Source organism: Conger conger, chromosome 11 (genome assembly GCF_963514075.1).
Source record: "Conger conger chromosome 11, fConCon1.1, whole genome shotgun sequence".
In the NCBI taxonomy this organism is placed as follows: Eukaryota; Metazoa; Chordata; class Actinopteri; order Anguilliformes; family Congridae; genus Conger; species Conger conger.
Window position 1 is genome coordinate 10,105,476 of NC_083770.1, and position 72,089 is coordinate 10,177,564.

Sequence of the window (72,089 nt, forward strand, 5' to 3'; positions counted from 1 at the left end):
AGTAATTGATTGTATTGTATTTTTCTTTTCTGAATTACAGTATATTGCACTGTGAGAACAAATGTCAAAATACTGTAAACCCTCTGAAGAATACTGTTGCTTTTGTGATTTGTTTCTTTATCATATATTGTTTTACATTACACAGTAAAAATTGTTATTCTGGGTTTCCAATATAGTAAAACATTCATTAATTTACAGTTTACTGTAAATTTACCACACTCAGTCATGACATCTATTGTGAGAGGCAAACCAACAGATCAGAAGTTTCTTTAGCTGCTTGGCTTGAAATATTTGTGGATGCAAAAATAGAGGAAAGGGAAACACATAATATATGTATTTAGCAATGCTCCAAGTTGTTTGTGTTTTGTAGTTCATTGAACATTGAGTGAAAAAGTAGTCTTATGGGAGAAAGCATGTGCTATAGTTATGGCAGCATGAGTCACTTTTGGGTGAAATATTAAGTGTTTTGGTGGTTGAAGTGCCTTTTGCACCAAAGGTTAACTGATTTGCTCAGGTGTGTGTTTCAAAAGCACACTGTGTGAAGAGTTTTGAAAAAGTGGACATGGTATTGAGACAAGTGTGAAAACGATTGTAAAAAACTGTAATGTGAGTGTGTGTGTTGATGCGCGTTCATACGTATGTTTGTGTATGTGTGTGTGTGTGAATGTGTGTGTTGGTGTGCATTCATACATATGTGTGTGTGTGTGTCTATGTGTGTGAGTGTGTGTGTGTGAATGTGTGTGTTGTTGTGCGTTCATATGTATATGTGCGTGTGTGTGTGTGTTGGTAGTGGGACATGCATATGTGTTCATGTGTGAGTCTGTATAGGTAGTGGGGCATGTGTGTGTGTGTGTGTGTGTGTGTAGGTAGTGGGCTGAGGGTGTGTGTGTGTGTGTGTGTGTGTGTGTAGGTAGTGGGGCGTGTGTGTGTGTGTGTAGGTAGTGGGGTGTGTGTGTGTGTGTGTGTGTGTGTGTAGGTAGTGGGGCGTGTGTGTGTGTGTGTTTGTGTGTGTGTGTGTGTGTGTGTGTAGGTAGTGGGCTGAGTGTGTGTGTGTGTGTGTGTGTAGGTAGTGGGCCGAGGGTGTGTGTGTGTGTGTGTGTGTGTGTGTGTAGGTAGTGGGCTGAGTGTGTGTGTGTGTGTGTGTGTGTGTATGTGTGTGTGTAGGTAGTGGGCTGAGTGTGTATGTGTGTGTAGGTAGTGGGCTGAGTGTGTGTGTGTGTGTGTGTAGGTAGTGGGGCGTGTGTGTGTGTGTTTGTGTGTGTGTAGGTAGTGGGGCATGTGTGTGTGTGTGTGTGTGTGTGTAGGTAGTGGGCCAAGGGTGTGTGTGTGTGTGTGTGTGTGTGTGTGTGTAGGTAGTGGGCTGAGTGTGTGTGTGTGTGTGTGTAGGTAGTGGGCCGAGGGTGTGTGTGTGTGTGTGTGTGTGTGTGTAGGTAGTGGGCTGAGTGTGTGTGTGTGTAGGTAGTGGGGCGTGTGTGTGTGTGTGTGTTTGTGTGTGTAGGTAGTGGGCTGAGTGTGTGTGTGTGTGTGTAGGTAGTGGGCTGAGTGTGTGTGTGTGTGTGTAGGTAGTGGGGTGTGTGTGTGTGTGTTTGTGTGTGTGTAGGTAGTGGGCTGAGTGTGTGTGTGTGTGTGTAGGTAGTGGGCTGAGTGTGAGTGTGTGTGTGTAGGTAGTGGGGTGTGTGTGTGTGTGTGTAGGTAGTGGGGTGTGTGGGCAGTAATGAATAGCGCTCTCTCTCTCAGAGTGGCTGTGGTTTCAGGGGGTCTGTGGCTCACTCCACCGCAGGCCTGCCGCGCAGGAGAGGCAGTGATTAAATATCCCGCTAACAGGAAGAACCTGCTGACTGCGCAGAGCTGCGCAGAGCTGCAGCCAGTGTTCTGTTACCCCCCATCCTTAATAGCCTCCGACTTGGTTTAAAAATGCATGAAGACAGACAACCTGAAAGAGGAACCATTTCGGCCCTCAAGTGCCATTGCCCCCACCCCATCCACTTAACATTACCCTTAGCACTTACTGCCCCCCCCCCCCCCCGGCCCCTGTTAAAAATGGATGAACCGCAGTTCTCCTGTAGAACAGAGGGTCCTCCGACCCGAACTTCCTCATCACTGAGCCTCAGTCTGACCTCCTGTCTCAGTGCAGACCCCAAAAATCCCTGTACCCCGCCACCATAAACAGGCTTCTGCGTCTCATTAGATGAACACGGTCTTATTGAATCGCAGTTCAGAATGCTGATGATCTCATTGGCCATTCCCCGTGAGTTATTTCTGACCAACACAAACGTTTGTTTGTAAAGGTTTCTACGTAGGAATGCACACCACCATCCCAAAAACTGTGTGTTGTGTGTTGGTATTTCTATTGCCACGTGATTAGTATAACTGGTGATTGTGAGTACGTGCATTACTACCACAGTTTCACTGAAACCTAAAGCACAGCACCTCACCACAAAATGAATGCTTAAACACTAACACAACACAATACTTACAGAACGTTACCAAAGAATTTGTATAATATAAACCACAGTGTAACCACAATATTAATGCACCCTAACCACCAGTATTAACATAACATTACCACAACGTTAATGCACCCTAACCACCAGCATTAACATAACATTACCACAACATTAATGCAACATAAGCCTCCGCATTAACACAACATGACCACAGCGTTAATGCTACATAAAGCACAGCAGAAGCAAGTTTCCCCCAGTGGCACTGTGTTTGTTTACGCTCACACAGAAATGCAGTCACTGAGCTATTGATTTCTCGACATGTTTTTAAAAGCATTTCGCAATTAGTAACTGCTTAATGTCTGATGTCAAAACAGGACTATCCATCCAGGCATCGATCAAGTGAGTCATTAATTTCCTCATGAGCAACAAAAGGTATTCCCACACAAACACACACTCTCGATATATCTCTCTGCTCTATCTCTCTATCTCTCTCTCTTACAGACGCACTCACACTTATATACACAAACACACAATCTCGATATATCTCTCTGCCTCTCTCTCTATCTCTCTCTCTTACAGACGCACTCACACTTATATACACAAACACACAATCTCGATATATCTCTCTGCCTCTCGCTTCCTCTCTCTTACAGACGCACACATACTTATATACACAAACACACAATCTCGATATATCTCTCTCTCTTACAGATGCACTCACACTCAAATACACAAATACACACTTTCCATCTCTCTCTCTCTCTCTCACACACACACACACACACACACTCCCTCTCTCTCTCACACACACACACACACACACACACACACACACACTCCCTCTCTCTTTCTCACACACACACTGTAAGACAGGTTGTTACTAGATCATGGCTTTAGCGAGAGGAACAGTGCATTATACAGTTCCTAAGATTGCTGCTGTCCTAACATCAAAGTCAGAGATACCCTAATCCAGGCCTGAAATCTTGCAGAGTTTGTCACTGGAGAGACACCAGACAACATTGGTATTTATGGGGTGTCAGGGCCCTGCAAGGAGTTTATTCTTAAGTTTGAATGCAATCCGTAACAGTCAACATACAAGTCAATAGAGATAATGATTTTTGAAACTGGATAGTTCAAATCCACACTACTGTTAGAAGCAGTTTCAAATTCAAGGGCAAACAAACATGGTGCAATTTGGTTTATGGAATATGTACATGGATATTGCTACTGCCCAGATAATAATTACCAATTATTTTTCAACAAATACCACCTCTGTTGTTGGAAGCAGAAGTAAAACTTTATCATTAGGTATTCATTAGCTAAGCGGGATTACCTCCTAACACATTCATGTTCGCTCCCATTAAAAAGAGACTAAAACCTAGAATCTTTTCAGAATAATATAATGGTGCTTAGCAACAATATACGGTCAAATAAATGAATAAGTACATTGTCCTCCTGTCATACTCCTGCTAGCATGTGCTTTCAATAAATCCTTGATTTTAGCACAGGCTCTCAGTGGATTGCGGGTACTAGCATGACCTCTCCATTCCTACCATTTTAGGTATGTTTTTTATGTTGTTTTTAAGGATTCATTTTGAGTTCCTGTTTTTTGAAGAGTTTCAAGGATTTTATTTAATTATCCTACCTGCTCCTCCCAGAACACCACAATGAACATCTCTGCATTATAGCTGACTGTTTACTGATTTTTGTAGCACGTTTTGTTTAGTGATTATTGTTGCCTGTTTTACTCAGTGATTATCATAGTCCACTTTTTGAGTGCCACTGCGTCAACCCATCCACGTGCTTTAAAGATCAGTGTGAGTGCCTGTGTCAGCCCATCCACGTGCTTTAAAGATCAGTGTGAGCCCCTGTGTCAGCCCATCCACGTGCTTTAAAGATCAGTGTGAGCCCCTGTGTCAGCCTATCCACGTGCTTTAAAGATCAGTGTGAGCCCCTGTGTCAGCCCATCCATGTACTTTAAAGATCAGTGTGAGTGCCTGTGTCAGCCCATCCACGTGCTTTAAAGATCAGTGTGAGCCCCTGTGTCAGCCCATCCATGTACTTTAAAGATCAGTGTGAGCCCCTGTGTCAGCCCATCCACGTGCTTTAAAGATCAGTGTGAGCCCCTGTGTCAGCCCATCCACGTGCTTTAAAGATCAGTGTGAGCCCCTGTGTCAGCCCATCCACGTGCTTTAAAGATCAGTGTGAGCCCCTGTGTCAGCCCATCCACGTGCTTTAAAGATCAGTGTGAGCCCCTGTGTCAGCCCATCCACGTGCTTTAAAGATCAGTGTGAGCCCCTGTGTCAGCCCATCCACGTACTTTAAAGATCAGTGTGAGCCCCTGTGTCAGCCCATCCACGTGCTTTAAAGATCAGTGTGAGCCCCTGTGTCAGCCCATCCACGTGCTTTAAAGATCAGTGTGAGCCCCTGTGTCAGCCTATCCACGGTCAGCTTCAGTGGAACAGGTTCTATGTTAAGACTACGAGTGTAATCCACTCTTCAGCCAACAGATGGCATTTCAGTCCTGCACAGGTAGGCCAACAGCGGCTCATGGACAGAGGCATTTGGACCGAAACCAGAACGTGCTGCTGATGTCATGTGATCTGGAGCTGAGAGACGGAAGGAAGAGGCAACAGCACCTCCTCAGACGCACACCTCTCTCCAGCTATGAGCAGAAGCAACAGCACCTCCTCACACACACCTCTCTCCAGCAATAAGCAGAAGCAACAGCACCTCCTCAGACATACACCTCTCTCCAGCAACAAGCAGAAGCAACAGCACCTCCTCAGACATACACCTCTCTCCAGCTATGAGCAGAAGCAACAGCACCTCCTCACACACACCTCTCTCCAGCAACAAGCAGAAGCAACAGCACCTCCTCAGACACACACCTCTCTCCAGCAACGAGCAGAAGCAACAGCACCTCCTCACACACACCTCTCTCCAGCAACAAGCAGAAGCAACAGCACTTCCTCAGACACACACCTCTCTCCAGCTATGAGCAGAAGCAACAGCACCTCCTCACACACACCTCTCTCCAGCTATGAGCTGCTCTGAGCCCAGCGCAGGACTGCTGCAGATCCCACTGTGGAGAACATCCAAGGCTATCTGGGGTGCTGTGTTCCTCAATACTGTTCCAACGTACCCTCCGAGGGCCGTCCATATCCCGGTGACACAGGAGTGAGACCGATCTGTCTGTTCACTCCTTCTTCACTTTATTCAGCCAGCCGATCTGTCTGCTTTACACACCACAACCTTACTTCCAAAATCTGTTACACTGCAATCCACTATACCACTGCTCACTGTACCACACTGTTACGCTGTTGCAGTGCATTATATCATTGCACTGCACGACATTCTTCCACTGTTACACCGCATATAGTGCATTATACTATTCATCAGAGTCCCTCAGAGTCAAAAAGTGTTTTTTGGCTGGTGTTTGCTACAAATTTGTATTTTTTCTTAATTTGTTATTGAAATTCTATCAAATATAAAGAGGGAATTGGACAGTAGTATCCACATGGGATAGTAGTACCCCCCCCCCTCAACGTCGCATCTTCCGACGTTCCGAATACAACTACAAAGCACCGCGTCCCCAGTTGGGTTACTCAGGTAGGCTCTGTCTTAATTATGCCACAATTCAACAACACTTACTTACTTTTTGTGTTATATGCCCGTTAAAAAAACTATGAAGTAGGTCAGTAGGGCTTGCCAGTTGCCACCTTCACGCTGTAATTTCCTCATTACTAGCCTCGGTAGTTGCGAGCAAGCAAGCTAGTCTAATTATCATTAAAACGACGTTATCTCCTTCATGCACAACTTACAAATATGCAATTAATTTCTGAAGCAAGTAGTTTTGCAGAGTTTTGATAGTTTAGTGATTAGTCACCTCCTTTTCTATATAGCCAGCTATTGTTTGGGCATGTCGCAATGTGTTTTCCCTGTTAAAATAAAAGTTTCAATCAGTCAAGCAATCAATACATTTTAATTGGCTAATATTAAGCAGCATAAACACTGGTAGAAGAGGCGAATACACCTGTCTCCAATGAAAGGCAAAATACTTTTCACCTCCCTGACCCTGGATCAGTTTTTCAGCAATAGCTTATGTATAGGTGTGACAAAAATATAAGAGTGTGTTTAAGTAGTGTGTGTGTGTTTGTGCACATGTGTTTTTGAATATAATATAATACTGTGGTTTCTTTTACTCTCAGTGTGATGCTCAAAAACATGTTACTGAAATCAAACTGTAGTTCAGTAGTTGTACTGCCTCATTTATAAGATATATGAAGTGTAAAAGGTTTTGAAACCCCAGATTCAGGGTATGTATCAAGCATGTCAGAGTTGGATTGCTGATCTAGAATCTGAGCATTTCTTATAATGACAGGTAAAACAGGTCCCAGGTCAGCACAACTCTATACTGACAAACCACTGATCTAATGTGACTGAATCGGTCTAAACAACTGAACACTGACTTGCATTACTACATCAAATATCTGGTTTCTTCATGGAGTCATATGTTATAGTAGAATTTAAGCAGGTCCCATGTTATGATCATAGTGTGTGATTATGGATGGCGGCGGTGTGGCAACATCGGGGTGGGAATAGTGTGTGTTGGTGAGGTGAGTGCCCTCTTTTTTCACTTCAGCCCCTGCCCCCCAAAATGTCTGTGCAGGACTCAGAAGAGCTAGTTTAGTGGCAATGTGTCTTGTGTGCTGAGGTTAATACCCATGTTACCCGTGTGTACTCTATGGTCTTTTGTGACCACAGTGAGACAGGACCTGGGTTTAACATCTCATTTGAAGGCCAGCACCTTCTACAGCTCAGTCACAGTCACCCTGCATTAGACATTTTCATTGGTCCAACAAGAAGAGCGCCCCCTCCTGGCCCACCAGCAACAGCAACTTGGATTCCCAATGTTTCGCACTTCTAACCAAACCCGGAGCGGAATGGGAGAACAGTGTGAGAACGGAGCGGAATGGGAGAACAGTGTGAGAACGGAGCGGAATGGAGAACAGTGTGAGAACAGAGCGGAATGGAGAACAGTGTGAGAACAGAGCGGAATGGGAGAACAGTGTGAGAACGGAGCGGAATGGGAGAACAGTGTGAGAACGGAGCGGAATGGGAGAACAGTGTGAGAACGGAGCGGAATGGGAGAACAGTGTGAGAACGGAGCGGAATGGGAGAACAGTGTGAGAACGGAGCGGAATGGGAGAACAGTGTGAGAACGGAGCGGAATGGGAGAACAGTGTGAGAACAGAGCGGAATGGGAGAACAGTGTGAGAACGGAGCGGAATGGGAGAACAGTGTGAGAACGGAGCGGAATGGGAGAACAGTGTGAGAACGGAGCGGAACGGGAGAACAGTGTGAGAACAGAGCGGAATGGGAGAACAGTGTGAGAACAGAGCGGAATGGGAGAACAGTGTGAGAACGGAACGGAATAGAGGAGGCGGATGCTCCGGAAAATCAGATAAACATTTTTTTTACCTCTTATCTTGCGTTTAAATTAAGAGCTATGGGGTCCTCTCAGGCCTCGTGGATGTTGTGAGGGGGGGTTTCTTCGAGCAATTCTGTGTGTGTCTGCGTGTGCGCATGTCTATGTGTGCGTGCTTTTTCATATGAATGTAAATGTGTGTGTGTGCACATGTGTGTGTGTGTCTAAAGCAGTATAGGAGGGGGGGTAAAATGGCTGAGGGGGGTGATTAAGAGGGTAAATCTGCTAGTTTGGAGAGAGGACAGGCCCGGCCAGTACTGATAAACAGCCCAAGTGCCCCAGGCCTCCTGATTAAATGGATCCAGAATGGCTGTTGATTCCGCAGACTCGCAGCTGATTGAATGGTGCTGAGTGCAACATTACAGTGTGCAGGCACGGGGAGGCTACCGTGCCTTCGCTGAGCAGGTTTTGGTCTACCGGCTGTGTGAGGCTGTTTCTTCCAGTAGCAGTCCCACTTACACAAAGCAGTCTGCAGTCAGTCTTTATAACTGCACCTGTAACCGGGGTGTGTGGAGAGAAAGGGTTTTACTGAAAGAAACTGTACCATTTCATATGTGTGTGTGTGTGTATGTGCGTATGTGTGTTGTCATTTATTCACACTGTGAACCGTGGCTGCGTCCGATATCGCCTACTCTCTTACTGTTTAGGATGTTAAAATATTAGTGTGTCCGAAAGCATAGCTGTGTAAAAGTGTGCTAAAGCTACCCGGATGAAGCACAACATTCGGTGAAATCAAAGTGTGTGAACAGTGGACACTATCCGGGCAGGTGTATCCCACAGTGCATTGTGCCAGGTCACGACCCAAGCAAACCAAATTGTATTGCCTTTAACTTTGCTTAGTGGAATGTCCTTAAAAATCATAGATTATATTTATGTTTGAAATCATTTTTTTTGTTTCTTTTGTCGTCATCAACGCGCACTGCGTCGGCATTCTATGACCACATAGTATCTTTGAAAATCGACATAGAAAATCCATCTTACTTCTTGCCTGTATATTGTTAATCAGGCCTGACATAGTTCTCTGTGGTTTAAATGTATATTGCAGCAAAATGCTGATTTTGAAATGGAGATCTGTAAGGGTTGGCAGCAGTTCTTAGCTGGTTCACCCCCCACCCCCTGGACAACATTGTTCTTACCCAAAAGCCTGTTCACATCTGCACAACCACTTACACCTCATACAGGAATTAAGATGTTACCAACACATACCGGAAATAAATATGAACTAAAAATGCAGAAATTGAAAATGAACAATCTGGCTTCTGTTTAAAATAAAAATCAAATCAAGAAGAGAACAATCATTATGTGATGTCGATTCTGCCTCCATGTTAATAGTAACTGGATACTGACAGCCCATCCATAACCCAAACACCTTCCTTCTTCCAGTCCTTTGCACTAATTATGAAACAATAATTATATATACACACCACACACACACGCACAGTAACATTGAGCACATTCTGGGGAAACGCATATTAAAACGAAAATAAGGAACAAATCAGCATTTTCTTTTCAGCAGGACAGGTGTTTTGTAAGACATGACACTTTTATTAAATACACTGTATTACAAGAGACTTTTCCATTTGCTTTAGAGAAGCTGATCACATGGTACACATGAGTATTAATGGCAGCGGCAGCGGCCTATGGGTGGCCCCCGATGGCGGGGGGGCGGGACTCCATGGTGCCTGAGAGTGAAGCACAATCAGAGAACGGTCCACAGATACATTCAACAAGAGATGTCCCCTGTGCTGCGTCACCGAGAGGAACGCAAGAGCCGGGTCCGGCCCAATCGGGTGGCCCAGACCTCATTGGGTCCATAGTGAGATCAGGTGTTTATTCTGATTGGAGCTGGGAAGAACCTGACTTCAGATGGGGGAGGGGAGGGGGTGAAGAAGGTCACATGGTAATGTTCAGATTCAGTGGGCGGGAGGGGGTTGATTAGCGTAAATTAAGATTGGTGATGGTCTGATTAGTGTAAATGAGGATGTGAGTGGGGGTGATTAGTGTAAATGAGGATGTGAGTGGGGGTGATTAGTGTAAATGAGGATGTGAGTGGGGGTGATTAGTGTAAATGAGGATTTGAGTGGGGGTGATTAGTGTAAATAAGGATTTGAGTGGGGGTGATTAGTGTAAATAAGGATTTGAGTGGGGGTGATTAGTGTAAATGAGGATGTGAGTGGGGGTGATTAGTGTAAATGAGGATTTGAGTGGGGGTGATTAGTGTAAATGAGGATTTGAGTGGGGGTGATTAGTGTAAATGAGGATTTGAGTGGGGGTGATTAGTGTAAATGAGGATTTGAGTGGGGGTGATTAGTGTAAATGGGGATTTGAATTGGGGTGATTAGTGTAAATGAGGATTTGAGTGGGGGTGATTAGTGTAAATGAGGATTTGAGTGGGGGTGATTAGTGTAAATGAGGATTTGAGTGGGGGTGATTAGTGTAAATGGGGTTTGGAGGTGTGATTAATGTAGATGGAGATTGCTGAGAGTGTGATTGGTGTAGGTGGGTATTAGTTAGGGTAAGATTAGTGGAAATGGGGTCTGGTTATAGCAAGTGAAATTTCTGTAAATGGGGATTAGTGTGGGAGTAATCTGTGTGAATGAGGATTAGGGATGGCGAGGGATGATTAGTGTAAATGGGGATTAGTGGTGTTTGATTAGTGTAAATGTGTAGGGTATGGGTGTGTAGGGTATGATTAGTGTGAATGGGGATTAGTGGAGTTTGATTTGTGTAAATGTGTAGGGTATGGGTGTGTAGGGTATGATTAGTGTGAATGGGGATTCGTTGGGGTGTGATTAGTGTAAATGGGATTTATATCCTGTAGACTAGATTGCATGTGGAATGGTTAGTGGCATCATGGAGGGGTGGAACTACATTAAGTTTCAGTCTTCCTCAAATGCTGCTTCCAATGCTACGTATTACTCAGCGCATCTGTCTTCACCGATCAATAATCAATAACGGCAATAACATTAGTGACAGACGCAGTTACCCAGTTTATTATTCTAAAATGAAGTCTGGCGTCCGTCCTGTCCGGAACGTCGGACACCAGAGAACGGCAGAGCCCCTGGAGTCTCCACTCAGTGTGTCATCAGACGTGTTAGTCATGAAGGACGATGGGAAACCCACGACACCGCCCCTGTGCTCGGTTTACATACTGTAACCATCAGAAGCAGCCCCTGTGCTCAGTTTACATACTGTAACCATCAGAAGCAGCCCCTGTGCTCAGTTTACATACTGTAACCGTCAGAGGCAGCGTCCAATACTTTGGCGTCCTGCAGCAGTGTCGAATGTTGCAGTGTCCAGTGCTGCACCATTGCGCAGTAGTGTTGATTATGGTAACGTGGTTAAATTACCGCGGTATTCCGTTAGCAGCGTTGCAGCGGTGTAGTGCTCAGTACTATTCCGGGTTGTGGAAGGGGTGGAGTGTTGCAGTGTTTAGTAGCAGTGTTCAGTACTGGTGTTGGCAGGAGCTCCAGAAGCCCAGCCTGCAGCGTCAGGCCGGAGAGGGTGAGATCATATTTACAGTACTGTTACATACACTATCTACAGACACATAACACAGAACAATTTACAGCAAGGTCCCGCGCCACAAACCCACCCCCCCCCTCCCCCCCAACCCCCTGTCTGATCAGTACAGAGAAAGAGGCACATTTACACTCCCTGTGTCTGATATATGCGCCCCCCCCCCCCCCGAGAAGAGAGGGATGGGCCGGGATTATGTACAAAATGGCCGCCCCGTTTCTGCCACGAGAGGGGCCAGGCCACGCCCCTCCTCCTGTGTCTGCTCCGTGATGGGCGTGTCACACACCTGAGATCTGCAGGCGGCCCCGCCCATGCCCCGCCCTCCTCACTACAGAAAGCTTTCGCAAATGAAAAAAAGACGCAATACAATTACCGCTAAATTGAATATGTTTTTTTGGAGGGGGTGCGGGGTGGCGATATAAATACTTTGCATTTTTTGTTCCCCGAAATGGGAGGGTCTCCCTGGTAACAACGTGAACATTCTGATAACACAGGGCCCGCTTCCTCTTACAGTGCAGGTCAGGTGAACAGATAAACAGACTCTGATTGGCTCCTCAGCTGGACACAACAAATCCGGATGATTTTGGTGAGAAGGGTGCACTTCCCGTGCTGTGGTTGGCAGAGTTACGTCGCCATGGTAATGTCCAGCACGCCACAAAACTCCCACACCGGGAGCTCACCTGGGATCCCCCAGTCCTCCAAAATCGAAAATAACTTCACTTACATTAGAACAAATACTGACTCTAAAAACAGCTGAGAAACCCTTTCAGGGGGAGGCTGTGCCTGCACTTCCAGTACAGACAGTACAATGCACAGGATGTACAAACACCGTTTCAGCTCTCCCTGTACACAGACTGAGCCCCTCACAAAATTCAAAAACGGATCAATAATTCAACAAATAATCAGCAAGTCAGCAACTAATCGACCCCTTAAAAATGTCAATCGAGTCTGATAAATAAACGAAACAAAAAATGTAAAATCTCTTCAAGTTAAATAAGTATAAAAATAGACTATTTGAAAACTGCTATAACCAACACTGTGATATCATTCCAACACCATCCAGTTTAAAAAGGCTGAAAGAATGGATACAAAAGTATATTACAGGACTGAAGGTCTCTCTTCAAAATAAATTTGGAGTACACGTCTCCAAAGTGTCCCTGTGTATATCTGTGTACTCTGTGTGTGTGTGTGTGTGTGTGTGTCTGTCTGTCAGTCAGTCTGTCTGTCTGTATCTGTCTCTGTGTACGTGTCACAGAGGGGGATGAATCTGATACGTCTCCCTAAAGGAGAATCTTCCAATAAAAGCATAAATCTTGAATGACTGCGTCTGAGTCGCCGGGCCCATCTGGGTTGTGCTAATGGTGCATTAGCCTCCTTAATGAAATCTACATCAGACTACAGCAGAGACGCGTTCCGTCTTAACATCACTGCATTACTCCAACAAGTGAAAAACATGCAAAATTCGATTTTCCTCCCACAAAATACTGTAAGGGGGGGGGCATTAACATCCTGATAGGCCTGTAATCTGGCAGGGCGTTCACACCCCTCGTGCACTGATTGTCTGGGATTTGGGAATCTGAGCCCTCTGTGTGCGGGACTGCACTGATGGTCTTCCCTAAGTGAAGCAGAGGGACAGATAGGGGGGTGCAGGGGGGTACACAGGCCCGAAGACAGTCACACCATTACAGCTGGCGGCTGCAGTGCAGCTCTCACACACTCTCTCTCTCTTTCTCTCGTTCTCTCGTTCCTGCACGCAGTGACCTGCTGCAGGGCACACAGCAGTGTAAGAACAACATGGCGAGGTCCAGCCATGGCCAATATTTCATATTTTCATATTTACAGCAGAAATGTGAGCGTGGTTCCCCGCTGATGGCTCCATCAGTGTCCTCAGAAGTATAGAGAAACCAGGAAAATGCAGAAACAGAGATCTTTGCCCAATAAGGTTGACTGAGTCACTTTGTCCATGGCAAGTTCAGGTGGGCAGAAGCAGGTTTGATACAAAAGGATAGAGAGGGGGGGGGGGAAGGTGGGGGAAAGGGGGATGAATGTTAGGTCAGTATTGCACAGGGAAGGGAGGGTTAGAAGCCCCCAATAGGAATAGGGTTTTCTTGCCTTCTTCAATAATGGAATCATCCATCGCAGAAATACATACACACTCTCACACACACACACACACACACACACACACATACTCACTCACACAACACACACACACAAACATACACACTCACACAACACACACACAGCACACACATATGCACACAACAGACACAAGTACTCACAAATGCACACACAAACACGCACTCACACAACACACACACACACACACGGACACACAGGCACACATATGGATACACACACTCCAGTGGCAAGTGGGCATGGTAGGGGTGGGGTAGGGGCGGGGCAGGGGCAGGAGTAGGGGCAGGGGCAGGAGGAGGGGCGGGGCAGGGGCAGGGGCAGGAGGAGGAGGGGCGGTGAGCGGGGAGCGGTTAGCCCAGGATATCCAGGTAGACGGGCGAGGCACGCGCCAGGTTGTGGAGCAGGCTGTGAATCTCTTTAATGTTGAGCCGCATGTGGGGCTCCCGCTGCCAGCACCCCAGCATCAGGTCGTACAGCGTCTTCGGACAGGTACGAGGTCTCTGCAGGACACGGCCCTGCGTGATGCACTCGATCACCTGCAGGGGGCAGGGGGCAGGGGTCAACCACCTCTGCTAATGTTCATACAAGAGAAAATCTGAAAAATAACCTGGAGGAGCAGAACAGAAACTCCTCTTTTCAGCTTTAGGATTTAGACCTTTGAAGAGTAGGTTTTTCTGGAATGTTTTTTCAAAATTTCGAAATCAGTGTTCCACAACTCCATTGCTTTCAATTAGCAGTATTGATGTTCAGTTAAGAACATTCTAATCGTGTACTTGTGATCTTACCCGTTAAAGGGTTGAAGCTCCACTTGGGTTATGGGATTTGGTTATGGGTTACTAAGAGAGAACAACTGCTGGACTGAGAGTTTAAACCATTGTCCACTGAATAAGTAAAATGTCATCACCCTCAGAGACATGGATCTATGCAATGTGTTAATTAGAAAATATGTAATAATGTATGTGAATTAAAATGTTCCACTGATGCCATAGCAAGGTGAGGGCTTCAGTGGTGTTTAAGTGCTTAAAAGCACAAGACATTCAATTATTCACAATGACCAATAATTTCCGTCTCACTTTTCTATGGCCCTAGTATCAGGGTTAAAGGTTGTCGGTTAATGTTAGAGCTGATGTTGACCTTGTTAGAGAGCTCGTAAATGCCTCAAGTTAAGGGTTGAGGGTTAAAGGTTAATGCTAAGCTAGCTTTGATCTTGTATGAGAGATGACACCCAGGTCAGGATTAGGGTTAAAGGTGACCATTTAAAGGTTAATGTTGGCTGACACTGACCTCGTTGTTGGAGAGCTGGTACCAGGGCTGCTTGCCGTAGGTGAAGATCTCCCACAGGACCACGCCCAGGCTCCACACGTCGCTATCCGTGGTGAACTTCCTGTACATGATGCTCTCTGGGGGCATCCAGCGAATCGGCAGCATCGTGTGCCCCCCCACCTGCAGCAGCATAGAGAGGCATTTACACACACACACACACACACACACACCCCTACCTTTATACACACACACACACACACACACACACACACACTCACCCCTACCTTTATACACACACACACACACACACACACACACTCACCCCTACCTTTATACACACACACACACACACACACACTCACCCCTACCTTTATACACACACACACACACACACACCCCTACCTTTATACACACACACACACACACACCCCTATCTTTATACACACACACACTTACACACACACACTCACACACTCTCACACACACACACTCACACACACACACTCTCTCAACACACACACTCACACACACATATACACACACCCCTACCTTTATACACACACACACACACACACACACACACCTACCTTTATACACACACACACACACACACACCCCTACCTTTATACACACACACAAACACATACACACATACACACACTCACACACACACACACACACACACTCACACACTCTCACACACACACACACTCTCACACACTCTCTCACACACACACACACACACACACACACATATACACATATACACACACACATATACACATACACACACACATACACACATACATACACATACACATACACACACACACACAAACACACACACACATGCACATACACACGCGCACACACACACGAACATACATTCATACACACACACACAAACACACACACAAACATGCACGCCCACACAGACATATACCCAAACACACACACGCAAACAGACACACACACAAACACACATACAAACATGCACGCACACACAGACATATACACAAACACACACACGCAAACAGACACATGCACAAATACATACACACATGCACAAACGCGCACACACACAAATGCACACACCCACATATAGACTCAAATATGCAATTGTTTTGAATAAAAATATTTTTTGATGCTTTACTATGTTGTTTAATGTATTGAAACATGTTAAATACTCAGATAGTGTAAACCCTTCCTGTCCCCTAAGTTAGTTCAAATGAGCACAGATAAGTATTTGAACCCAAAGTAATTAAGTATTTAGCCCAGGTCTGACATATTCACACATGCACGTACATAAACATGTGCACGCAGGCCAACACACACATTCTCATACACACACACACATGCACACTCTTCTGAATGACTTTGACTCGTTCTGTTTCCATTAGTAGTTTCGTTTCCGTCCCAGATATGGTATTCAGTCCCAGAGATGGGTGACAACCAAGAATATTTGTCAAATGGAACAATTCTCTTATTTGCTTTGTAACATATTTGCACACATATTATCTAATGTATATCTAATATATTTGAACAGGTTCTCTTGAGATGACGTTCTTCGCCACAGTGAAAGCCACAGGCTAAGCTAACGATCATTTTCTCATTTTAAAATGTAATTATTTTAAATTATTCATGTTTCCATTTGATGCAGCATTTACAAATTCATACGAGAACAGAGAAGAGCTAATGATTAATAGTTATAACATTCTGAACTCATGAAATATTAAGACGCGGAGCTTTCAGAAGGTCAGGTCCGGATCAGAGTTGTTAGTATTTTGTGTTTTGCCCTACGCCCAAGGGGGCCGTCCCTTGTAACTTCTCATTAATAATGAAACCTCTTTCCTGCCATAACCCCACAAAACCAAAAAACTCTAAACCGTCAGGGCTGTGGTGTGACCTGTCCTGGCCTCAGATAACCACTGTGATTGGCCTCCTTCACGGAGGCCCGGCGCGGTGATTGGCCTGGTTCAGAGAACCCAGCATTGTGATTGGCCTTGTTCAGAGAACCCAGCATTGTGATTGGCCAACACTGTGTGTATGGTCTGATCTGTGTCACTCCCCCTCCGCCAACCCCCCCCCCCCCCCCCCCCCAATTCCCCGTCACACTCCCTCTCCTCTGCCCTCCGTTTCTATGGAAACATTGCTTCTATGGGGGGATTACAAAATTTGCATTGAAATGGCAGTTTGATAGAATGTACGCTCCCGGTGAAGGAAGAGCTCTACGCAATGGGCGCATTTGGATACAAATATGAGGTATAAATATGTGCTGTAAATATTAATGTATTAATATTAGTTATAAATGTGCGCTTTATGTAATACAAACAAGAGGTATACGTATGTGGTGTGCGTATGTATTATATATATGAGGTTACCACTGGAAGCCTTTTGTTGCCTGTCACACAGGGCCGCATGGAAAAGGCATTTGTAAGTGAGGGATATGGTGTGCTGAGAGTGAGGGGTTATGAACTGGGGTCGTCACAGTAACAGACGGGCATGCATTGGGGGTGGAACAGGCACGGGTCAGGGGTCACAAATGACTCAGATATGCTGCTACTCCTCTCTGCCTCTCTCCCCTTTCCACCTCTCTTCCCCTTTTCCCCGCTCTCCCCCTCTCCCCTTCTTCAACCTCCCTCTCCTCTCCCTCTCTCTCTCCCTCTGTGAGAGGGAGAGGCAGCGCTGCATACTAATCAAGCTGCTCTAATGACTTTTTTCTCTCCACTGTCTGATATATCCTCAGCTCAGCACAGCCTGGGTTCGCTGCCATGGAAACTGCCAGCCAGCACAAAGCCCCCACCCCCCCTCGCCTCCCGGACCACTTGCAGCCAGGGGGAGGCGAGGTGGTGCGCTGGCACTGGGGAGGGGGGGTCGATTCTATCCATGAACACAGCGAGTCACAGCACTACCACAGCGAGTCAAAGCACTAACACAGCGAGTCAAAGCACTACCACAGTGAGTCAAAGCACTGACACAGTGAGTCAAAGCACTAACACAGCGAGTCAAAGCACTAACACAGCGAGTCACAGCACTACCACAGCGAGTCAAAGCACTAACACAGCGAGTCAAAGCACTAACACAGTGAGTCAAAGCACTAACACAGCGAGTCAAAGCACTAACACAGCGAGTCAAAGCACTAACACAGCGAGTCAAAGCACTACCACAGTGAGTCACAGCACTACCACAGCGAGTCAAAGCACTAACACAGTGAGTCAAAGCACTAACACAGCGAGTCAAAGCACTAACACAGCGAGTCACAGCACTACCACAGCGAGTCAAAGCACTAACACAGCGAGTCAAAGCACTAACACAGTGAGTCAAAGCACTAACACAGCGAGTCAAAGCACTAACACAGCGAGTCAAAGCACTAACACAGCGAGTCAAAGCACTAACACAGTGAGTCAAAGCACTAACACAGCGAGTCAAAGCACTAACACAGCGAGTCACAGCACTACCACAGCGAGTCAAAGCACTAACACAGCTAGTCACAGCACTACCACAGCGAGTCAAAGCACTGACACAGCGAGTCAAAGCACTACCACAGCGAGTCAAAGCACTAACACAGCGAGTCAAAGCACTGACACAGCGAGTCAAAGCACTAACACAGCGAGTCAAAGCACTGACACAGTGAGTCAAAGCACTACCACAGCGAGTCAAAGCACTGACACAGTGAGTCAAAGCATTAACACAGCGAGTCAAGGCACTAACACAGCGAGTCAAAGCACTACCACAGCAAGTCAATGCACTAGCACAGCGAGTCAAAGCACTACCACAGCAAGTCAATGCACTAACACAGCGAGTCAAAGCACTAACACAGCGAGTCAAAGCACTAACACAGCGAGTCAAAGCACTAACACTGTGAGTCACAGCAGTAACGCAGTGAGTTGTGTAAATGCTGGCAGTGTGCAATTGTTGTTATTGCTGAAGTCAAACTGAGTGGCTTTATGATGACATTACAGCCTGGTTGGGAGAGCCAGTGCTTCAGGTGCAAGTGGACAGGACGTGCTAGTGTCACTGTGTACCCAAACAACAGCAACTGGACTGATACCAATGATATCAATGATACCAATGAATGAGATCCTGCTCAGCCCTGCACAGGGTGTTCCCCACACATTTACATTACATTACTGCCATTTGGCAGACGCTCTTATCCAGAGCGACGTACAGTTGATTAGACTAAGCAGGAGACAATCCTCCCCTGGAGCAATGCAGGGTTAAGGGCCTCGCTCAAGGGCCCAACGGCTGTGCGGATCAAACATATGCTCGCACACACACACACACACACTCTCGCACACACACGCTCGCACACACACACACACACTCGCACACACACACTCACACACACACACACTCTCACAAACACACACACACACACTCACACACACATACACGCTCGCACGCACACACACTCACACACACACACACACTCTCACAAACACACACACACACACTCGCACACACACACTCTCACACACACACACTCACACACACACACACACTCTCACACACACACACACACACACACACACACTCTCACACACACACACACACACACTCACACACACACACACACACACACTCTCACACACACACACACACACACACACTCTCACACACACACACACACACACTCTCCCACTCACTCTGTAGTAGTCGGTGCTGTAGACGTCTCGGGACATGCCGAAGTCCCCGATCTTGACCAGCAGGTTTTCTCCCACCAGGCAGTTGCGTGTGGCCAGGTCTCGGTGGACGAAGTGCTGGGAGGCCAGGTACACCATCCCCGCTGCGATCTGCTGAGCGATGTGCAGCATCTGCGGCTGGGTCAGCTCCACCTGCAGACAGTGCTGCCCCTCCATCAGCACTGCGTCAGGGCCATGAGCCCTGCACCCAAACACACACACGTGTTACACACAGTGCACACACATACACACACAAGTGTTACACACAATGCACACACACACACACACACACACACGCACACACATATTACACACAGTGCACACACATACACACACACACACACACACGCACACACATATTACACACAGTGCACACACATACACACACACACACACGCACACACATATTACACACAGTGCACACACATACACACACACACACACATATTACACACAGTGCACACACATACACACACAAGTGTTACACACAATGCACACACACACACACACACACACACACACATATTACACACAGTGCACACACATACATGTATTGCACACACATATTACACACATAGTGCGCACAGTACGCACATAGGTACGTATTACACATGCATACGCAGTATACATTCTGACACACACTGCTTAGCATTAGCTGTTAGCTATGAGAAGGGTACAGGGTGGTATGGCTGCTTAGTTTCAACAGTTAGCCATGGGAAGGGTGCATGGTGGTATGGCTGCTTAGTTTCAGCAGTTAGCCATGGGAAGGGTGCATGGTGGTATGGCTGCTTAGTTTCAGCAGTTAGCCATGGGAAGGGTGCAGGGTGGTATGCCTGCTTAGTTTCAGCAGTTAGCCATGGGAACGGTGCAGGGTGGTATGGCTGCTTAGTTTCAGCAGTTAGCCATGGGAAGGGTGCCGGGTATGGTATGGCTGTTGTGGAACTCTGCTCCGCACACACCTGAGGAACTTGTTGAGGTCTCCGTGCTTCATGTACTCGAACACCATGATGAGCGGGTCTCCTTCCACGCACACGCCGTAGAAGGTGACGATGTGTTCGTGCTGCAGGTTGGTGAGGAGCTCTGCCTCTCGCTGGAAGTCTTTACGGGCATTCTCACTGGCCTCCTTCAGGGTCTGGAGCACACACAGCACACACAGGCATCACATACCGTCACTACAGGCCAGACCTGGGTCAAATACCTCACTGTTTGGGATTCAAATGCTACATGTCTGGAGTATCAGAAACTACGAAATACTCTCAGAACGTGCAAGCCCAGCCTGCCGGTCCTCTTTATAGGCTCAATTGCACCAGGCAAGATCAACCGAGCACAGAAAAGTACTTGAGTACTTGAAAAAAATACATATTTGACCCAGGTCTACTAGACACGCATACAAAATTGCCCCTGACGCTGATGATAACTGTACTCTTATGGTCACTAAGGCAATGCCATCACTGTCACTATAACAACACCATCACTCTCTACAGCAGCACAACCACTGTTTCTATGGCAAGAAACACCCTTTTTCTCCATGGCAACTACACCAACACGGTGTCCGCTGGATCATTGTCCCAGTCTGGTGGCTGGCAGCTTGATTATTTTTAATCAGTCAACTCTAATGAAAAAACTTTAAATAAGTAAATAGTCCTTAAAAATTCAATAACATATTCCCTTATTTTTACATTCAACCAGGGAATAAATGAAGTGTGTGTTTGTGACTGTAACATAGCATGTAGTGTGTGTATGTGACTGTGATATAGGCTGTTGTGTGTATGTTACTGTAATATAGCATGTAGTGTGTGTATGTGACTGTAACATAGCATGTAGTGTGTGTATGTGACTGTAATATAGGCTGTTGTGTGTATGTGACTGTAACATAGCATGTAGTGTGTGTATGTGACTGTAATATAGGCTGTTGTGTGTTTGTGACTGTAATATAGCATGTAGTGTGTGCATGTGACTGTAACATAGCATGTAGTGTGTGTATGTGACTAATATAGGCTGTTGTGTGTTTGTGACTGTAATATAGCATGTAGTGTGTGTATGTGACTGTAACATAGCATGTAGTGTGTGTTTGTAATTGTACTAAAAAAGATTATAATAAAAAGACAGTAGTGGTAAAATCATAGGCCTTCTTATCATAGGATAGATCCTTATAGCTCTTTGGCTCCTTCAGTTTTGAAAGAAATGCACAGTTTTCCACCAGGGAATATGAAAGTAGAATTCAATCAACTGTTTGTGGGAAATTACCCTATCGGGAAAATGAAATGAATAATTAATTTATGCTGATGTAACATTAATACACCCTGCAATTCCTATGCTCTCCCTATCCCACCATTAGACACATTTGTAACCATTAGACATATTTGTACAGCTCAGTTAAGTGCCACCATGCAGTCGTGAGTGTGTATACGTGTGCATGTGTGTGTGTGCCATGCGCATGCGTGTATGTCTGTGTGTGTGCACATGCATGTGCATTGCCTGCCCTGTGTTGTTTAGGGGTAGGATACCTTGACGGCCACCAGGATCTTCTCCTGCTCCGGGGTGAGGTTGTAGCACTCGGCCAGAAAGACCTTCCCGAACGCCCCCTCTCCCAACTCACGCTTCAGCATGATGTTATGTCTCTTAATATGCTGGACAACTGGAAGAGGGTGAGAGAGGGAGAGAGGGAGAGAGACATGGGGAAGAAGGGAGAGAGAGTCATGGGGAAGAACAGACAGAGAGAGACAGAGGGTGAGAGAAATGAATCGGAAGATGAGAGACAGAAGGGGAAAAGAGACAGAGAGAGTGTGAGACAGGGAGTTTAACGGTTATTACAGGAACAGAGACGCGTGGCCTGCCCTGCCCTGTCCTCCCTGCTGCTGCAGCAGAGAGGGATGTCAGAGGGGCGCAGCAGAGGGGTCTGTCAGCACAGAGAATCCCGCACATGCTCCCCCACACACGGTCATACGGAGCATGTTTTACGCGTGAACAGTAAATCACACGGAAACACCAGCTCAAGCTCAGAAACCAGGTTCAGACGTGAAAAATAAAGTAGGCTACACTGAGTATCACCGATTGATTGGACGAGAAAAACATCAAACGTCAACTTTGGTTTTTCGGAAAGGAACTGAAAGGAAGCCTTCCTGTGAATCACTTCTTTCCTCTCGTCTGTTCCCTCCCCTCCCCTCTGCTCCCTTCTTCCCGTCTCATTTCAGAACCTGAGTCCGATTAAGAGCAGACGGGAGGAACACGAGCTGGAGTACTGGTCTAACCTTGTGTGTCCGTTCTGTTCTTTCCTGGTCCAGTGTACACTCACATGCTCACAATACTCCAAAACTGTTATACAGTAACACTGCAATACTCATATGCACTGTAACGTAAAGCGCCTATACTCCTGTATATGAACGCTAAAGGCCCACTCAGCAATTTTGGTTGCTAGTGAAAGAAACTTACGTAGATGGTAAATAAGTACCGCAGTGGATCATGGTACGATCATGAGTTTTTAGCAACTTGTTCTGCCATCTTGTTTGGCCATGGGGCGACATGGCTCAGGCAGTAAGAGCAGTTGTCTGGCAGTCGGAGGGTTGCCGGTTCGATCCCCCGCCCCGGGCTGTGTCGAAGTGACCCTGAGCAAGACACCTAACCCCCAAATGCTCCTGACGAGCTGGTCGGGGCCTTGCATGGCAGCCAATCGCCGTTGGTGTGTGAGTGTGTGTATGAATGGGTGAATGGAGAAGCATCAATTGTAGAGTGCTTTGGATAAAGGCGCTATATAAATGCCTGCCATTTACCATCTTGCTAACAACTTTGCTTAGCTTTCAGAGTGTTTGTGACGGCTGCAGTTCGCGTAATGTAACTGTGGGAATTACAAGTATATATGAGGCAGTCAGGCAAGGTTTATTTGGGAAAAAGTTAGCTTACTAACCCTTTCCATATCTTAACTGACGAGAGAGCGATGAGTTTGTTTCCATGGTGGTGAGCTGGGCAAGGACTACAAACGGTCAAGGAAGTAGTTCCGGTCCGACACTTATCTGAAGTGTTTTTCATGGGAATCTTAACGGTTATTTTTATGAGGACAATAATACGATAGTATAGTGCCATATCGTCATCTTTCTGGTCGTTGAAAGCAATTAACATTTTACTAGCAACTGGAATTACTGAGTGGGCCTATAACACTAATGTAACACTAACACTATAATAATGCAACATTAACACGATAATAATGCAACATTAACACGATAATAATGCAACATTAAAACTGTAATCCTGAGGGGGCTATTCCAGCTCTCTGACAGGCCCGCTATATCAGTAGAAACTGGAAAGGCCTTGGTAAGATACAGATTTAGCAGGGAAGACTAAGACTCCAAGACTAAGATCCCTCCACACTGACTGAACACTCCCTAAAATCCCAAACACTTCCTGTTTCCCATACTGCTTCACTCTCCTCTGGCCCCACCCACTGCCTACTCCCAGCCCGGCTCTTTAGACCTAATATTACAACTTGATGCATCTTGTAAATGTGCATTAAGGGGCATGGCCAGGTGCTGGTACACTACAGTACTAGTGGGTGTTCTGTACTGTGATATAGCCGACAGCAGCACCTCTTGATACTAACTGTAGTTGAGAAGCAGAGAAGAGAGTTGAGCGTCTTGTGTACAGTGTAGTATCTTGGGCGGGGGAGGGTCCGATACGGGCGCAAGCTCTGCAGCTCAGAGAAGCTCATCAGTAAACTGCTGTTCCTACAAACCCGGTCTGACAGAAGCAATTGGGCTTTATTTCTGATGTAATTAAGAAATGACCACTCAGGCTATCACATTACTGAGTGCAGAAACCATCAGCAGTAAGTGACTGAGAAACAAGAAACAGCCTGATATTACAGACTCACCCCCCCTCACCCCGATCCCCCAAAATCTGATCCAGAGTGGGGACCCTCCTCACACCCCAGCCTGCCACAATAACTGCTTTAATGGGGCAGTTTCAAACCTCAGCACAGCCACCAGGGAATGTCTGCAGCAACACTTGACCACATAAACCATCATTACCCACAATCCCCCTGTCCAACTCCCACATTACCCAAAATCTCCTTACCCACAACTACCACATTACCCACGATCATCCTACCCACAATTTCCCCTATGACCCATAATCTCCCTACCCACAACTCCCTCATTACCCACAATCCCCCTACCCACAACTCCCACATTACCCACAATCCCCCCACCCACAACTCCTACATTACCCACAATCCCCTTGCCCACAACTCCCACATTACCCACAGCTCCCTCAGTACCCACCATCCCCACACCCACAACTTCATTACCCATAATCCTCCTACCTACATTACCCACAATTCCCATACCCACAACTCCCACATTACCCACGATCATCCTACCCACAATTTCCCCTATGACCCATAATCTCCCTACCCACAACTCCCTCATTACCCATAATCCCCCTACCCACAAGTCCCTCATTACCCATAATCCCCTTACCCACAACTTCTACATTACCCACAATCCCCTTGCCCACAACTCCCACATTACCCATAATCCCCTTGCCCACAACTCCCACATTACCCATAATCCCCTTACCCACATTACCCACAACTTTCTCACCATTATCCCGCTCTCTTTATATACACTGTATGAGCTGTTATGAAGTGTCTGTCAGGACTGAAGTATTAAATCATTTCCACGAACATGCTGCCAGACCTCAGAGAGAAAGAGTCCAACCTCTCCCCTGTTATCAGCACTGAGGGAGGACGCGTCTGCTCCCATTCACAGACACTGGAGAGCAGGAGAATATTCCGGTAGTCACACACCACCATGTTTATACCAGAGGGGATGTCTGTTTGTAATGAGGATTGACCACTTAAAAGCAGTCTTCTGCCTAATGGAAATAATTGATTTGTTTTTAAAATATTACCCCATTCCCATCACTCCAGCCCTGACAACTTCATTTACTGACACACTTTATCTTCTCCCGATGTGCGTGCGTGCAGACACACACACACACACACACACACACACACCGACGCACAACAGAAACGCACACGCAACTCACAAATACACGTACACATAATACACGTAACAACGCAAACACACACGCACACACACAACACACACATGCACAACTCGCATGCACACAACACAAACATGCACAACTCGCATGCACACATAAACATAATACTGTACATACACACACAGAGGAAGGTAATGAAGTGTGTCTCTCTTGGATATCTGATATTTTATACCCTGGAGCTGTGGAGAAAAAGGTGAACTGCACACAGCTCAAAGAAAAACTCAAAGTTAACTTAAATGGTTAATCCCCAGTGCCAATAGGGGCAGAATGAGCTCTCGGGTGTGGTCTGAGTTGAGGGTGACCTGGCAAACGCAGTATCCACAAATCCTTAAAACGTCATCAAACACAGTTCTCTGCACACATACAGCCTGTAGCCTATCCACTTAAGAGGTTTGACAAAGATGTGTCAAAGATGGTCTTCTGCATACCACTGTTGTAATGCGTGGTTATTTGCGTTACTGTCACCTTCCTGTCAGCTTTGACCAGTCTGGCCATTCTCAGTCTCAAGCGACTGTTTGGAACATAATAAATTAAATTCAGAAATAAATAAGTTTATTTTTTCATGGTCAGGTTGACATTTCTAACCGGTCAGGTTGACACCTAATAAAGTGCCCAGTGAGTGTATACACGCTACAACTCTTTCACTATTGTAACACAATGCTTACACACACTGGACCACAGTAACACAACTCTTACACACACACTACAGGGCTGCAACACAACTCACACACACTACACAATGGTAACACAACCCTTACACTCACTAAACTAATGAAACAAATCTCTTGCACACTCTACACTACTGTAACACAAGCCTTACAGCCATTAAACTACAGTAACACAGTTCTTACACAAGCTTCACAACGGTAACATAACCCTTACACACTACATACTTTACTCCAACCAACTCACACACACGCTAATTCCTGCATTCTTGCTGTGTCTTTGTCATCATGTTAACCGGTTCATAGATTAACTGCCATCCACGGCAAATCTGTTCTCTCCCCTTCAAATGCATTGATTTTTTAAAAACTATATCAAATTTAAAACTATATCAGGTTTACTGTCTTTGAAAATGAACTGGAGCCAAGACCAGGAAGCAGAAATAGAACATATTGGCCATCCGATGACCTGCGATGATAAAGACCAGACCCTTAACACAGCCACAGAAATATGACCTAAAGCAACGTTAAACACAGATTCCTAACACAGCCAGATAAATATGACCTAAAGCAACGTTAAACACAGACTCCTAACACAGCCAGAGAAATATGACCTAAAGCAACATTAAACACAGACATCTAACACAGCCAGATAAATATGACCTAAAGCAACGTTAAACACAGACTCCTAACACAGCCAGATAAATATGACCTAAAGCACAGTTAATCAAAGACCCCGAACACAGCCACAGAAATATGACCTAAAGCAACGTTAAACACAGACTCCTAACACAGCCAGATAAATATGACCTAAAGCAACGTTAAACACAGACTCCTAACACAGCCAGAGAAATATGACCTAAAGCAACGTTAAACACAGACATCTAACACAGCCAGATAAATATGACCTAAAGCAACGTTAAACACAGACTCCTAACACAGCCAGATAAATATGACCTAAAGCACAGTTAATCAAAGACCCCGAACACAGCCACAGAAATATGACCTAAAGCAACGTTAAACACAGACTCCTAACACAGCCAGATAAATATGACCTAAAGCAACGTTAAACACAGACTCCTAACACAGCCAGAGAAATATGACCTAAAGCAACGTTAAACACAGACATCTAACACAGTCACAGAAATATGACCCAAAGCACAGTTAATCAAAGACCCCTAACACAGCCAGATAAATCTGACCTAAAGCAATGTTAAACACAGACTCCTAACACAGCCAGATAAATATGACCTAAAGCACAGTTAATCAAAGACCCCGAACACAGCCACAGAAATATGACCTAAAGCAACGTTAAACACAGACATCTAACACAGCCAGATAAATATGACCTAAAGCAACGTTAAACACAGACTCCTAACACAGGCAGATAAATCTGACCTAAAGCAACGTTAAACACAGACTCCTAACACAGCCAGATAAATATGACCTAAAGCAACGTTAAACACAGACTCCTAACACGGGGTTAAGTAGTACTACTAGTACTACTTACAGGCCAAATAAGAGTGCTGACCAAATAAGAGTGGTGGACAATCCACAATCACCTGACAGCATTGAAGACAGCATTCAGTAACCTCACAAGATGCTGTTTGGAACATTGTCAAATAATGCTGGGATAACATGAAGGTTTTGCTAAAAGTCCATGCCAGCTTGAGTGCACGTTGCCATTAAAGCGAAAAGTGGACATACCAAATACTAAGAAATTCTGAAATTAATGTAAGATTCAACTTTTCATTCAAATTGTAATCATAATATGATTAGTAATGAAAAAGTTTGTATTAAATTAGAAAATAATGCAAAATGGAAGCATTTTCACTAGTGGTCTCAGACTTTTGGACCCCACTGTGCATACACACTCACAAACACACACACACACAGACACACAGACACATGCTGTCACACATATACATTCATATACACACACATGCTCACATACATACATACACACACACACACACATATATATGCTGAAACATGCTCTCTCTCACGCACACACACACACACATGCTCACATACATACACACACTCACACACGCTGACACATGCTCACATACATACACACTCACACGCGCTGACACACGCACATACACACACGCTCTCACGCCCGCTGTCACGCACACACACACACACACAAACGCTCTCTCACACACGCTCACATACACACACACACACACTCTCACACACGCTGTCACATACACACATACACACACACACACACACACGCTCTCACACACGCTCACATACATGCACACACACGCTCTCACACACGCTGGCACATACACACACACACACACACACACGCTCTCACACACGCTGTGACATACACACACACACGCTCTCACACACGCTGTCACATACACACACACACACACTCTCACACGTTCACATACATACACACACACAAGCTCTCACACACTCTGTGACATACACACACATATACACACACACACACGCTCTCACACATGCTGTCACACACGCACACACACACACACACACACACACACAGCCCCTATAACAGCCACAGTAATCAGCGTAGGGAGAGCACAGCATGTGCCGTCTCACTTCAGCAAAAAGGCAATGTCATCGTCACTATGGTAACCGTCACGCAAGAACAGGTGCTGCAGTTAAGATGGCATCTGTAAGCTTGAAGCAAGATCTCTGTTCTCCCAACAGAAAATGCAATGAATTCAACAGTCAATCTCACATCATCCCTGACCACTCCCTGATCACACTCCTATAACAACACTGACCGCTAGGGTTTAACACCAGGAAAAGGGGAAACCTCTCCCAAAGTAATTCTCGTTTCCTGAGAAATATAACGAGAAAACAGTTTTTTGAGCTTACACCAGTGATGTTATTTGACTAAGTATTCGCTGTATAATTTCATTAAAAAATCTGATATGGCTGTTTGATGTGCCTGACACAGTCCAGGCTACATGGAGGCAGAGAAATAATCCATCAATATACTCTGCTTCTTAAAAGTGCACTTCCAAGTCGTTGTAGGCCTATGCCAATATTTTGTTTTAGCTAGCCTATAGACCAATGTCTATTATGTTTTATTTAGGGAGATAGTCATTTTATTGAAGATTGGCAACTGTCCATTTTATTTATAATAGGCCACAGTCAATTTAGTAGTTATTATAGACCATTATGTGATATTTCTACATTTGTACAGGCCAACCTCAGACATTGTATATGTTATAGCCTATTTAATCACTTATATGGCAGCACATTGGTCTTAAGAGCGCGTCCACGCCGAGAATGATAACTACAATTATAACGATAACAACGTGAGCATCCGCACTGATGAACGATAAGGCTCTGCAAATAAGCGTTTTGAACGTGAAGCCATGTAAATCCGGATGGGATCTCGATGGGCTGCCCGTGTTTCAGGTTCACCGTGGAGAAACCGGTATCAGAGCGGGAACACTTACAGGTGTCGGACTTCAGCATGCTGTTGGTGCTGCGGAAGTACTGCGGGTTCTCTATGACGGGGATTTTGGTCATGCCGATGATGACGGCGTCCGGGCCCATCTCTGAGGACGAGGGCGTATTGCTGCCGTTGGAGACGTGGTGCAGGGGACTGGCAGAGTCGTCGTCGTTGCTGATCACTGAGGAAGGACCTGTAACAGAGAAGCCATCATCAATGCTCATCGTGGTGCAGTCATCCTTAATACTCATTACTAGAGATACCAGAGACCTGGATCAGTGCAGGCATCGCTAACACACATTACTAGAAATACCAGAGACCTGGATCAGTGTAGTGTCTCCTCATTACTTGAGATACCAAAGAGCAGGGCAGTCATCGTCAGTACTAATTACTGAGGAGAAACCTGTACCAGAGCAGTTATCATCATCACTGAATACTGAGAAGAAACCTGTATGAGACCCATGCAATGAGACACATTCCCACAAGCGCCCACACACACACTCTCTGGCCTAACAGTGCTCTCTTTGACGTCATTGTTTTCCTCAAAATCTCTGACCAATTAAAAGGCAGAAGAATGGAATGTAGAAAGAAACAGGAACTCGGAGGAGACCAAAGGAGTCGCAGAGAGAGCCACACAGGCACAGGCGAGTGATAACACAAGAGGGATTGTCTCCCTCTCCCCTCTCATCCTGGCAAACATCCCAGCTGTGACATAACTCACACGCAAAATAACTTCCACAAACCACCGGACAACCGCTGCAGATGTGGATGTGTGCTGTGTGGATCTGACACACTAGATGTACAGATTTAGTGTAATCTGTGGTACCCAGCAGAGTATTGTAGACTTGCCCTAACACAGAGAAACACTTTATATCAAAGACATGCAAACAGAGGCCAGTGTGACTATCAAACAGTGCACATCCCTGTTGAAAAACAAAACAAAAAAACAAAACTGTTTTGAAACAGCTGGTAGCTGGTTGACCAGTTCAGACCAGCTCCATACTCAACATGGTTGACCAGCTCGAGCTAAGTTTTGAAACAGCAGCTGGTCATTTCAAGCTGGTCATAGACCAGGAATGAGAACTGCTTCAAAGTGCGCCTGAGAACTATGCAGAACGTGTGTAATATTCACATCCCTACAGCCACACATCCTGGCTCTCAGGCCCCTCCTCTCCCCCTGGAGAGGGGCCTGCCGACGGGGGCCAAGGTGGGGGGGGTGGGGATGCTCCCCCCATTCTGTGGAAGAGATAATTATGTGTGATATATATTTACTGTACCTCTACTCCCATTCACTATTATGGATTTTCTCTGACACAGGACGGTACTAATCTAATTTTCTGATAAACCGTCAGATAAAACTGTTAACTAAAGCCTGCGTCTGGCTTTCATCATGACACAGCCCTGGCGTTTAGGCTGTAGGCCAAAGAGTGGTGCAGCGGCACCCTGGGGTGCCGTGAGATCCCGCCAGGGCCGCCTGGAAGTCTCAGTTACGTTAAAATTAAACAGTCACGATAAGGATAAATCACACTGAATTTTACACAGTGATTTCAGTTGACAATGGAGCGTTTGTCAGCTCAACTGAATTCAATTCATAATGGAATTCGTAACCTAATTTGAAGGCTCTTACTGAAAATATCAGAACGTGTCTGAACTTCGTCGTCTGTGCTTTGACATTTGGTCAAATCTGTTTTTAAGTTTTAACTAGACTTGTGACATGGCTGTTTTGTAAATTTCCCCCCAAAAAAGTAAGATCAATGAAGAAATTACGAATAAACAGAAATGAAAACGTTCTGCTTCCTGGCCCTCCTGTTAAGCTCATTTTGATTGAATACATCTGTGATATAGCTTTTTATATCTATACCAAGCAGTTTGATGCATTATTTAATACATTTCTAAAAATACAAGACTCAGAGTGTATGAGCAAAGATCTGGCGAGGCTCCAGTGGAAGAGGCTGTTGCGCTAACCGCTGCGCTAATTTAGCAGAGCGGTTTAGTTACTAGCATAAATGATAGGACCACTGGCTAGTGAGAATTGCTTAAATGTAATTTCTAAAAAATTTTATTTGCTGAATTAAACATTTCATAATGTTCATCCATTTCTATCTTTAACACAGATTTACAAGATTTGCAACCAATTCATAGTGTGAGCAGTTTTTTTACCACTTGAAATGCATAAAAGGTGTTGCAAACGGCAAAGTAATTTTGGGGTGTCACTGAAATGGAAGACATTTACAGGGATGCCTGGGCACCACAGCTGTAAGGAGTTTACACTACAAAGCATTTACTCTGTACAGAGTTCAAATTCACACAGTGAGGAGCTCACGCTAAGGAAGTCGTAAGGTGTTTTGTGGAATTTTCATTTGAAGAAAAATTCCTCTTATGTTGTAATAAACAACGTATATTCAATCCCAGAAAATGATTTGCTGTTCAGATGAAATCCTGTTAACACAGGGTGTTCTTTCACAGAATGAGATTATCGCTCAATATGCTGTTCATCACCAGGAAATGATGAAATATTTGCGAGTGAAGCGCACTGTCGCAGACTGAGTGCAGATTCAGGCCACGGCAACACAAGGAACAGCGTCTCTAACAACCACGGTCAGTATATGGTTATGATGTGTTCCTGTGCAGCCCCACACACACACACACACACACACTCACATGGACACACGCACAGACACATACACACTCACTCACTCACTCACACACACACTCACACACACAGACACACACACACAGACACACGCACTCACACACACATGGACACACACAGACACACACACACACACACACATGGACAGACACACACACACACTCACACGCACATTCACACACACACTCACATATGCACTCACACACACAGACACACAAACACACATATGGGCACGTACACACACTCTCACACACACTCACGGACACGTACACACAGCTCCATTCATTAGACAGCAAAATGGAGGTTTGGTGCACAGCTGTCAGTGAGTCTCCTGGTGAACTGGTCACCTGCAGGCTCCAGGCTATGACCGCCGTGATCGTTATAAAGTGCGTTAAGAGCCACAGGGCACAATGTCAGTGTCTCTGCTGGGAGCCATGCTGGGGGCAGGTAATTGCTTATCGCTGTTCCAGTGAATGAGAGTGATGACTGCGTGTCACTCGCTATTGATTTAATTGTCTGCAGGGGGAATGGGAGGGGATTGACTGCGATTGGCCATTTTCAGGGACCTGCTGTGATTGGTTGGTTCCGTTACCGGCGAGGGGAGTATGTGTGAGACCACGTTAAGCTCATCTCAGCATTATGTTTTTGTGACACGCTAATGACCCTCTTTAGTGACACACATCAGTGTCATGTGACAATACTGACACACTATAGTGACACGCATTAACACAGGGTTAAACTACAGCGCAGTGCATTAACACAGGGTTAAACAACAGCTCAGTGCATTATCTCAGGGTTAAACTACAGCGCAGTGCATTAACACAGGGTTAAACTACAGCGCAGTGCATGAACACAGGGTTAAACTACAGCTCAGTGCATTAACACATGGTTAAACAACAGCTCTGTGCATTAACACAGGGTTAAACTACAGCACAGTGCATTAACACAGGGTTAAACTACAGCTCAGTGCATAAACACAGGGTTAAACTACAGCGGAGTGCATAAACACAGGATTAAACTACAGCGCAGTGCATTAACACAGGGTTAAACTACAGCACAGTGCATGGACACAGGGTTAAACTACAGCTCAGTGCATTAACACAGGGTTAAACTACAGCTCAGTGCATTAACACAGGGTTAAACTACAGAACAGTGCATTAACACAGGGTTAAACTACAGCTCAGTGCATAAACACAGGGTTAAACTACAGCACAGTGCATTAACACAGGGTTAAACTACAGCGCATTGCATTAACACAGGGTTAAACTACAGCGCAGTGCATTAACACAGGGTTAAACTACAGCTCTGCATTAACACAGGGTTAAACTATTGCTCAGTGCATTAACACAGGGTTAAACTACAGCGCAGTGCATTAACACACTGTGTTAATTAACGTGACTGGGAAGCCAAATGCATCTGATGCTAAGGGCTAATGTGGCTTTAGACGGCATAGCGGAGCTCCATCCTCACAGACACCCCCCGTGGGGCAGACCAGGACCCCCTCTGTGTTAACAGGGCATGTGCTTCAGCAGAGAGGGAGGAGGGAGGGATGTGATCTATTGATCTCTCGAAGGAAGAGGGACAAACCAGAACAGACCAGATCGGAGGGGAGGCAACCCGATCCACATCCTGATAGGATTTCAGTTACACAGCAGAACTGTACCCCCCGCCCCCCAAACTGGACCCAGCGCCTGTCCCATCCCTGCCCACAATCTGCAGATAGAATTCCCAGCCAATATAAGAAGTCTCGTGTAAAAATAGAGTCCATTTTCTATTTTTATGAAAATAGATTCCGATTCTCACATGATGGTCTGAAGGTAGGACTTAGTGACTTTGTGAAGGCACTGAAAAATGTTTCCTGTTGAGAGATGAGAGGATAATCACCCTTGAACCCCAACATTGGACCTGCACCAGTGCAACTACCACATTTGAACAGCAAAAATAAATCAACAGACACAATTAGCACACACTAATACACAGGCACACCAACACTCACAAGCACACATACACACTCACATTAACATGTACAGTGCATTCCATAAGTATATGGATTTATTTTTTTGTGTCATTGGAAACAGGTCTTACGGACAGATTACATTTTTCCAGAACTTTGCAGTAACTAGTGGTTTGCATCTTGCAGTGTAGCCTGTTTGTGAAGACTTCTGTGGACACTAATACACCATTCTTCATTATGGTGAGAACTCTTTGGTCATAAACTGTCAGGCTCTTTGCAATTACTGAGCCCAACAATGCTCTTTCTTCTTAATGCTGTTCCAAGTAATTCATTTTAGTAAGCTTATATAGGTTTGGCCTATATATCAGACTTTTTTTTCTCAACATCATAATGACTTCCTTGACTTTCATTGGCACAATCTGGTCCTCATGTTGACAAACACGAATAACAGACTCAAAAGCCGAGAATCAAGACTAGATACTGAAAGCTCTCTTACTTGTACTAAGGAAGCAATTGAAAAAACCTGACTGATCATTAACACATGTAAAGCCATTTGTCCCAAATATTATGGTGCCTTGAAATGTGGGGGGGCTATGCATAAGAAAGGCTGTAATTCCTACATGGTTCACCTGATGTGGATGTAACTACCCTCAAATTAAAGCTGACAATTTGTACTTAACCTCATATTCATCATATTTCAAATCCACTGTGCCAGAGTACAGAGACAAAAATACAAAACTTGTGTCACTGTCCAAATATCTATGGACTGCACTGTACAAACACACATGCACACACATACGGGACGTGTGTTTCTATCTGAGGGGGGGCATGGTCGAAGTAGCACAGTATGATTGACAGGTTTACACCCCCGCTGTAACAGTCTTATTGTTGATCATTATTGTGTCTCTCAATCCTGCTAATGTGTTGCCATAGGGTCAAGCCACTCAGGTTCCCTTAAAGGCATTTTATCCCAAGCAAAAGGAAAACCCTCATAACTGCAGCAGAGCATCAGATACCAGTAGCACATCTGAGAAACATTCCTGTACTTTAGGGAGCACAACAATGTTCATTTGGATCATTTAATGATTGAAATCACATTGGTAACAGTAGCATTATTTTTAGAAAATTACAAGCTAGTTTCTCAAAGCCACATCTCAAGCTGTATCACACTGCAATCTACCGCCCTGCCTCACACTGCACTCTACTGCCCTGCATCACAATGCACTCTACTGCCCTGTCACACTGCACTCTACTGCCCTGCATCACGCTGCACTCTACTGCCCTGTATCACACTGCACTCTACTGCATTCCCCTGCATCACATTGCACTCTACTGCCCTGTATCACACTGCACTCTACTGCATTCCCCTTTATCACACTGCACTCTACTGCATTCCCCTTTATCACACTGCACTCTACTTTCCTGCATAACACTGCACTCTACTGCCCTGCATCACACTGCACTCTACAGCCCTGTCACACTGCACTCTACTGCCCTGTATCACACTGCACTCTACTGCATTCCCCTGTATCACACTGCACTGTGCTGCCATGTATCACACTGCACTCTACTGCATTCCCCTGTATCACACTGTACTCTACTGCATTCCCCTTTATCACACTGCGCTCTACTGCCCTGTATCACACTGCACTCTACTGCCCTGTCACACTGCACTCTACTGCCCTGTATCACACTGCACTCTACTGCCCTGCATAACACTGCACTCTACTGCCCTGCATCACACTGCACTCTACTGCACTGTCACACTGCACTCTACTGCATTCCCCTGTATCACACTGCACTCTACTGCATTCCCCTGTATCACACTGCACTCTACTGCCCTGTATCACACTGCACTCTACTGCATTCCCCTGTATCACACTGCACTCTACTGCCCTGTATCACACTGCACTCTACCGCCCTGTCACACTGCACTCTACCGCCCTGTCACACAGCACTCTACTGCCCTGCATCACACTGCACTCTACAGCCCTGTATCACACTGCACTCTACTGCCCTGCATCACACTGCACTCTACTGCATCCCCCAGTATCACACTGCACTCTACTGTATTCCCCAGTATCACACTGCACTCTACTGTATTCCCCTGTATCACACTGCACTCTACTGCTTTCCCCTTTGTCACACTGCACTCCACTGCATTCCCCTTTATCACACTGCACTCCACTGCATTCCCCAGTATCACACTGTACTCTACTGCATTCCCCTGTATCACACTGCACTCTACTGCTTTCCCCTTTGTCACACTGCACTCTACTGCATTCCCCTGCATCACACTGCACTCTACTGCCTTGTCCTATATCATACTGCACTCCATCCATCCATCCATTATCTTAACCCGCTTATCCTGAACAGGGTCGCAGGGGGGCTGGAGCCTATCCCAGCATACATTTGGCGAAAGGCAGGAATACACCCTGGACACCCACGCCAGTCCATCGTAGGGCACACACACCATTCACTCACACACTCATACCCATGGGCAATTTAGACTCTCCAATCGGCCTAACCTGCATGTCTTTGGACTGTGGGAGGAAACCAGAGTACCGGAGGAAACCCATGCAGACACGGGGAGAACATGCAAACTCCGCACAGAGAGGCCCCAGCCGACGGGGATTCAAACCCAGGACCTCCTTGCTGTGAGGCGGCAGTGCTACCCACTGCACCATCCGCACTGCACTCCATGTATCCACTTATTTACTGATTCACCGTTGGGCTTTCTAACTCCAAAGATGACCAAAACACAATCATTCAGCACCTTTTCTTTATTGCTGTTTTCACATGAGGTTTTACGCCTTTACAGGTCAGTCTACAAGGCACACACCTCACCGAGGCTACATTCACTGCTGTTGCCCAGTGGTTAGAGCATGTGTCCATGCCGTAAGGTATGTGTTTCACTCTACAGATGTTGTATTAAAGAAAATACTGTATTTACAATGCAAATGCATGTTTCCATTATCCAATGTGTTGTACATCCTAATTAGAGAAAAATTTAAATGAAAAAATGTTATCAAAAAGACTTCCCAGAAAATTTTATAAAAATACACATTAGAATTTCCATTCAGTGAGACTATTTTTTCTTTCCTAACAAACACATTTTTATTATCATTAAAAGCACTTCATCATAAAGATGTGGAAAACTACACAAAACGAACAGTTAAAGGAATATATCCATAACTGTGAAGATCATACTAAAACACAAAATGTCTAAAGCCACAAGATGAAACCGTCTCCATGGTGACCCTGAAATGTCCTCAATGAAATATTTTCAGGCAGTGAAATATGAATCTCCCACCACTGAGCTGCCCCAAACTGTGCAGTTGTGTGTGTTGTGTATGTGTGTGTGTTTGGTGTATATATATGTGTGCGTGTGTGTGTGTGTGCATTGTTTCATTCATTTGATCATTCATGAGATACAGTGCATAATTATTTGGACAGTGGTACAATTTCTGTTCTTTTGGCTCTGTACTCCAGGACATTGGACGTGTAGGAATTGCTGTACATCCCTTTTTATACATAGTCCCTCCATTTCATGGGACCAAAAATAATTGGATAGTTGGAGTCTCGGTTGTTTCTGATTAGTCAGGTGTATTCAATCGCTTCCTTAGTGCAGGTATAAGAAAGCTTTCAGTATCTAATTTTGAGTCAAGGCTTTGGATTGTCTGTTATTGGCATTTGTCAACATGAGGACCAGAGTTCTACCAATGAAAGTCAATTAAGCCATTATGAGGCTGAGAAATAAGGAAAAAAACTATCAAAGACAGGCCAAACAATAGCCTCACCAAAACTGTAAAAAAGAAATAAGAAGAAAGAGAGCATTGGTGTATGTTTCGGATCATTGCCTTGCTGTGGTGTGAAGCACTGTACAAGTCATTTGAATGAACTTGAGCCGATACGATGCTTCTTTACCCTTCAGAATTCCTTCTGCTGCTGCTGCTGCTGCTTTCAACAGTTACATTATCAAAAAAGGCAAGTGAGCCAGTACATGTGTCAGCCATACATGGTCACTATAGCCATACGTGCCCACCACTAACTATAACACCCCCACCATGTTGCACAAATGTTGAAAGGTGCTTTGGTTCTTGGGCAGCTCTTTCTAGCCTACACACTTTGGTCTTACAGACAGACCACAACTCAACCTTGGTCCAATTTGTCCACAAGAACTCTTTTTGGTACTACTTAGCAAACTGTATCCTGGCCATCCTTTTACAGTTTTTTCCGATTGCTTACACGCTAAAATGTAATGCTTAAACAAAGGCACCAAAAGTACACACACTTTCTGCTTTGCACTTTGTTTGCAATTCTGTAGCACACTTCTTGCAAAACACAAGACAGTGTTTCTTACATTTGACACTTCGTTCATGAATTAAATCTCTTGCAATCATTGGGAAAACACACTTGAACTTGGCAACACCCACACACACGAAAACACGTATACACTAATTGAACACCAATTGGTCTGAGCCTTAACACTACAAATAGATCTCAGGTAAGGTAACCTCTTTTGTGAGAACTTTGCAAACATGGAGGCAGTGAGAGCAAGGGGCAGGGGAAGAGGTGGAGGAAGAGAGGAGTAGAAGGAGGACAAAGACGAGAACAGAGAAGGGGACCAGGCAATAGATAGACGTATTTTTGACGATATTTGGGCCACTTTGGTGAACCATGTCATAAATCATGATGAGGAAGGCTGGGCAGAGTCCAGCCCAACCTGAGTCACTACACGGTAGAATCCATAATATGGAAATTTAGACTGGAAAACAGGTAAGCCTTCAACTTTTTACACTAGACTGAACCAATGTAATTGTTGCACATCATTCTGCATCATAGTACAATACAATGTAGTCCTACAATATTAGGTCTGTACTCCTCAGTGATAAAAAAAAAAGGTATAGTGCTGTGAAGGAACTGCGAGGAACTGGAACTGTGAGAGCAAACCATCGCAGATCACACAACATTGCGTAATATGAACCGTGTCAGTATATCGACACTCTGCCACATATTGCGTCAACACAAACTTACAAATATAACGGCTTTACAGGGTTCCAAGCTGCGTTAGTCAAAGAGCTTCACTCTGTGCAAGTGTCACTGTACTGTACTCTAATACAGTAATGGCAGTAGATTGTGTCCTATTGACATCGCATAGGTAGTCAGACAGAGCAGGATGTGACCTAGGCAGGCGCCATTTTGGGAGGCCATATTTTCCTCCTTGCCTAGCCAGGGATGACATTGCTTGTGATGTGGCCAGACCCCAACAGAAGGCGGGATTCATAAGCCATCCACCACATCCCTTACAATACTATATTATATTGATTACTGTACTGTAATTCTTTCTTTTTTTTTTTTTTTACCTGCAATGGCAAAAATAATAATTATAAAAATAATTATATTCTGTATATATTTTTTCACTCATTGAAATGTGAGTAGATGTACTGTACTGGGACAATCTTTCACAGAAGCCTGTATGAGAAAATGTAAAAGATATACAAAGTACTAAAGACAGCAGTGTTTTCTGTTAAGTACATCAGTGTGTTGCTGCTGCTTTGAAAGAGTAATTCAAATGGTACTTGTATCATTTTGTTACAAAAATGCCATTTTGAAAAAGGATTATAAGGTGAAAAGTTTAATTTTGCCTTGGAAGTGAAATGTTTATCTCCAAGTGTTGTCTTATTTGGCTTGTGTTTAGAGTTTTGACAAGGTGAGCCAAATTCCGCAACAAGTGTGCAAGCAATCGGAAAAAACTGTAATGCAGCTAAAGAGTGCTTCACGTCTTGCAGTGTAGCCTCTGAGAGTCGTCCCTGACACATCCATGCCTGCCTCCTGAAGGGTGTTTCTGATCTTCATTGTCAGGAGAATCTTTCGGTCATCCACTGTAGAGGTCTTCCTCGGCCTACCTGTCCCTTTGTGATTACTGAGGTCACCAACTGTCTCTTTCTTCTTCACAATGCTCCAAGCTCTGGTCTTCAGGTTGTCAAACAACAATAGCAGATTCCAAAGGCAATCAAAATGGAATCAAGACTAGATACTGAAAGCTTTGAATACACTGGGCTAATCGGAAGCAGCTGAGAAACCAACTGTCCAATTACTTTTGGTCCTCTAAAATGGAGGAATTATGTATAAAAAGGGATGTAATTCCTACAGGGATCCACCCAATATGGATGTAAATACCCTCAAATTAAAGGTGACAGGTTACAGGTGCACTTTAACCTCATATCCATGGCTTAATTTCAAATTCAATCTGCTGGAACATAGAGCCAAAAGAACAGAAATTGTTCTTTTGAACAAAAACCAAAACTGACTGTATGCAGTGTGAATTAGGTCTGTGGAAAACACACACACACACAGCAGCAGCATTAGTAATGGGGATAAGGGTGGAGCAGCAGCATTAGTAATGGGGATAAGGGTGGAGCAGCAGCATTAGTAATGGGGATAAGGGTGGAGCAGCAGCATTAGTAATGGGGATAAGGGTGGAGCAGCAGCATTAGTAATGGGGATAAGGGTGGAGCAGCAGCATTGGTAATGGGGATAAGGGTGGAGCAGCAGCATTAGTAATGGGGATAAGGGTGGAGCAGCAGCATTAGTAATGAGGATAAGGGTGGAGCAGCAGCATTAGTAATGGGGATAAGGGTGGAGCAGCAGCATTAGTAATGGGGATAAGGGTGGAGCAGCAGCATTGGTAATGGGGATAAGGGTGGAGCAGCAGCATTGGTAATGGGGATAAGGGTGGAGAAGCAGCATTGGTAATGGGGATAAGGGTGGAGCAGCAGCATTAGTGAACGTGAATGTGAGAGTATAGTCGAAAGGCGGACATGTTTCGTGGCTCTTGTATGGAGTCGATGGACTGCCCAACTCCCCCTGTATGGAACTCCCTAGCTGCCTAGCCCTGCCTGCCCGTTCCCCTGGGCACAAAACAGACTCAGACAGGGAACTGGGTTAATGCTGTCCTATCTCTGTGCCCTAAATTATTAATCTGCACACAGAGAGCTGTCCTCCTCCCCAACATACCTCTCCCCTGGTTGCCAGGAGTTCTCCACCATATATCTGCCCTGATTGGCTAGAGTTGCCCCTTTGAGATTCAGGATTGACTGGGAGGATGGTGAATAAAAACTCAACAACCTTCTTAACTGGTTTATAGGACTTCATGACCATCATAACTGCTTAACAATGCTTCCGAACTTCTTCTACTCTTTTTTCCCTCTCTGTTCACTTCAGTTCAAACATGTTTTATTGGCATGACACTCAGTGACCACTATATTAGGTACATCCTGTGCACCAGCTCACCTTGTTAATGAGAGAGGTCAGTGGAAAATGGCCAGACAGGTCCAAGCTGAGAGGAAGGCGACAGTAACTTAAATAACCACGTGGAACTCAGGGGAGCATCTCTAAACACACAACATGGTGACCATTGAAGTGGATGGGCTACAGCACTATCTGAAAAATTTGAACCTAATTAAGTGGTCACTGGGTGTACATTATAGGGAAGCTAAAGCAGTGGCTAGTGCTAACGCCGGTCTGGAAGGTCAGCTCTCAGCAGGGCAGCGCATAGCTGCTGTATCCTGGCCCAGAGAGGGATGGGTCAGGTGGTCGGCTTGGAGCCTCCTTCGGGTAGCTGGGGGTCTGCAGAGTGACTGCGCAGCTCAGCTGGGGGTCTGCAGTATCTGTCTTGTGAAACTCACCATTTTTAATGTGTTTTATGGAACTGGGGAGGGGCTGTTTCAGTGTTGTTAGCATATTTTTCTTTTCATTGTAAATTACTGTCACAGTGTGGGAGGAGGTGTCCCCCGCTCTGTCACCGTGCCTCTGGCCCCGGGTTCAGGGGCTGTGAGCTCACCAGCGCTTCGGCTGGGCCGTTATGAAATGACACAAAGCCTGAGGGAGACAAGCAGAACACAACCAAAACATGAGGAGCGAAACCATGCAGATGAGGAAAACACAAATAATAAGCAGGAGACAAAGGGGTCGACTGCAGGGGGCGGGGTCACCGAGGTGGGTGTGGAAAGGGGTGGGGTCACGTACATGGGTGCGGAAAGGGGCGGGTTTTACTGGGGGATGGTGTGGAAGGGGGCGGGGTTACTGAGAGATGGGCGTGAAAGGGGCGGGTCAGTGGGTGATGGGTGTGAAAAGGGGCGGGGTCACAGAGATGGGTGTGGACGGGGGCGGGGTTCCAATAGATGAGTATGGAAAGGGGGAGGGGTCACAGAAATGGGTGTGGAAAGGGGCGGGGTCACAGAGATTTGAGTGTAATTTCAGTGACAGTTTCACAGCCAAACCTGTAATGATGGAACAGCACCTCTGATCACAGGCGAGAGGAAGGCTCGGGGTTATGCTGTATTAGTGGTAGTTAGTCATGGGAGTGACAGGTAGCTACAGAAGCTCTGTGGATTTTTGCACTTGATCTATTGAAGCTCGTCCCGCTAATATTCTTAAGGTGGAAACAATTCCGATGTGACAGTCAGTCGTCACAGAATTCACACCCCCTGCAGACCCAGCTAGCGGAATGATTTCACAAATCTTCTGACATGCAACTGAACACACTCGGGTATGGAAATGATGTTACAGTCACACTGCAGACGCACCTACTGCAGAATACTGCGCTTCAGTGAAGACTTCATGACTCCCTGTGCCAAATAAGGCCCTGTGAAATGTCGACTGAAGCTTATCTCCCCTGCAAACACATCGCAGTGCACTTCTGTGAGTGACAGTGTGTATCTGTGAGTGACAGTGTGTATCTGTGAGTGACAGTGTGTATCTGTGAGTGACAGTGTGTATCTGTGAGTGACAGTGCTCCATGATGACAGTGTGTATCTGTGAGTGAGTGAATATGCTCCATGGTCACAGTGTGTATCTGTGAGTGAGTGAGTGAATATGCTCCATGGTGACAGTGTGTATCTGTGAGTGAGTGAATATGCTCCATGGTCACAGTGTGTATCTGTGAGTGAGTGAGTGAATATGCTCCATGGTCACAGTGTGTATCTGTGAGTGAGTGAGTGAATATGCTCCATGGTCACAGTGTGTATCTGTGAGTGAGTGAATATGCTCCATGGTCACAGTGTGTATCTGTGAGTGAGTGAATATGCTCCATGGTCACAGTGTGTATCTGTGAGTGAATAGAGGAGAAAACATTCTGAAAAGTTCTGTATTTTAACACTGTGTGTTATACTCAACTAAAACCTGACACTGCTACTACAGCTAACACTGAACACTGCAAAACCTAACAATGGTACCATGACTAACATTGAACACTGCAAAACCTAACAATGGTACCATGACTAACACTGACCACTGATGAAACAGTGCTACCACAGTTTCAAATATTGCTAAAACTTAACACTGCTACTACGACTAAGACCGAACACTGCTAAAACTAAACACTGGTGTTCTATATCTTCCACAAAACGGAGTAGAAGTTGCGGGCGTTGGCAGGACCTGAGCCTGGACAATTTTACCCAGGTTTTACCCATTTACGGAATGCAGGATAAGCGAGGTTACGGTTCAGACAAATTCAGACAAAAACATGATTCAGCCTCAGAGTCTCCCAACCCCCCCAAAACACACCCGCCTGACGCTACCAAACTCACATGGGGCCATATGAGCATATAAGCACAGCCAGGGGTCACTCTGCTAGCCCTGAACATTCTCTCCTTACAGGAAGAGCTCCTGCTTCCTGCCCCTCATCTTGTGACCTTTGACCTCTGTGTCCCAGGCACACCTCTGAGGAATCCCGGCAAGGCCAGGCTGCCTCACCTGAGTAACAGGTAAGGCAGAGCATTCCGAGACACGGAGCCTTGTGGGGGGAGACTGCTCTGACCTTGAGAGGAAGTTATTGATTACGTAGTGAACCTTCAAACCCAGAGTAACCTGAAACCCATCCTACTGAATCATTAATAACACACCCACACACACTCACTCAACAGACACACATGCACACCCCCTTCACCAACCCTCACAAAATATATGCATACCCCCTCAGAATCCCTCACACACACACACACACACACACACACACACACACACAGACTCACACCTGATGTGCGACAGGAAGTCTTCAGGTTTCACTTCCTCTCTGTACATAGAGCGATGTGGCGCTTGATGCCGAAATGTGACTCTGGCTCCCCCTCCCCCCCAGCATAAACACTCGGGCCCCAGAGGGATTATGGGCCGGCGCTACAGTGCCCCGATCAGATAGAGAGCCTCTTTCCCCACATCCGCCCCTTTACGCCAGCGACCAGCGAGCGCCAATCAATGGGGCCGAACCGGAGACCCCTCAGCCATCTAATCGGCCCCGAGCTTTCAGCGCTCTCAGTCGCACGGGAGCGTCGCCCCGTGCCACCAACTGCCACCAACTGCCAAAAACCACCACCACCTGCCACAGTCTCCCCGGCACCGCCAACGACTACTTCTAACAGCACAGCCTGCCTCCGACTGCCAGTACACTTCTATCCGGCGGGTACAGCACACTGTAATCACAGGGGGCAGCATAACCAGGCCTTAAACCTTAAACCAGCATGACCCCCTTGCCCTGGCCCCTTCACTGGTAAGTGCTTACAGACTTGTGAAGTGCACTGTATCAATTCAATCTATTCTCATAACAGAGCACGGTACCCCACCCCCCCCCCACCCCCCAAATGTGGAAATTGATGATTTCCTAGGCCAGGGTATAGTCAGGTTTCAGAAAGGATATAGCAGGCTTACTAATGGGTTAATGACATATGTTAGGGCATACTGTATTAGACAACATGAAAACTAGCCAAGAGAAGCACACAGCGTGGTGTGACTAGCTTCACATTACAATTGCAATGTTAAAAACAAAAAGAAGTGAGCTTAACGCAGCTTAAGTGCATTTCTTTAGGTGGAAATTCCTCTCCAAATGCAGGAAAATTATTAGTAAACTACTTTGTCCTGAAATGAATGATGAGCTCTCATAAGAGACCTGCCTGCATGTGGTAACATTAAAGATTCTTTAAAGGTTCTTACCTTTGATTCCAAACTTTGAGTTCCTTCCGAACTTTAGGATGATCAACATCAGGACAAATCCAGTGAAGGCGACGGCGGCGATTCCGACAACGACGTACACCTACAAAAACAGGAAGCGCCTGATCGACTGATACTGCCACAACCAATCACAGCTCTTTTTGTTCACTGGCGGCAGACCGCAGAAAATGGCAACCGGCAAATCACAACCATGTGTGTTCATTAGCGTCGTACAGTAACAGCTAATGATAGTTCTGTGAGCCGATTGATGTCATGAGGAGCGACAGTGTAATAGCCAATCACCGCTTCTATAAATGCTTTGTGATTCTTCTGCCCCTGCAGGCCCGCGTCACTGTACTTTGGACTGACCCGGGGTCACCTCAAACCTCCGGATGGGGTTACTGTAGCAGGAAGCAGGTACTCACCGCCGCCTTGTCCTCTTGGCCCACAGGCGGATCCTCTGTTTAGGAGAAAACCATTCAAAATAAAATCCAAATAACTAGCAACACTGTTACTGTGCGTCTACGTTAGCTACCCTGCTGAATAAAAAACAGCGCAAGCTATGTTTTGAAACAGCTGGTAGCTGGTATTTTGAGCTGGTCATAGCTGGATTTTACATCAGTGCACCTTTTTATTTGCCTGAGCAATTCTGACTGAATTTAGTTTACTGTGATATTATTACTTTACAAAGTGATTGATGCTTCCACTTGTCATAGGGTGTGTGACTGTAGAAAAATGTCACTAAAAACACACAAACTCATACCTGTGGGTTGGTCTAGGCCGCCAATGGGAAAAGAGAAAATACAGGAGATAAGTATCAATATAAACAAGGAATAAGTGTGATATTAAATCCCCTTAACACAGAAAGCCTTGCAAACAACAAATTAAACCTGCTATATCACATTAACTGATGCATGCCATCATGTAGTGTGCATTTAACTAAGTATATCATATACTGACTCATTAATAAAATGTATATTGTAAAAATGTCAAGTTTCTAATGCTCACCATAATAGGCTGCATCTGGCCCTGTTCCATCTGCAACAGAAACAGAAACAAAGGCTTTTTTAAATGCACCAAATTTGTTTTGTCACTAAGAGTCTACTTCTTCTCCCTGAGCAGTCTACTTTCTCTCCCAGAGTAGTCAGCTTCTTCTTCCAAAACAGTCTACTTCCTCTTCCACAGCAATCTAATTCCTTTCTCTGAGCAGTCTACTTCCTGTCTCTGAGCAGTCTACTTCATCTCTCTGAACAGTCTACTTCCTCTTCTAAAACAGTCTACTTCCTCTTCCAGATAAATCTACTTCCTCTCTCTGAGCAGTCTACTTCCTCTCTCTGAACAGTCTACTTCCTCTTCCAAAACAGTCTACTTCCTCTTCCAGAGAAATCTACTTCCTATCCCAGAGCAATCTACTTCCTCTCTCTGAACAGTCTACTTCCTCTCCCAGAGCAATCTATTTCTCTCTCTGAACAGTCTACTGGCTCTTTTCAATCTGTTATTTTTCCTCTTTGCTGGAAATCAGAAAGGAAGAAAGGAAGAAAGGATGCGAGGAATGGATGGAGGAATGTAGGAAAATAATTCTGCTAATGGAATGTTCTTGCTCCGTCAAACATCAGTGTGAAGCCACATCAATTACAGAGGTGGCAGATGTGGAGAGGTGGATCCACAGGTCATTTGTACATCACGCAAAGGATGTGCTTGTGTTTCCTCGCTCGATAATCTTTTGTGAGCCTCCTAGATCCTGGCTCCAGAATTTTACTATTTGGAATGTCCTGAAAGACGATGGACCTACTTCCGGGTCGGGCAAGGAACGAGGAGACAAGGAAGGATAAAATAAGCAACTGGAATGAGCCTCTTCCTCTCTGAGCAGCCTACTTCCTCTCCCTGAATAGTACACTCTCTCCTCCTGATGAGTCTGCTTCCGACGCAGCTCTCCCCGTTTGTTCCCATGAGACTCACTTTCCCAGGGTTCCTTCATGAAGTGGGAGAAGATGGACTTCTCGTCCCTTCCGAACTGGTTGCGGGCCTGCAGGATGTAGAGGCCGTTGTTGACGTGCGTGGGGTTGTCCAGCTGCAGGCAGCCGTGGTACTCGTTCTCCGTCATGTCGTGGATTTGGGTGCTGATGTAGTCGCCCTCTGAGACGGGATCGCCGTTGAACAGCCACTGCAGCTCCGGCTTGGGGTTCCCCGCCACGCTGAAGGGGATGCACCAGTGGTGGTCCGATATGGCGTCCATCAGCTTAGTGATCTCCGGAGGAACTACAGTGAGGAGGACAAGGAGGCACAGGTTCAGTAAGGAGGAGAAGGAGGCACAGGTTCAGTGAGGAGGAGGAGGCAGAGGTTCAGTGAGGAGGAGGAGGCACAGGTTCAGTGAGGAAGAGGGGGCACAGGTTCAGTGAGGAGGAGGAGGAGGCACAGGTTCAGTGAGGAGGAGGAGAAGGCACAGGTTCAGTGAGGAAGAGGAGGAGGCACAGGTTCAGTGAGGAGGAGAAGGAGGCACAGGTTCAGTAAGGAGGAGGAGGCACAGGTTCAGTGAGGAAGAGGAGGAGGCACAGGTTCAGTGAGGAGGAGGAGGCAGAGGTTCAGTGAGGAGGAGGAGGCACAGGTTCAGTGAGGAAGAGGGGGCACAGGTTCAGTGAGGAGGAGGAGGAGGCACAGGTTCAGTGAGGAGGAGGAGGCACAGGTTCAGTGAGGAGGAGGAGGCAGAGGTTCAGTGAGGAGGAGGAGGCACAGGTTCAGTGAGGAAGAGGGGGCACAGGTTCAGTGAGGAGGAGGAGGAGGCACAGGTTCAGTGAGGAGGAGGAGAAGGCACAGGTTCAGTGAGGAAGAGGAGGAGGCACAGGTTCAGTGAGGAGGAGAAGGAGGCACAGGTTCAGTAAGGAGGAGGAGGCACAGGTTCAGTGAGGAAGAGGAGGAGGCACAGGTTCAGTGAGGAGGAGAAGTTTTGGTTCAGAGCGGTAAAGGCAGTGGGATGCTGGGAGCTTACACAGAATGTCCAGGACCACAGACGAGGTATTTTCTCCGACCACGTTCTCCGAGGTGCAGGTGACACTGTGGCCGCTGTCCCCAGAGGAGAGGTTACTCAGACGCAACTCTGCCACCAGGTCTGACTCACTGACCTACGGAATACACACAAAGCCCACCTGTCACAAACCCTGCCATCACCCAAAAACACAGAGATTACAGAGCAGTGTTAGTTATTATAGACTAGTCGCCTTAGGGAGAAGTGTTTTATGGGGTAACAAATGCGACATTAAGAGCTATCATTTTTGCATGCATTTTTGTCCTACATTTAAGCAAAATATGCCATTTTTCTCACATTGAATCTAAACAATGTAAATTTACATTTACGATCTAAATGCTTTATACATTTAGCTAAATGGTAAGACATTAATATAATATAATAAAAAAACTAAATAATTAAACATTTAGTTCATATATATATAATTTTGGGATAGCACATTTAACATTTACACCTGTTATTTCAAAGATCATATATGTTGGAAAAATGTACGTTTTACTTCAATTTGAGGAAAAAAAGCACAGAAAACCATTTAATGTCGCATTTACCACTCCATAGTGTTTTACGAGTTGCTTTATGGAGTAGTGTGGTAATGCATTATTTTACAGCCTGTTAATAACCTAGCATTTACTGGGTACTTATTATGTAACTCAGTACTATGAAGTTACATAATAAGTACTGCAAAATGCATTTACATAGTAGTCAGATATGGTACTTACTTTGATTCATAGTACTTAATACTATGTAAAATAAAGTGTCAGCAGTTGTGTTGGTGGAGTTGCGTTATGAGATAGTGTTGGTGGAGTTGCGTTATGAGATATTGTTGGTGGAGTTGTGTTATGGCGTAGTGTTGGTGGAGTTGTGTTATGACGTAGTGTTGGTGGAGTTGTGTTATGACGTAGTGTTGGTGGAGTTGTGTTATGGCGTAGTGTTGGTGGAGTTGTGTTATGACGTAGTGTTGGTGGAGTTGCGTTATGGCGTAGTGTTGGTGGAGTTGTGTTATGACGTAGAGTTGGTGGAGTTGTGTTATGGCGTAGTGTTGGTGGAGTTGCGTTATGGCGTAGTGTTGGTGGAGCATTACCTCATAGGTGGAAACGAGGTGGCTGGTGTTCCAGAAGAGATGGGGGCGGGGCACGCCTGACGTGTGACACCGCAGCACTGCACTGCCCCCCTCCTTCACCGTTATTCTGGAGGGACTGACCGTCACTGAGGGAAGCACTGCGCGGACACACAAACACAAGCCAGACCTGAACACCCCACATGCCAAACATTTGCTGCCTTAACACCCACATACCAAACATGTACTGCCTTAACACCCACATACCAAACATTTACTGCCTTAACACGCACATACCAAACATTTACTGCCTTAACACCCTTTACAGCAATTACATACATTTTACTGGAATGTATTGTCTATCTGTGGATGTGCTTGGAAATATGATATTGCAGTACATTTAATATCCACAAGGGAAGAAAAGAGGAAATAAAATGTGTGTCAAATGTGTGCCTGTTTGTGCACTCAGCTCAGTACTGTTTCTTGGTATCCAGAAAACACCGAACTCTGGGAAGGAAAGTGGACATTCTCTTGCGGACCCTGTCCTGAAACGTGGCTTTTATTTTGCATTAAATATCATCAACTCTTCACTCAACTTGACTCAGAATCTTCACCGCTCTATCAGTTACAAACTCCATGGGCATTTGGCAGAGGGGTGCCATGAATCTTCAAACCCTTAACCAAACCCTTAAACCAAAGCTAACACATCTCCTTTTCGCCAAGGAAAGGCATTAATAACTGAATCGGGTAAGAAAGCCATACATTCCTCTTGTTTAAAGTGACTGTCAAGGGGCTGGAAATAGTTGGAATAACCATAAATTATCACAGAGGGATGTATCCACAACACATCTACCAAAGATCTATTCAAAGTAATGTCAATAACGATAATAAGACACATTTCAAGTCAGACATAAAATCTGTACTGACAACGATGTCATGATTGTATGGGCGTGGTTTGGACCGCCTCGCCACCCCCACCTCCCTCCTCAACTCCTCCCAAAATGTACCACCCACAAGTAAATTGTGTTGGAGAAGGAGGGATACTGGGAGCGGGATAAGGTCGGTTGAGGGATTAAGATCTGAAAAATAGCAAAATGCAAAAAGCACAGGATGTTTTTGTTGTGAGGCGACAGTGTTATCCACTGCACCACCATGCCGCCACATAGCTTTAGCTAGAAATCTCTCTAAAAAACCGTATACAAATCTCATGAAACTATGGGAGGAGATATGCAATGAAAGTAAACGATTTATTGGCTGTTAGGTCAGGTCCCTCTTGATGTCATAAATGATCTGGACCCAATAGCTCTGGTAATAAATTAGACTAAATTAGAATAGATGGAAACGTTTAGAATTTGATATTGCAATTCAATTTATTTTTCTGCTGTTACCAATGCTTAATCCATAACACCATACAACATAGTACCTTTACAGGTACTTCAAAAAAACAATTTCCTTTGCCTATGCAAATTATGAGAAATAATAAATTCACCATGAAAGCCAGTATTTAGCATATGAATTCCAAAGCAAATTAATTGTTTACTATCGTTTATGGGTCATTTTAGTTTTTTCCATACCATCAAACAAAAGACAGGTTTTGGGAAGAGTCAAAATCTCATCCTCTGACCTCCCTCGTTGTCTGATAGCAGCAGTCATACCATAAAGCAGTCATAATTGTCTAGGGACAATTATAATATTATTATTATATTATACTACATTATGTTACAGAAACAACATCAATTTTAATGAGGTTTACGTTCTGGATAATGACAGGGAACAGTATAGGGGAAGAGAGTTATTGATGTTCTGCCTGTTTTTTTTCTAAATCCTTTGATTAATCGTCTGCTATTATTGGTCTTGTAATGTCAATATTGTATCTAAACCTCACACAATTACTGTTGTGTGCACCTGTGTGTCCATTGCACATGTCATATGAATATTTAACTTTGGATGGTTGGTTCAAAATAAGGTTCTGCACAATTACAGGTTAGCAGAATAATTCCTTCTTTTTATGAGTGACTAATAATATAATTTCTAATCACACATAAATATAGAATTTCTGGACAGTTGTAATAATACAATTTAAGACGTACAGTAAATGGCGAGAAAGAAGAATAGACCTGCAAATGAAGACAGCTTATGGGCTCGTGTGTAAGAAATGTCTATCTGTGGGAGTAGCTTCAAATGCATATTAAAACGCTGCAGTGCGTTAGTGGTAATGACTATTTAATTTTCAGCTGATAATATGATATTGCTGAATAGCATGGTTTGAGTGTCATCTGTAAGAGCCGCATGACGGGCAACAAAGGAAATCTCATACCAAACTAGATGATATGCGTTTGCTTTTCAGCAAGGCATCACAAGCTACAGCTAAGAGGAGAGCAGAAGGTCGACCCTGACCCTGAAGCCCATGGTCTGCTCTCGATGAGGTTCCAAACGGTACTGCACTTGTTGTAGCAATAAAGCATCTGTGGCGAGTTTAACATCCCGCAGAGCTGCAGCCTCACTGTCAGTAAATTTGATCATAGCAATGTCCCTGTTCCTGTGTAGTCCAACAGAGTGAGTCAGAGTTTGAACACACAAGGACTGGTGTGCTGCAAGCTGACCTCTGCAGCTATTCTAGAGCACTGCCCGCTTGTCTGATTTTCAGCCTCTCTAGACTCAGCTATGTCACTCTCTAGTTTCAGCCATGTCACTCTCTAGAATCAGCCATGTCACTCTCTGGACTCATCCATGTCACTCTCTAGACTCATCCATGTCACTCTCTAGTTTCAGCCATTTCACTCTCTAGTTTCAGCCATGTCACTCTCTAGAATCAGCCATGTCACTCTCTAGAATCAGCCATGTCACTCTCTAGAATCAGCCATGTCACTCTAGATTCAGCCATGTCACTCTAGATTCAGCCATGTCACTCTCTAGAATCAGCCATGTCACTCTCTAGAATCAGCCATGTCACTCTAGAATCAGCCGCGTCATGCTCTAGACTCATCCATGTCACTCCCTAGATTCAGCCATGTCACTCTCTGGACTCATCTATGTCACTCTCTAGAATCAGCTATGTCACTCTCTAGATTCAGCCATGTCACACTCTACTTTTCACATCAAATTCAAAACATTGGTGCTAGCCCATAAGGCAGCTAAAGGAAAAATCTGCACATCCTACTGCAGGGAGAAATTGTCTAAATACTGATGTTTGTAGGCTTTATAAATCCTACAAAGTATAAGTATGTATAAACTGTGTTTTAACACATTACGAGAGTGTGCTGAAACATTCAGACTACAGCTTGTGCCAAGTTGATAAGGGGAGGCTGGGTTTTGGGCTTCAAAATACATTGAGAAAAAGGTAATGTTGACTGAGGAAGCGAGATATTCAAGTGGGGGAATAACATATTTACGAGAAAAGATACATCTTACAAAGCAGAAAAGATAAGGTATGACATCAAGGCCTGGCTTCTGTTTATTTAATGTGTCCACACCAACCCAGCCCCCTGATGAGCAATCAATATGACACAAATACCCTTTGGTAGTAAACCTCTTTAGAAATCCTAACATTGTTGTGTTCGGCGAAGCAACAGGTATAAAAAGGGACTGCCCCTCTTGCATTTTGGGGAAAGTGTCGGTAAGCACATAGCTTGCAAGTACGAATAAAGCCTTAAGATACACTTGTTGTGTAGTACCGAGTTCTTCACCCTCTGCTGAAATCGGAATAAGAGGATATTTCCACGACACTACACACCTGCCAGATCCCCTGCTCTGCTGGCTACTCCCCTGCGTACCTGCACGTCTACGTCACGGCCCCTGCCTGGTGGTGGTATGAGGCTTCTCACTGCAGTCAGAAGAGCAGTGTACCTGCCCAAATTTTGATGCTGACTGAATACTCACCTCTTCAGATGGCTCCCCGGACCCCCTCTAGATAAGCTTTCTTTCTTTTGAATAGTGTTGTAGTTCTAACAATATGTAAAGAGAGTTTATCTGAATAGCGGTGCTTTCTTTAGTTTCAATACAAATTGTTGTTTGTTAGGTGAACATTACACTTATTGATTATTAAGGGCCTCTGTGCCTACTTGGTGGTATTGTATTTGTGTATTCCTGAGACTTACACTGGTGTTCTCCACTTCTATACGTCGCTCTGGATAAGAGCGTCTGCCAAGTGACTGTAATGTAATGAGAGGATCAGAGAGAAGGGGGAAGCGGAGGAGTTTGAGGGTCAGAGGAGAGCAGGAAGAGGCAGTTACCGCAGTTGGGGAGAGAGAGTTTGGAAAGGGGCCACGTCCTGCCATCAGCCTCCTGACAATACAGGTCCTGCCGTTCAGACTCCTCCCCCAGCCACTGTCTGAGCCACACATTCTCACAGCCACAGCGTAGCGGATTACCCGACAGCAGCCTGCAGCACAACCCAAACCGTAAGAGGAGTTACACACTCTCACACACACTAACACACATACACACAGCCTGCAGCACAACCCAAACCAAGAGAAGAGTTACACACTCTCACACACACTAACACACATACACACAGCCTGCAGCACAACCCAAACCAAGAGAAGAGTTACACACTCACACACACTAACACACATACACACAGCCTGCAGCACAACCCAAACCAAGAGAGGAGTTACACACTCTCACACACACTAACACACATACACACAGCCTGCAGCACAACCCAAACCGAAAGAGGAGTTACACACTCTCACACACAATAACACATGCACACACACAGCCTGCAGCACAACCCAAACCAAGAGAGGAGTTACACACTCTCACACACACTAACACACATACACACACAGCCTGCAGCACAACCCAAACCGAAAGAGGAGTTACACACTCTCACACACAATAACACACGCACACACACAGCCTGCAGCACAACCCAAACCGAGAGAGGAGTTACACACTCTCACACATACTAACACACATACACACACAGCCTGCAGCACAACCCAAACCGAAAGAGGAGTTACACACTCTCACACACAATAACACATGCACACACACAGCCTGCAGCACAACCCAAACCAAGAGAGGAGTTACACACTCTCACACACACTAACACACATACACACAGCCTGCAGCACAACCCAAACCGAAAGAGGAGTTACACACTCTCACACACAATAACACATGCACACACACAGCCTGCAGCACAACCCAAACCAAGAGAGGAGTTACACACTCTCACACACAATAACACACGCACACACACAGCCTGCAGCACAACCCAAACCGAAAGAGGAGTTACACACTCTCACACACAATAACACATGCACACACAGCCTGCAGCACAACCCAAACCGAGAGAGGAGTTACACACTCTCACACATACTAACACACATACACACACAGCCTGCAGCACAACCCAAACCAAGAGAGGAGTTACACACTCTCACACACACTAACACACGTACACACACAGCCTGCAGCACAACCCAAACCAAGAGAGGAGTTACACACTCTCACACACACTAACACACGTACACACACAGCCTGCAGCACAACCCGAACCAAGAGAGGAGTTACACACTCTCACACACACTAACACACGTACACACACAGCCTGCAGCACAACCCTAACCAAGAGAGGAGTTACACACTCTCACACACACTAACACACACACACAGCCTGCAGCACAACCCAAACCAAGAGAGGGGTTACACACTATCACACACACTAACACACACACACACAGCCTGCAGCACAACCCAAACCAAGAGAGGAGTTACACACTCTCACACACACTAACACACACACAGCCTGCAGCTCAAAAACAGGGTTTACAAACTCTCACACACACTAACACACTTACACACACAGCCTGCAACACAAACACATGGGTTACACACACTCACACACTAATGCAATAAGACTCACACACACCAACACACAATGCACAAACACTAACACACTAACATTCACAAAGCTAACACACATAAATACTCACATAGTAATGCACACTAATGCTAACATAGTCACTAAAACACACTAATGCACCAACACTAAGACACTCACACACACTAATGCACTAATGCTAACACACTCACAAATACTAACCCACCCAAACTAACACACTCATTGACACACTAACACATTCACACTAGCACACACAAACAATTGAAGAGTTTAACTGCAAAATGCTATATACTTTTTGTGTTTTGAAAAAATAGTTCAAATAAAATCTATTGGTGTGTATTTCCTTTTAGATTTTATTGGTAAAATTCTAAAACTGACTTTCTTTTCAAACACCTTTATTCTTCAGGCTCCTATTAACCTCCTGAGACCCTGCGTCCTCAAACGAGGACATTCAATTCTGGCTCCCCTGAGCTCTATAGCGTATCTCTCGTAACGTAAGGGACAATTCAATTAAAATGAAATCAAATTAAATCAAATATATTTTAAAATTAAATTAAATGTATACTGCAACACGTTTTAGTCATCCAAGACACTTGTATTATGTCAATAAATATTTTTTAATACTTAACTTCTTCAGGGTCTCGGGCAGTTAAAGGGGAAATGAAATAGGGCGTTTTCAGCAAGAGATGTGTATATATATATTTTAATCTCTGGATAAAAAAATCTATTTTACCAAGAACCTTGAGAAAGGTTTCTTTGTATTTCTCACCTTCCTGGGGTGATTTTCTATCAAGAGTGAATACACATGGAATCTTCTGTACGTCCTCGCTGCTTCACCTTTGACGGGAATTCAACTTTGGCCGAACAACCTTATTGGGGTTTCCATAAAACTTGCTATGACTAATAGCCAAATCAGTGTCAGTCAGTGGGTCAGCGTGACATGACCGGCCATAGTCCCTCACAGTGTGTACACTGTATAGCTAATCGCTGGCATCTTGCCTTCCCCCTGAATACGACAATTGCTTCAGTTTTTCTAGTTGGTGGTACTCTGACCTTCCTTGCTTTCTTGGGAGTGGCAACAGCACCGCCCTACAGTATCCTCCAAGCGGTCAAAATTGTTCATTATTCACTAGCTCGCTGTTTGGCTGCGTATAACACAATATGCAATAAAACTCTTAAATTCCTCTCTCTCTCTCTCTCTCTCTCTCTCACACACACATATACACCAACTCTAACACACACCAACACACACATGTAACACTGATCACTTGCTTCATAGTTCATGGGTATTTGGCATGTCAGCCCTCTACTGTATGACTCAGGCTTCATTTCTCATGCAAGCAGTGCATTCTAATACAGAAAAGAGGAGACAGACTTACGGAAAGGAAATGTTTAAATTCCGTAAACTCTTCCAGGACAAAGAAAACAAGTTGTTGTCCCTCAAATTCCTGCGGTATAAAAACACTTGTATCAGACGCAAATCAGAATTATACCCATAATTAATGTCATACTGTGGGGTGCAGAAGGTCATCTCTGAACACACGACATGACAAAACTGGACTGGGATGGGTGACAGAGGCAGAGGACCATGCAGGTCCCACTCCTGGCAGAAAGAAGAGATTACAGTGGGCATGTGACGACTTGACAACAGAAGATTGGGAAAATGTTACCTGGTCTGATGACTCTCGATTGCTAGTTCAACATGCAGATGTAGGGCCAAAATTTTATGTAAATGGAAGAAATTCTCCCTGCCTTGCCTCAGTGGTGCAGGCTGGTGGTGGTGGTGTAATGTGGGTAATGTATTCTTTGCACACATTAGGCCGAATGCCTACATCTGAATGCCACAGAATACCACATGGCATACCACAGCGTTGCTCCTGACCATGGGCATCCCGCTATGACCACAGCCTGCCCGTCTTGTGATACTTGGTAATAGATAGGTGTACCTAATAAAGTGGTCCTGAAGGTATATACGATATTATGCCCATGTTAGCATAAATCTAATAATATATCTCTGCAAATGGAAATCTGTAAAATAAAATGTTACCGATTGGTTGATTGAGCTGCTTCATGTATTCAGTGCTTGTTGTCTGCCAAACTAATTTAAACATTTTCCTCCTTTCATATTTTTGTTCAGTACAAAAACTTTTGGATAAACCTTTAGTTTCGTACATTTAAAATGATAGTTAAAACGTTTTTGGATTCAATCAAGGATTATAAGTGCCCGGGTCTTCTCGAACGATTAAGCATTAACATTAAATAAACACAAATAGGTACATTTTTATCTTGATAAAGTGCTGCACTTTGGCTCAGATTGTGATCCGACCCTTCTGGCCTACCGTCTTTCTCAGACCAATGAAATAAACACGTTCTGTGGTAGAAACAGCACTTACAGGTACTGTAGCTTTCCATTGTTCAGGAATGCCTGCTGGGATATGTTGGTCAGTCCAGTATTGGTCACAGTTCTGTGAATGAGGGCAAAACCATAACATTTCATTTTTTTAAATGTGTTCTTGCCATCTACCACCGATATTCAAAACTATTCTGGAAGAAATGTAAGGATACTTACAAATTTCTGAGGTTCCTATAGAATTTCAGGTCCTCATCGTTGATGGAAAATAATCTATCCTGATTTTCAATGTATCTGTCAAAAAATACATAACCTAATTATCATTGCCATCATTATAGTATTATTATACATTAATTGTCATATATGTAATTATTTTCACAGCTGAAGACTTAAATTGTTCATTTATACGTTTCTATTAGGTTGTATTTTTTAAAATTCCCATACACAAGTGATTGTGTCATTAAAATGCAATGCCAATGCAATGCGTTTTATTCGGTCAAATGCATTTTAGTTCATAGTGCATGCATGCATATTTTAGTTCACAGAGGACCAAGATAATATATAATATGTATATTACACAAATGAATCCTGCGCGATTACAATCAATTTGATTGAACCCCTATCCTCACCTCACACTGGGTGTCCGGTAAGGAGCAGTTGGAATTTTAATCCAAGCCGTTTGGAATGAAAATCACTCGCGCTGTACCGAGACAGGTGCGCGCGCAGTGTGTGTTCTCACCATCCGAGCGCCTGACCTGTCCCCACAGTAACGCTTCTCATGGGCAGGAACGATTGCGTTTTACCTCGTCATTAATTTAAAATATTTCCGATAAAACACAAAATCCATTTTTGTTTCCCGTTTTTGGTGCACCCACATTATGAAGAGTGTACGAGATGACGTGGGTCTACATCAGTGGCATCGCTGCATGGTCTGCTTGTACATGTTCAAACGTCAACATTTTGGTAAAATATCAAACCGATTATTAAAACTCGCGATTACCATGAACCACAATACTTAATATAAATGGATGCTAACATGTTTACGTGTAGATAATGGACTATAGAGTTTAGAAATATAAACGATTCCTAAAATGGAGAGGTCACATTTTTCACATTAATGTAACTACATCAGACAGACTAATCCTGTGTTATGGCGTACCTAAGTTTAACGATGTGTGTACGCGCGTGTGTGTTGTGTGTTGGGGAGGTCAATAACCAAAACAACCCGAATTCTAATTTTGTTGCCGAGCAGACGGCAGCACCCCCCACACACACTCGGGGTCTGCGGTGTAAAAAATATTTCATCGTGTCTCACCCTCCCCTCGTGAGAAACATTCCATCTTACTGCGTCTATTTTAGAACACAAACGGGCAATCCATACAGGGCTCCGAAAGCGGTCAAACGCAGGGACGTGATGAGCGGCACTGGTGCGTTATTTAACCGGTGGTTGTTGCGTACAATCGTAATTCTCCGACAGCATCCATGCCATGTCATTATATGTACTCCCTCCTGCCGCGCGGTAAGGTGCCCGTATGCACCTACACAACCCGTTTTAAAAAACACAACGTCGTTGCACAACGTGTTTAAATATATTACATTAGCATAAATATAAATTCAGTTATTCTGTACAGAATATACAGCATTAACCAATGCGTTTATGGGATTAGCCTATGTTATCTTCAGAAATTATCATTAATTTATACCACTACCTCTCGCCATTGGTATTGATAACACTACTTAATGTTACTTAATGATCGCGTTACAGGGCTGTTGATAATCCTATTGAACAATTATTGGCAATCATAATGAACGATTACTCGTTTTATTCGATTGTTAGTCTATTTATACGTAGCTATGCTGAATGATTATTGAGAACACTGTTGAATGATGTCCAAGATGATTGATTATTATCGATAATGGCGAGTACTGCTAATGTAAATACATTATTTTGGATAACCCCGCTGAATAATTATTGATAAGCAAACTGAACGACCGAGAGCGATGCCTTGATTTGGGTCTGTGTGAACACAGCATATGATTTAGACAGGTCCTTAAACGCTGATGCCACATCGGGAATAGACGCATAAATTATACTTCTTCATTACACTGAGCAATTTATTATGAGTCTTGTATCATATCAATTTTCTTGTATCACAATACTTACATTTCAGCAATATCTTCCATCTTATATTCGGACGGTAGAAGTGGGAAAGACACAATTCCTCGGTCTTCATCGATGCACGAGATCCTTGAGTTGGTGCAAGTGCAAGACTCAGGACACGCGGCGGTAAACCGCCAAAGCGTGAGCAGAAGCCAACATAATGCCCACCGCGCCATTCCTTGCCCCCTCCACAAGGAGATCATCGCGGCTCCCTCGATGCCCAATCCAGGACTGCTTAAACCCTTTCCCTTCGGAAATACCGGCGGTATAGTTCTCTCAGAAATGCAGACGAACAGGCATGCGATAAGCCCTTGTGTAGGAGGTGAGACTGTAATGGAATTGTCTTCTCCACCGTCTCCGCACAAAGCCAAGCATACAATATTACATTTGGAGACTGTAAAGTGTGTGCCAAGGGTTCCTTCCTTCCCCCTCTTTCTCTCGCTCGCCCCTGTTTCTCTCTCTTTCTGTCGGTGTCTTCTCTCCCCGAGGAGCTCGAGCTGGCTGCAAACGGAGAAAAACACCGTTGTGGCTCGTGCTCTGCTGCAAGCTGGAGTACAAGAAGAAAAAAAAAAAAAAAAAAAACAGGCAGAGACGGCGCGCGCGTTATCAGCAATAGCCCAACGCTAGTCACAATCTACTACAACATGTCCAACCACAACCGTTTTAATTGAAATTAGGCAACGGTTACTTGGGGTATTCACAAGTAGACCTGCAATTATTTATTTAACGGTATTATCATAGCCTATACTCCATCTTCCGTCCAAGGTGCGCGCTTGTCACACACAAAATCTAAAAGGCTTAGACCAGAAAATGGTGATCATACCACTTTTGATTTTGCTAAAAGGAAAACTGACTGACACGTTGTTAATTGATATCAATTAAAATGTTTTGATTCTGTGCGAAAACCTTATCATTTATTATTTTAAGATGGGTTTGATCATCGTCACTGAGAGTCTCTTAAGCTGTCAGTTACATGCTTCAATTATTAAACTATATGTCTTATTCATGTAGTCATTCAGCAGTTGCATGTGGAATTACTGTTATGGATTTCACTATATTCCAATGAAGGACTTGGGTCATTGAAACGATGCTGGGAATTAGCTCAGTAATACCTGCTGCTGAAGCGCCTGTCACTCAGTCATTTCTCATCATGTTTAGGAACCCGGAGCGCGAGGGTATTCGCGGGCTCTCTACTACACCCCACTCTCTGCGCGTGACGTGCGTCTTGACGCACAAGATGAAGGGCTGAATCGAAGTAAAAACATATTTATGAGCATATACATATGTTAAACAACATTTGTGTTGAGCATAGTTGTTACTTCGGCATCAATTTGTAATCTAAGGGGACCTCCATCAAGTAGTGACATCAGGAGAACATTAATATGGGCTAAGATTCAGAATAAAATAATTAACTACTACAACAACATCAACAACAGGGCTACTACTAATGTTACTACCAAGAATAGAGTAATACTACTACTAATAATTGTTATTATTATAAGTAGTAGTAGTGAGTAGTAGTAGGATAAATAATAATAATACAAATAATAATAATCATAATAATAATAACAACGTAAAGATATGTGAAGGTGCGGCTTGTTGTCCACGTGGCTTCTTGTCCTCGTGATGATGATGTCAGTGGAATAAACTACTTGCAGTTCAGCCGAGAAAGAGGCGCATGTATTTTCACACCAAATTAAGAGAAGAAAACATTTCCTAATACCTGCTAGCTATTATTAAGAAAATAGGTAATCTATACTATGTTCTGGACTACAGGGTTGCCCGTGAGCTCGCTCTGAGAATAGCGGAGGATTATGCGCCCTGTGGGGAAAATAAAGCGCACTTCTAGGTTATAGCGGTGGCGGTTGCCAGCGAGTGAGGGAAATGTATTTTCTGGGAATTGGTCGTTTCATTAGTGGCCCAGACGATGAACCGCAACGGTTTAACACACAGGGTTTGCCAGTGGACAGCATTAAGCGTTTATTCTGACACCTGGTGGCAACTGTATAAACGTGCATTTGCGCTCCCGCTCCCATTCTGATGACGTAGCTCCCTTTCTCCTGACTCTGTCAGTCTAAGTTAAACCATCACACCGACGCAAAGAATACTAAGCACAAATCGGCTGTGCCTTCGTACTTGTTGATACGTAGTTTATATAGCGATAAATAGCCCACAAAATTGCGAGGAATCGAGCTATATTGTCAATAAATGATGCTATGTTTAAAAGCGAAATACAAAACAATGTTTTGAAAGGATTGGTTTCACACGGGTATAGTAACAACGGGTATAGTAACAAAGTTTTTAGGGCTTACATATAGCCGAATGCTATTTAGCTTTTCTACGGTAAATGACCACCAATCTTATTTGCATTGGGTCGCACTCTGTTGAAACACTCGCCTCTAGCCGGGGGTATGTTGTGCAGAGCACGTTGGGAGAAGCTGATTGGCTGAATGTTTTTATGTTGTAGTCCAGTGTTTCAGCTTCTGTGGGAAACTCTCACTGGTAAAGGAGAGGAACCCGGGGTGCGTTCGAACATACAAAGCCACAAAAGACGGGGTTTTCTCTCTTTTCTGGAGAGCCTGAGAAGGATCCGCCTGTGTGAATAAGTGGTATTACGTCTTACTTGAGGGGGGTGCACTGCATTCCCATTTTGCCCTCCGGGGGTGTTTTGTGTTTCGTTTCAGGACATCTACTTTGTTTGCTTTGGTGCGTTTTATATTTGTATTTCTCAATTTATTTCCTTTTTTGTTTTTATATAGTTTTTCAACAAACTGAAACGTTCATGGGCTACCGTATGCAAGAACATGTTAAACCAGACTTTGAGCTGTTTATCTCTAAGGCCGCATAATCATTTAATCCTGTGTCGGTAACGTTGCCAAAATTACTGGAACAATCCTCAAGTTAATCACAGACAGGTCTGCCGGTAGCTCCGAGAGTCTTCCGGGTTTTGCCATAAGCTCCCTGATACCCGCGATAGGTTATAGCTTACATCTCCCACGGCTGGAAGTGAAATACTAAATTATAGTCTGCTCTTGATTGATCATTAAACTCACATGATGGGGGAAACTCACAGAGGGAAATCCCCTCTGTGCAGGCCCCCACCTCCACCGGAATATTCTTTATCCGAAAGAATATGTGGCGGCCTGTAGTGTAGTGGTTAAGGTAAATGACTGGCAAGGTCCGTGGTTCTAGTCCCGGTGTAGCCACAATAAGATCCGCACAGCCGTTGGGCCCTTGAGCAAGGCCCTTAACCCTGCATTGCTCCAGGGGAGGATTGTCTCCTGCTCAGTCTACTCAACTGTACGTCGCTCTGGATAAGAGCGTCTGCCAAATGGCAATAATGTAATGTAATATACATGTTAAGGCTATGTTCCACCGAAAACGCATATTTGGTCTTCCAGATCATTTCAGAGGTACATGTATTGTACATTTATACAATTATCAAGAAGTATGGACTTGAAAAGATAAGTTCCGACGAAAAACATATAAATTAGCTCATTTGCATAGGCCTACTACTTTATTCAAGATGGTGGAAACGACAAATTCGAACATTTTGTAGCAGTCTATAATCTAAACCAAATAAGACATCTTTTATCATCAGGACCAAATAGTAATTTTACAAAAAATTATTCTTAGAAAATTCAGGATCTAATAATGAGATTCCTGATGCTGTACCCGCCCTAATGCTTATAACAAGAAAAATCAAAGTTTAATGATGATAGGATGACTATGCACTGAGGAAAATGGTATGGAGTCCTGTAATAACGTCCAAAATCAGGTTTTGTGAAAATCGACCCCAAAGAATTATACTAATTTCACCATACACATGGCGTAATCATTCAAAATGTGGTATTCTCCGGAAAGTTGAATAGTTGAGGATAAATGTAGATTTTTTCAGTGGAACAGAACCTTAGTTTGTAAGTAGCTACCTGTCTTCTGAGAATAAATAAACTATTCCATCCTCCGTGATGATATGTTAACATCACGTGGTCATTACTGTAAAGTGCACAGTCAGAACGCCACCAGTATTGATTGGCCAAGACAACCACGCGCACTCTCACGCCGTTAATACTTATGAGGCTTAATATCACAGTATCTGCAAGATCAGCAGAGAAAACTCAGTTTAAGCGCTTAGAAAAGAGTCCCATTATGCGCCGCGCTCAATAATGCAGTTAAATAAATGACATTAGCAGAATGAACATTGCATTAACGTTCCAATCAGAAAAGCACTTCCTGACAGGCAGCGCGGTGGCACAATGCAGATTCACCGGAAAAGACTACGCAGATTCTAACGCAGTTTCTCCCCCTTATTTTTCACTCGTAAGAGTAATTATTACTAAAATAATTAACTGACGGGATATCTCAATTTGCTCCAAATATTATATTGTGGTTATCCCAGAGTAAGCTGGTATACTAGTATAAGTAAACAAGGGTCATTCTGGATTCGCTATAGATGCAGGGTATTCGATTTTGTGTAATAATAAAATGTAACACGTTTGGAAAGTAACACCAACACCAAACACTGTGAAGGTAGGTATCTCTGATTTACTGGATGTGTTTTTGATGTTTGAGGTTTGTGTGGTTTACTCGGCAGTTTTTTATAGTTTCCTCAGCAGGTATACATGGTTTACTCAGTGGATATGTGCAGGTTTGCACAGTAGGTCTGTATGGTTAGACGGCAGATTCCATTAGAGGCCTGCACTACAGCCAGTAAGGAGGAGCTCTAAAAGTAAACTTATTAATAATTTATTAATCAGTTATTAATCATTTATCCCAAAGAAAACTGCCTCTGCAATCCTGCGTGTGTGAATGCATTCAATCTTCCTGCAGGAGGAGGGGGCTACATCTTTCACTTCCCAGGGGACATGCGAAACAGCGAGGCCCAAGAGGAGGAGCTGTGGGGTGGGGCAGGATCAAATGGTTTAGGGGCGGGGCCAGTGGGACTGGATGGTTTAGGGGCACAGGGCCAGTGGGGCTGGATGGTTTAGGGGCGGGGCCAGTGGGGCTGGATGGTTTAGGGGCAGGGCCAGTGGGACTGGATGGTTTAGGGGCGGGGCCAGTGGGGCTTGATGGGTTAGGGGCGGGGCCAGTGGGACTGGATGGTTTAGGGGTGGGGCCAGTGTTGGGGCTGGATGGTTTAGGGGCGGGGCCAGTGGGGCTGGATGGTTTAGGGGCGGGGCCAGTGGGACTGGATGGTTTAGGGGCAGGGCCAGTGGGACTGGATGGGTTAGGGGCGGGGCCAGTGGGACTGGATGGTTTAGGGGTGGGGCCAGAGTTGGGGCTGGATGGTTTAGGGGCGGGGCCAGTGGGACTGGATGGTTTAGGGGCGGGGCCAGTGGGACTGGATGGTTTAGGGGCGGGGCCAGTGGGACTGGATGGTTTAGGGGCGGGGCCAGTGGGGCTGGATGGTTGGGGATAGGGTTATATGGTTAAGGGGCAGGGCCAGTGGGGTTGGGGATAGGGTCATATGGTTAAGGGGCAGGGCCAGTGGGGTTGGGGATAGGGTCATATGGTTAAGGGGCAGGGCCAGTGGGGTTGGGGATAGGGTCATATGGTTAAGGGGCAGGGCCAGTGGGGTTGGGGATAGGGTCATATGGTTAAGGGGCAGGGCCAGTGGGGTTGAGCCAGTGGCTGCACTGGATTGTGAGGGGATATAGTGGAGGGCACAGTGGTGGGATGGTCTTCTCAAGGTAAGGCAGGGGAATGCTGCTTCAGACATTAGTCTCTTGAACAAAGTACAAGACCTTGAGTTCAACTATGAAGCAAAGCAATTTATTATTTTAATTCAGCAGAGGATTGATTAACTGCATTATTGTATGCAGATAAGGAGAACTGTGCATGGATATCATATAATAATTATCATTATTATCATTATTATCGTTACATGAAACAAACCTCTAATTATGACTGTAAAATGGTGCGTATGACAGCGTTCATGCTGAAGGACACAACGACCTTTGAGAGGCTGGGTGTTTTGATTCTCCTCCGGAGAGAGATCAGCCAGTCTGGCGGTTAGAGCAACAACAGTCCAGCCAACCCCAAACATTCAGCTGGTTCACATTCATGAAGAGAAGCAGCTTTAGGACAACCGGGGCTCTGACCCACAGAACACACAGACCTTCAGCGTATTCTACCAGTGCCAAGCACACTCTCTCTCTTAGATACACATACTGACACGTACACACATACATACACACAGAACCAAGCACAAGGTCTCAGATCCAAACACACTGTACTGTCTTTCAGATGCAAACATGTACTCAGAACCACACACACACTATCTCTCTGAGCTTAACACACTCTGAAAATAATTCTATAGTGCTTCATTCTGATTGGTTGTGTGGATTAGTGTTGGTGATGCGTTTATAGACCCTCTGTATGTCAGGCCAGACACTGACCTGTTAAATGAGGACAACTGCTGCTTTTAAATGTGTGTCCCACCAGATGGCGCTGTTTCCCACATGCTTCTGAGTGAACACATAATCAGAGCACATTAACCTCTCAGTCCACACAAATAAACACACTCATGCACACACACGTACGCATACACACGCGCACACACACACACACACACACACACATATGCAAACTCAACATGGTAGCCGTCTCTTTATTCAAACACCAGTCTACTCACAAACCCATCTATTCACAAACCCATCTACTCACAAACCCATCTATTCACAAACCCATCACACCACACACACTCGCACACCTGTCGGCTCACACACTACGCATGCCGTTTTGTGTACATACCCGATCAAACGTACACTGCTGAAATAAATATTGCCCCAACCCCATGTGCAGGTGTATGTATGAGTGTGCGTGTGTACACTATGAATGTGTGTGTGACTGTGACTGTGTATGTGAATGTGTGTGTGTCTGTGTGTGTGTGTGTATGTGAGTGTGTGTGTGTGTGTGTGTGTCTGTGTATGTGAGTGTGCGTCTGTGTGAGTGTGTGAGTGTATGTGTGTATATGTGTGTGTGTGACTGTGTTTGTGTGTATGTGAGTGTGTGTCTGTGAGAGTGTGAGTGTATGTGTGTATGCGTGTGTGTGTGTGTTTGTGTGTGACTGTCTGTGTGTCTGTGTGTCTGTGTATGTGAGTGTGCATCTGTGTGAGTGTATGTGTGTATATGTGTGTGTGTGACTGTGTTTGTGTGTATGTGAGTGTGTGTCTGTGAGAGTGTGAGTGTATGTGTGTATGCGTGTGTGAGTATGTGTGTGTGTGTGACTGTGTGTGTATGTGTGTGACTGTGTGTGTGTGTGTGTTTGTGTGTGTGTGTGCGAGTGTGTGTGTGTATGTGAGTGTGTGGGAGTGTGTGTGTGTGTGTATGTGAGTGTGTGGGAGTGTGTGTGTGTATGTGAGTGTGTGACTGTGTGTGTGTGCGTGTATGTGTGTGTGTGTGTGCGTGTATGTGTGTGTGTATATGTGTGTTTGTATGTGAGTGTGTGTGTATGTGTGACTGTGTGTGTGTGACTGTGTGCGTGTATGTGTGTGTGCGTGTGTGTGATTGGGACATCCCCCTCTGTGAGCTGATATTTCGTTGGAAGATTGTGGACGTGAGTCAGACAGCAATGCAGCACTCATGCACACGCACGTACACATACACACACACACGCACACACACACACACATATGCTAACTCAACACGGTAGCCATCTCTTTATTCAAACACCAGTCTACTCACAAACCCATCTATTCACAAACCCATCACACCACACACACTCGCACACCTGTCGGCTCACACACTACGCATGCCGTTTTGTGTACATACCCGATCAAATGTACACTGCTGAAATAAATATTACCCCAACCCCATGTGCAGGTGTATGTATGAGTGTGCGTGTGTACACTATGAATGTGTGTGTGACTGTGACTGTGTGTATGTGAATGTGTGTGTGTCTGTGTGTGTGTGTGTGTGTGTGTATGTGTGTCTGTGTATGTGAGTGTGCGTCTGTGTGAGTGTGAGTGTGTGAGTATGTGTGTATATGTGTGTGTGTGACTGTTTGTGTGTATGTGAGTGTGTGTCTGTGAGTGTGTGAGTGTATGTGTGTGTGTGTGAGTATGTGTGTGTGTGTGACTGTGTGTCTGTGTGTTTGTGTGTGACTGTGTGTGTGTGTGCGTGTGTGTATGTGTGAGTGTGTATGTGAGTGTGTGTATGAGTGACTGTGTGTGTGTGTATGTGAGTGTGTGTATGTGTGACTGTGTGTGTGTATGTGAGTGTGTGTGTGTGTGTGTGTGTGTGTGACTGTGTGTGTGTATGTGTGACTGTGTGTGTGTGCGTGTGTGTATGTGTGACTGTGTGTGTGTGAGTGTGTGCGTGTGTGTGTATGTGAGTGTGTGTGTGTGAATGTGAGTGTATGTGTGACTGTGTATGTGAGTGTGTGTGTGTGTGAGTGTGTGTGTGTGTGTGTGTGTGTGTGTGAGTGTGTGCGTGTATATGTGTGTGCGTGTGTGTGACTGGGACCTCCCCCTGTGTAAGCTCATATTTCCTTGTGATTGTGGATGTGAGTCAGACAGCAATGCAGCAGACAGGAGCCACGTCTGGGCCACAGGGCAGGTCACAGGAGATGAAGGGGGACAAACAGGAGACGCACAGGATGCAGGACAAGAACGGGGCTAACGGGACTAACGGGACACAGGGGACGAACGGGACACATGGCATGAATGGGACACAGGGAGCAGGTGTGGAGAATCTAGCCTTTCAGACTCAGGTGAGGAATGTAGCCTGAGCAACAGGTGTGCTCATTAGAAGCATTCAGCGAAGTCTGAGGAAAGAGAGGGACATTGTCTGTCTTTGTGTAAGTGTGTGTGTGTGTGTGTGTGTGTGTGTGTGTGTGTGTGTGTGTGTGTGTGTGTGTGTGTTTTATTGGTGACCCCACAGCACTGTGTTTGCAAAGCTTAGCAAATAGACATCAATTACAAAGACAACAAAGCTACAGGCTGCTTGATTTGCTTTTCCAGAACAGTATTCCGGTTTGGAACAAAGAGCTGTTTTGCGATTGAGTTTCAGTCAGGTGAGCCAGTGACCAGAGAGAGTTTCTGAGGATTAATTTACACTGATTTATTTCTGAAACAAAAAGACTTGCACACTCGGTGTAATGCTCAAAAATCTAAATTTGAATCTAACAGTAGTGTTGATGTTTCGGCCATATCAAGGCTTCAGCAGAACAAGGCATCAGAAGGCTTGATATGGATGAAAGGTCAATGCTACTGTTAGATTCATGTTTAGATTTTAGAGCATTAGAACAAGTGTCTTTTTGTTTCAGTCCTTTTGACTCTTTGATTTTTCTGGTGTGTGTGCGTCTGTTCGGACACTGAGTAACATGGTGGTTGAATATGACGCTTGCCAGTTGTGTTTTGGCAACAACAAAACAAATGTGCATAATCTTTTCATTATTTGGTCATTTACATGTATTTTAAAGCTTATTTTTTCTAAGCCTAAATTTCCCAAACTGTCTGGGCGTGGTCAATTAGCTATGATGAATCACTCCCACTTTCCACACTTTTTGTTACCATAGCTACCTCCATGATACATGCTCATCTTGGAAGACTGAATTTTCACAAGCTAGCTAACTTGGTATATAAACTATCGATAGCTAAGGTAAGGACGCTGACTTATCCAATTATAATTTTTGCTAGCTACCTAGCCATGTTAAGATAAAAGCTGCATGTTTGAACAGTAAGTTGTGTGTGTGTGGACAGTGCATAGTGTCCTTGGACAGTAAACTGAGAAATAAAGGCACAGTGGGGTACATTTTTTCAGGAGCAAATTTGCCAAATGTTCCCTGTACAAGGATATTCTATTTGGATACTAATAAGTACCTGTTCCAAGCAAAAAAAGGTAAAAAAAAAATTTAAAAAAAAGTATGTATTGCTGGCTAAGGTTACAATTTTATGTAACCACTTTTTCATATATTTTGTTCAAGTTGTGTGTTTGTTTATGGAGAGTGAGTTGTGTGTGGGGTCAGTGAGCATGTGTGTGAGAACAGTTAGTTGTGTGTGTGGTCAGTGAGGTGTGTGTCTGTGAACAGTGAGTTGTGTGTGTGGCTCATGTGTGCTGATGAGCAGATGTGTAAAGAATTGGCTCCAGTCATGCAGAATTAGAAAACTGCAGTCTAAGATTTGTGTTGTTTTTAAAGGAATTCATTTGTATTGATTTGGGAGATGACAGACCGACAGAGGAGGGCAAGGACGGAACAGAGCACATTCACAGAAAAAGGTTTAATGGAACCCCTGTCCAACAGAACAACCAATCAAATCACATAGCGCCCACATTGCCAACAGAACAACCAGTCAAATCACATAGCACTCACATCACCAACACTCAAATACCTCCACCAAAACAGCCAACTGCCACTCAAAATGTGAAGTGAAGCAGCCATGGGATTCACACAATTATAGAATTAAAAAATTACATTTATTTACAAAATTATGAAAGAATTAAAGTGTACTCTCTGTTTAACCCTCCTGTTATGTTAAGATTCTATGACCGCTTTTATGTTTGGGGCCAAATTGAGCCCAACAGTTTCAATAAACACACAATTATTGTAATAGAAATATTTGGACACTTCGGTTGTCGCCTTCTTATTGTTTCCAAAATGACTAGCCTTTTATCTGTGCGAAACATCTTATTTTAGAGCCTAAGGTACAGTAAGTGAAAGTTTGGCACCAGTAAGGGAAAGTGCCGCCGATATCATCCGCAAAAAAAGCTGAGATAAAAATTAAAATGGGCGTGTATTCTCTTACATTTTATATAGTTACAGAGCTTCAAAAGAACCCCACACAACACATTTGTATGCAAAGTTGGTACAGTTTATTGCAAACATAATGGGAGGGTTAAGTTAAAAGTGATATGTGATGCACAGTCAACACTCTGTCCTCTCTCTAGCCTTACTCCAACCATACAAGTCTCTCTGGATAAACGCGTCTTCCAGATATCCATTTTCCTTTGTAAATTTCCTTTGTATTTCCCTTAGATTCTTGGAGAAGAAACTTGAGGCTTTTCATCAACATCTGCAAAAGCATAGACAGAAACTCCGGCTTTTTTTTGGAGGGCTGTTCCTAGCAGGTAAACCACAGAATTGGGGCCAAAGTATTTTCACTGGAGACAGAGTTCAAACGACAGCAACTTCCTGGATTCCTGTGCTCTTATCAACGAGTTCCCAAATGTGTGTCAGTCTTGTCAGTGCTAGCCACAGGCTGATCCCAGGGAAGGAACCAACTACATGTCTCGAGAAACACAGACCCACCCTATGGCTAATCAGTTAATGAAGAGTTTAACCTTTGAAGACCTCCATTCCACTTCAAAGACCTAACACCCCAGTTAACAATCAACTGCAATTCAGTGCTGGAAGAGATGTGTTTACAGCACTGTTAAAATGAATATGGTTGTCATGCTTTTATAAGAGAGACATGTTTAGTGCTGTTTTGGGAGACATGTTTTAGCTGTGTTTTAAGAACAACCTTCTCTGGCTTCTCTTACAGAGAAGACTTTACTGATTTGGAATATATATGTTAGTTGAACAGACCTGGGTTAAATATTTCATTGTTTTGCATTCAATTACTCTTCTGTGCTTGATCAATCTTGCCTGGTGCAAGTCAGCCAACCAAGAGGACCGAAAGGTACGGTTTGCACATTTTGAGAGTATTTCACTGGTTCCAATATACCAGACAGTAAAGTGCTTTTGAATCCAAAACAATGATGTATTTGACCCAGGCCTGAAGTGTAATACAATTTCACAACAGAAAATCACATCTTGTAAAAACTGCCTTTATCTCATTGGCTGAGATTGACTTTGTACCGATAAAGTTGTGCAACATTTCTGTTTAACAGGCACGATTTAATCACACTGAACGTGATAATATTGCCCATATACTGCATCAGGAAGCACAGCAAAATATGTGTTCCATTGTTTTACAATCGATATATAATCATTCTGTTATTTCCCATATAGCCCTAGCCCTAACAGGTGCTGCCACAACATCTACACTCCCACAGTCCAAATATCTATTCTCCATAATAACACTCAATCTGCTTTTGTTTTGTGGCTCTTCATCTTTATTTATTTTTGACTGACATTACCGCCAAAACAAATCTTGCCCTTTCTTGTCCATTTTTTTAAATTACTGAGCCTACTTCATAAAACTCTATTGTGCATCTGTCTGTCTGCCTGCCAATCTCTCTGTCTATCTGTCTGTCTGTGTGCTGTCCCTAGGGTATATCTCCATGGTGATTGCGGCGTGTGTGCTGAACTTTGAGCGGAGCTTGGCGTTGCTGGTGCTCACCCTGGTGGCGGCGTTTTTCGTGGCATGGGACGCCCTGATGCGGCGGTATGAGCCCAG

At 44.7% G+C, this 72,089-nt stretch overlaps 2 protein-coding genes across 2 annotated transcripts in view; one reads left to right on the top strand and one right to left on the bottom strand.

Moving 5' to 3' along the window:
• Positions 1–13,918: 13,918 nt before the first annotated feature.
• On the bottom strand, positions 13,919–60,280 carry ntrk2a (neurotrophic tyrosine kinase, receptor, type 2a). The gene is made up of 18 exons (XM_061260983.1): positions 59,749–60,280; positions 57,804–57,878; positions 57,628–57,699; positions 56,614–56,682; positions 53,616–53,764; positions 49,408–49,544; positions 48,291–48,423; positions 47,264–47,563; positions 46,312–46,342; positions 46,068–46,087; positions 45,730–45,764; positions 45,308–45,407; positions 29,716–29,904; positions 22,049–22,179; positions 20,501–20,673; positions 19,506–19,743; positions 14,881–15,039; positions 13,919–14,132 (listed from the first exon to the last, which is right to left on the bottom strand). The coding sequence occupies exons 1-18, from the start codon at positions 59,946–59,948 to the stop codon at positions 13,947–13,949; spliced, it is 2,397 nt and encodes a 798-aa protein (XP_061116967.1). The 5' UTR covers positions 59,949–60,280; the 3' UTR covers positions 13,919–13,946.
• Positions 60,281–68,287: 8,007 nt separating this feature from the next.
• The window catches only part of LOC133140951 (solute carrier family 28 member 3-like), a 15,969-nt gene continuing 12,167 nt past the window's right edge, over positions 68,288–72,089 (top strand). Inside the window, exons 1-4 of the mRNA XM_061261271.1 lie at positions 68,288–68,458; positions 69,887–69,966; positions 70,724–70,815; positions 71,963–72,089. The exon at positions 71,963–72,089 is cut by the window's right edge and continues 63 nt beyond it. Coding sequence (XP_061117255.1) covers positions 68,315–68,458; positions 69,887–69,966; positions 70,724–70,815; positions 71,963–72,089 — 443 coding nt within the window. The 5' untranslated portion in view covers positions 68,288–68,314. The remainder of the gene's footprint in view (positions 68,459–69,886; positions 69,967–70,723; positions 70,816–71,962) is intronic.

Coding starts and splice junctions, on each gene's coding strand:
- ntrk2a (XM_061260983.1), bottom strand. CDS start 59,948: ATGATCTCCTTGTGGAGGGGGCAAGGAATGGCGCGGTGGGCATTATGT. Junction 49,545..53,615: donor ACTCTCTCTCCCCAACTGCG/GTAACTGCCTCT, acceptor GTGTCCGCGCAG/TGCTTCCCTCAGTGACGGTC. Junction 14,133..14,880: donor ACCAGCTCTCCAACAACGAG/GTCAGTGTCAGC, acceptor TGCCCCCTGCAG/GTGATCGAGTGCATCACGCA.